This window comes from Lethenteron reissneri, chromosome 59 (assembly GCF_015708825.2).
Source record: "Lethenteron reissneri isolate LAM-NWPU_2019-01 chromosome 59, ASM1570882v1, whole genome shotgun sequence".
Taxonomy (NCBI): domain Eukaryota; kingdom Metazoa; phylum Chordata; class Hyperoartia; order Petromyzontiformes; family Petromyzontidae; genus Lethenteron; species Lethenteron reissneri.
Window position 1 is genome coordinate 5345095 of NC_083837.1, and position 72089 is coordinate 5417183.

The following is a 72089-nucleotide window of genomic DNA, read 5'->3' on the forward strand; positions in this document are numbered from 1 at the left end:
TCTAAAGACTGCCACGATCCTGCAGCCGGTAAGATACTATCAGTCGTGAGTAAAGTGGCTAAAAATGCACAAAGCATCAAAAAGAGTTCGACTGAATTGGTCAAAATATCAAGGGGTGGAGCAAATATGGCCAAAGCTGGCGTCAAAGTTGCGAAAGGGTCAAACGTAGGGACTCGGGCAGCTATGGCAGGTGTACGTGCAGCAAAGACTGCAAGGGTTTCAACAAAGGTAGCGACTACCAGCACTCGCGTGGCCGGAGCTGTGACCAAATCTGCGAGCAAAGATGGAGTTGTATCTTTACTGATGATCGCCTATGATGTCAACGTCCTGGTCGATTTATGCGATAAGCTGCACAGTGGGAGCGTGTCTGAGTTGGCACAGGAATTAGAACAAAAGATCACGCACTTCACACGGTGTTTGAGAGATGTCACCACTTTTCGAGATGCACTCGTTGAGGCATCAAAACAGGCGTCATGGGCACGGTGAATAAAGCCATCCTGATCATCGTCATCACCAGCAGCCACGATACATCCACTGCTGGATAAACAGCTCCCCAAGCTTTCCGCATCCCACAAGGTCCTGGAACAATTAATCTAGCTCCTGCACATGATCTAATTTTTAAATCCTTTATTAAATCCTTTATATTAAGTTCACTTGCTTGCTTGCGTGCTTGCGTGCTTGCTTGCTTGCTTACGACCGTGCAAATCTTTCGGTCGTTTTTTAACCCACTTCCCGTGATCCAATCGAGCTGACATTTTGCACACAGACTCGTTGTGCGAAACAATTAATATTCGTGAAAATTTTTTTCCAAAATTTTACACTGTTGAGGGAAAACAATTTAAATATTTAATTACCAATTGCTTAATACTGGCAGACAATCATCTGACCCATAGGTGGCAGCCATCTCAAGCCAGAGGACGAGAGGACTCTAGCCGCCACGCATATAAAGGATTTATAGTGAAAAACTTTGTTTTTACGGGTTATAGTTATTTTCGCTCCATGTCTGCAGTGGATGTTCTCTCGGACGTGTGCCCTGCTTTGGCTGAAGGATCTATTTCTCGATCACTGCCCATAAAGTCATTATCATATATTATAAAATCCAGAAAAATTCTGGCTGAAGTTAATAATAAATCCAAAGGTCGATCTGTATTCATAATCTCTCCTCATAGGGCATTTTACATCTCTATTGCTAGTTCCCAACACATTCACCAATAACAATGTTTCCTTAAAAGTAAACAATAGGTGAAGATTCAGGCAATTGCCCTTTTCATAGCACATAAAAAGGACCCTTTCTAATTAGTTTCGAATTGGAACGTGACGGTAATGTGTGGGTGATGATTATTGTGGCTGTTTGAAATTGATTTATATATGATGATGATGATCAGTGTGGACCAATGCTGGGCTTCCATCTACAGTTGTTATGAGTCTCCATGGCAATGGAAGCTCAGCTTCATGAGCAGGAAACCCACGTGACGCCATTCCTTCTCTTTTGCCGAGTATGAGTCATAGGATCACGGGTCAAAAGAAAATTATTCTTAAAAAACGTAAATTTACGTTTTGCAAGGAAAATCAATCACATGTACTGAAAAGAAACGATAGAATTTACAACAATTAAAAAATCATGATAATTCAGTGTAACCATTTTTTTTTCCTGGGTAGTAAGTGTTATTTCCTAATTGCTTATGTCTCAAAAGTATAGAAAACGTCTAATATTCCCCACAAACTTTGCTTTTGTGACCGGGACATTGATATTTAAAAATGTACCTATTTTCAATGAGAAAACGTGTGAATTTGTGTCTTTTATTCACACAAAGTCCTGGTCACAAAAGCAACGTTTGTGGGGAATAATAGCCATTTTCTATACTTTTTAGGCATAAGCAATAAAAAAAATAACACGTAGTACCCAGGAACAAAAATTGTGTTACATAGTGAATTTATAATTTAAAATATATTTCAAAAATCATTATTAAACAAGGACGTGATTTAGTAACCGGAGCATTATTCACATTTACCAAGGCTATGTAGTGTAGTGGGTAGCTTGGTTGTCTCTAAAGCAGCCCAGTAATCATGTAATGTCGGGCAAACGTTGGCGTGTGGATTAAACAACGTTTACTAGGAGGCAAAACCCGGGTTGATGGTTACACCGGTGTCTTCGAAGAACGTTAAAGCCAGGAGGTGCTGCCATGTTTGGATCTCGAATGAGGTGAATATTCCGGACGTCCACGTTGTTCGCAAGCATTCACCTGAGAAAAGAAAAACTGAATGTGCGGTGAAGATGGGACAGGGAACAAGGCGCCTAACGGATGTGCGACAGTACAGAGCCCCATGCGGAAAGCTGGCGATGATTTATCAGAAACCTGGGGAAGGTAGATGGGAGAGACCTGAAGGGGCAAGGAGAAAACTGGCAAAAAGAAATAAAAAGGCAGAGGAAAAATAAAAGAGAGGCACGCTTCTTATAAAATATTATTATCACAAGTAGAGAACCCGTTGCTCTACAACGTGATATAAGAAATCGCTGTTATTTACATACTCACAATCCTGTACTCAGAGCACTCATAGTAATCTGCTTTGAATGTAATAATAAAATGCCAAGGTAATGTGTATTGTGTGTGTGGGTTTTAATATACATATTAAAACTTGATTTGGAGCTTTCGTGACTGCAGGAATTACTCTTTGGTTCTTTCGATAAAGTCACGTAGAAAAAATAAATTAATTAAATAATAGCATACGACGTTTCGATTGCAACACAAGCAATCATCATCGGTACAAATCAATGAGAAAACAAACCTAGTAAACTTAGAAATATAATGCAAAACAGCACGGAGTCGGCTAACATAACAGGAAGGATGTTGACTGTTATGTTAGCCGACTCTCCGTGTTGTTTTGCATTATATTTTTTAATTTACTAGGTTTGTTTTCTCTTTCATTTGTACCTGATGACGATTGCTTGTGTTGCAATCGAAAAGTCGTATGCTATTATTTAATTTCTTTTTTCTTTGTACGTGACTTTACCGAACACATTGGAATGTGTTCGTGACTTTACACACACACACACATTGGAATTTTTAGAGCAGGTTGGCAGCAAATTGGTAACTTTGGCACAAAACAAAGAACGCCATCAGGGTGGTATCTTGTGGAGCCAGAGCCTGTGGTTGGTCATTTCCTTCGGTGAAGTAGATGCGTTGACCATTTTGGAGTTGAACTGGCAAATGGAAAACTAAATTTCGATTTAAAGCTTTCGTGACTGCAGGGATTCATCTTCTTGGTTCTTTCGGTAAAGTCACGTAGAAGGGAAGTAATAAAATAATAAAAATAAAACATAATAAAATTATTCTCACGACGTTTCGGCCACAACGCAAGCAGCCGTCCTCAGGTGAAAACCTCGACGGACCTGGTTTTCACCTGAGGACGGCTGCTTGCGTTGTGGCCGAAACGTCGTGAGAATCATTGTATTATGTTTTATTTTTATTATTTTATTACTTCCCTTCTACGTGATTTTACCGAAAGAACCAAGAAGATAAATGGAAGACTGTGGGGAAACGCTCATGATTGGGGGAGACAAGAATTATCCAAATGGCCTAATTGCTGCTGATATATCTTCCTTGAACAAAAAGTGTAACCTCCTCCACACTTTGCCCCTCTTTTTGTAAGGCAAAGACAGACATGTCAGAGCCGTTGTGGATGTATTTGCAAACATTTGATGGCTTGCACAGAATTGCAGAATTCCACATGAATGTGGGGCTCGAAGATCTTGCACAGAAGAGGGCAGTAGGGAACGATCCACTGGTTGTCAACCTTCATGTCAACGTTAGTGGCAGGTCTGAGCGTTGTTTAAAATCCACAATGCTCAGTATTTCTGCGACAATATGGAGGATAGGCATCATTGCCTGACTGAGTGTCTTTCAAGAAGTTGCGTGGATACTTCTTGGTACACCTGCGGTCTTGCATACATGGCGAAATAGGATTGAACTGCTCACATGGGCCATGGACCATTTGCTTGCAGACCACATCAAATAGGGCAAAGTCTTGATGGGGTCAGGTATCTCAGCACTGACAAATGTGTCAATGTCACTTGCATGAATTATTTCTGTCATCAATAGCAAAATGTGAGCATGAGGAAGAGCACGTTTTTGCCACTCAATGGTGTGCAAGCTACATGTTGTCTTTCCAAAGACACCGCCTTTCTTAGTCGGAATAAGCCTCATGAGTTCATCAACTTTGAGTTTGAAGACCCTTGCAATGATGTCATGTGTGTATGTTGCCTTTTGGTTTGGAGAACGCTCAACCTGGATCTCCTTTCATTGAGGAATGCAATATTGGCTGATGTACGTCATGGCATCCTGATTCTTCTCATGCATGTATCTTGGTGGAGCTGTGAAGGATGAAGGCAAAATAACTAATCAGCCCACATCCTGAGCGTTTGCATGTACGTCAGCATTGATAGTGTCCCTGGGATGAGCATACTGTTCTATACGCAGGCATTTTTTTTATTAACTTGAATGTAAAGAAGGCGCTCACTCTGAATTTTGACATACTCATGGACAACATACTTAGTTGAAGTGGTTGGCGCAACGTAATATGTGGTTTCCTCCTTCTGTGTCCATGATCATGAAGGAATATAAGACTTTAGAGGAGACAGTTTTGTGAGGATGTCTTTGTCGTGTAGTTTTGGTAATTTGAGGAATCAGGACGTGGTATCCATCTTGGACTTGTCACAGTATAATGAGGTATTGTAGGGCATCATATGCTCTGCTTGTGTCAGGAAATCGTTTGATGGTGTTGTCTTGGTATCGAAGCACAATGTCTCATACCGACTGTGGTGGTACCTGCTTTCACTAAAGCAGTGCACACCGACTGTGGTGGTTCCTGCTATCACTACAGCAGTGCATTCAGACTGTGCTGGTACCTGCTATGATTACAGCAGTGAAAACCGACTGTGGTGGTACCTGCTATGATTACAGCAGTGCATACTGTGGCGGTACCTGCTTTCACTACAGCAGTGGATACTGACTGTCATGGTACCTGCTATGATAACAGCAGTGCACAGTGACTGTGCTGGTACCTGCTATGATTACAGCAGTGCATACTGCTGTGGTGGTACCTGCTATGATTACAGCAGTGCATACTGACTGTGGTGGTACCTGCTATGATTACAGCAGTGCATATTGACTGTGGTGGTACCTGCTATGATTACAGCAGTGAATATTGTGGTGGTACCAGCTATGATTACAGCAGTGCATACTGACTGTGGTGGTATCTGCTATTACAGCAGTGCATACTGCTGTGGTGGTACCTGCTATGATTACAGCAGTGCATACTGACTGTGGTGATACCTGCTATGATTACAGCAGTGCATATAGTGGTGGTACCTGCTATGATTACAGCAGTGCATAATGCTGTGGTGGTACCTGCTATGATTACAGCAGTGCATACTGACTGTGGTGGTACCTGCTATGATTACAGCAGTGCATACTGACTGTGATGGTATCTGCTATGATTACAGCAGTGCATACTGACTGTGGTGATATCTGCTATGATTACAGCAGTGCATACTGACTGTGGTGATATCTGCAATGATTACAGCAGTGCATACTGTAATGGGACCTGCAATCACTACAGCAGTGCATACCAACTGTGGTGGTACCTGCTATCACTACAGTAGTACATGCTGACTCTATCTATCTTATATAAAAAAGGAAAATTTGTAAATATGTGTGTCTGTTCGAAATGTTTAGCATACTTGCCGACATGCAACCAACTTATATAAAACGGGAATAGGCCGATTCTAAAGGAATCTACAACCTTCGATTCCTTTGCGTGGTTTAAAGAATCGAATCTTGGCACGCTTGGGTTTTATTTATTTTTAATTAATGAGTATTCTTTTTATTTGTATGTTATGTTTTTAAGTTTTCAGAGGTATTAAAATATATTTTTCCTCCGGGCAACGCTGGGTATTTCCCGCGAGTAGCAGTATATATCGACTCTATAGCACAAAGTACTCACCTGACTGATTGCCGTGGTGAGGCCCAGTCGCATGCAGAGCCTCGGCCTCGCCTAGATTTCCCATCTGGCCGAGGCTGGGGGCTGGACCACTTCCCCCCCTACCCCCACCCCCCCACCCCCGCGGTACGATAATCCAGTTGAAGCGCTATAATTTTAGTATCTACCGACCCTATAATAGTAAGTGCACACATTGGGGTGGGGGGGATAGAAGAGGACGTGACACTTTGATGAATTTACCTCAGCGTTGCGTGTTATTTTTGTTTGCATTTTGAACGTGAATGAGAAATCCCCCCCACCCTCCAGCGACAGTGTGTGTGCATTGCCAGGGGCAACTCCTGTCGGCGTTTTGCGCATGCGCAATAGCGTGCTTTGTCGCGCGCCGGGCGGCAAAAGTAAATAAATAAAGAGAAATCGCACAAAAACGCGATTTTTAACTACTTTACTGTTGACGGATGGGAAAACGGAATTGCCTTTTTCCACCGTGGGGCTTAGGGCGTGCTGCCCGGCAATTTTTTTCGACGTGAATCCCACCATCCAAGAGCCAAATCCCTCACAAGCGCACGTACACAGACGGACAGACAGAGGGACAGACAGACAAAGAAAGCCTTTTATAGGTAAGACTAGCGGTAAGTACCCGGCCTTGCCTGGGCGAAAAATGCAGACACACACGTGGACTTACACACACACATCGGCTCACACACACAAATGGACGTGCACAGCAATCCACGATGATGGCACAGCTATCAGCATGGCAGTACTACGTATCAGTAAATAGCGTGACGTGAACAATCTAAGCAATGGAAATGCAAAGAAGAAAGAAGCTGAAATAAGTGTAAATTAAAGAGCAGCAGTATGCACAGGTAAGATAACAAGCAGGCTACAGTCTAGATTATAGACTGCCAGTACGCCGACTCAATGACATTAGCATTGCTACAGTCGACATTAAAAGCTGGCAATACGGGCAGCAGCTTAAAAAGCAGGATACAGTCGACATGAAAGGCTGGCAGTACACGGAGTGAGGTAAAGAAGCAGGCACCAGATTATAGACTGGCATACACCCATAATAGGCAAATGCAAAATGAGCAGTGTAGAGAATAAAGTGGCAGTGCACTGACATTAATTAATGAGCAGGCAGCAGGCCACAGCACAGATTGGCAGTAGACCATCGCAGCGTCAAAAAAAAGACAGCTAAAAAAGGGAATATTTAGCAACGTAATATTGACATGTAATATTTCTGCACGCAAACATTATTATAATAATATTTGGCAACTTATTAGTTTCATAATAGTAAACAATGAAGCTGAGTTCTTATCTGCACACAAACATAATTATTGTAAATTTTGCCAACCCATTTGTTTCATAACAGTAAACAATGAAGCTGAGTTCTTAACTGCACGCAAACATTATCTTTGTAATATGTTTAAACTGATTTGTTTAATAATAGTAAAAAATAAACCTGAGTTCTTAGCGAAAAATAAAATAAAATTGTAGTTTACATTGCCGTGGTGAGGCCGAGTCCCATGCAGAGCCTGCATCCTAACGTAGATTGTCCAGCCGGAGAAGGTGAGACATTGGCAGGCTGAGGGCTGGGCCGCTACCCGCCCCCCCCGCCTGAGCTACAAGAATACTACAAAAAGACTATGTAAGCGCTAGCATTTTAAGGGAAAATTAAGTGTGGGTCACAAGACATCTGGACCACCCTGCACAGTTCTGAATTTAAAAAAATATCTATTTAAAAAAACTTTTTTTTAAACACGCTTTTTAATTTTTTATGATAGAATATAATATTGGCAACAGTATGACATAAGTATACCAAGTTTGCAGTCGATACCACATTGGGAAGTGTGTAAATTTTGAGTTATGTGGGGGTCGCTGGCCCCCGAGATCCCTCCCTCTGTACCGCTAACGGCCGGGTTAACCTCATTACTCGCCCCCTCGCTACTAGGCGAACCGCTGTTGGGTTCTTCACCCATGGGGTGAGAGCCGTCGCTCGAGGATTCCCCTCCCCCGCGGGTCCGCGTAATAGGCATGGTTAATTACGTACGCGCACACCCACACATAGCTCTGCGCGGCACTCACTCAATACAGACCACTCACGTTAGGATCGCGCACCTGTATTATACACGTAGTGAACGTGCGCGCACACACGCATACAGCTCCACACGCGATACCCACTCTTGCGCCGCTCTGCGCAGCGCTCGCCGCCTGCTGGCCGCTCACGTTATGATCGCGCACCTGGGGTACGCCGATTACGCACGCCGCGAGCTTACGCATACACAGTACCACACGCGTTCCCACACGCTCACACTGCACGACAAGATCACGCGAGACCACGCTTCGCTATTAATAATTTATTACCTGGTAACTAATGTTGAATCAGTGAGTCGACGAGGCTGGCCTACGCTGATACCTCTATACCTATTCCCGATTTATCTGCTATGATTCTACTTCACCTCCCCACTCACTGTTTGGTGCCCGCGGAGGTTCGCTGCTCTCTGCGCTAACAGCGTACCTCGATGCGTCGCACGGACGTTCGGGTCGCTGGCTGGAGCTGCTGCTGGTCCGCTGGCCTGGAGAGAAGAGAGCGATTTCCCCTTTGCGCTCCCCATTTATCCTGATTCCCGGACCCCTACCCCCTTCCCACGCACCGTGCGCCTTCGCTATGCTAATTAATCCTTTGTCCGCGCGGCGTGAACTCCAAACAATGGTACGCGCCCCCCTCGCCCGGGCCAGGCAGCTCCGCGGTGCCTTTGTTCCACTAATCAATGAGCGACCTGCACGGCGCAAATTCCAATCAATCCTTTTCTCACGCAGGCCCCCATCATCGAGGTTCATGCGGCGGTGTCCATCACAAAGGCCCGTCGTGGGAAGCTGTGCATGGCTCCCCGCGCGCCTCCCCTCTCCCGATTATTTATACTAATAGCCTTATCCTTTAACTCCCCTAACAATGGTGCCTGCGTACCCGAGCGTAATTATGCCGTCCCTCCGCTGCCTGTGCGGGGGTGCCTGATTATGCAGTTCAGATGCGCTGCGTGTTTTCTAATGATGCTCCTCCATCACAATGCTTATTCCCTCTGCCTGCCCCGTCGATACTGGCGTGTGTGGGGGGAAATGCGCCTCAACCGCGGTGGCCGAATGCCCCACGCCGCGACCACACCATATTAAGGCCGGTCGCAGCGCCGCGGCGCAACGTAGGAAACCGTGAGAGTTAATCCCGATAAGGGTTTCTCGGATAAAAACCGGTCGGCCAGGCGACCTCCACTCGGAGCTCTATGGGGGGAGGAAATGAGTGCGGGTGTGTTCATGTGAGGTGAGGTGAGGGAGACAAGGGGTCGGCTCCGTTGCTTGGTGGTGGCGAGGTCGGGGATTTGGCGCCTGCCGAACGGCTTCGCGGCGGCGGCATCACAGTTACAAGATTTGAGGATACGACAGTGAGTTAAATAAAAGCGTGTAAAAATAAAAAATAAAAAGCTGTTGATAATGTTCAATTACGTAACGCCGTGGGACCCGATGGGTCGTGTCAGGCAAAATCTATAAACTTATATTTCTTTCTGTGGAGGTTAGGTTCCGATTTGTTATTTTTGCGTATGTTGGCAGCAATATGTACAGACGATAAAATGCCAAGCAGTGAGGTAGGGTAGGGGCCGTCCATAAATGACGTCACGCCATTTTAGACGATATTTAACCCCCCCCCCCCATCGTCACACGGCGTCACGAAAAGTCAGACCCCCCCCTAAAAAATGACGTCACAAAGCTCTGCCCCCCCCACAAATAAAAAATGCTTGAAATCGCTTTAGACTATTGTCATTGTAGTGCGTATTTAATATACCGCTGCACTCTGATGTTGTAGGAGAAAACATGTATTAAAAAGTCTATTTAATTAAGTAGAACGTGTTGTCTATATTTATTTAAAGTTGCGCATTTTGATGTGACGTCACATTTCTCACCCCCCCCTCCCCGTCACACATAGTCACAAATGTCTGACCCCCCCCCCCCCCCAGGTGCGTGACGTCATTTATGGACGGCCCCTAAGCTGTGGGCACGACGGGAGGGCTTCAGGAGAGAATCATTTGTGTGATTGTATATTTGCTGGTTAATACGTTGTTGTTATATGGGTGAGTAAGTGAACCCATAGGGGTTACCCGTATTATTGTACAGGGCGTACAGCCGTTTAAATACATGCAAAAATAAATATTATTTTTGTGTATTCTAGATTTATTTTTGTGTATTCTAGATTTATTTTTGTCTATTCTAGATTTATTTTTGTCTATTCTAGATTTATTTTTGTCTGTTTTTGTTTCTGCCTTGTGATGGAACTTTGTAGGATGAACGTTGAGATTTATAAGGGCACCGGGTGACCAATAATGTCTGAGTTGGTCTATAATAAGGTAGGGCACTGATAGGGGCTTGACATGTATGTTATTATGGATTAATAAAGCAGACAAACAAATGTCTACATTTTTTAAATAACTCATTAAATAAATAAATATTTTTAGGTTATCAAATCGATTCCCCGAATCTACTGTTATTATATCTGCGCTTCGATTCCCGTAGGGCTCTGAAGCAGAATCGATGACGCTGCGATTCCTTCACTGAATCGATTCCTCCACCCACCACCACCACCACACACACGAGGTCGTTTTGTGTGGCCCCGCAAAAACCTCGATGCTCAAGTCCAGGACTTTCGTGAAGAAGAACCGCTCCGGCGGGGTCATGAAGGTGGTGAGGGAGCACTACCTGAGGGACGACATCGGCTGTGGCTGGACCCTTTGCGTCGAGTGCGCGGCCTTAGCCGCCAAGGCCGCGCCGCGGGCCCAGGAGCCGGCGGAGGGAGCAGGCCCCGCCGGGCTGTTGCAGGCCCGGCCCGGGGCGCGCAGCGGCCTCTGTGACGGTGGGGCTCACGTCGTGATCCCGGACAGCAACGTGGTGCTGCACCAGGTGAGGGCGAGGTGGCAGCGGGCGCTAAACGCTCGCCCGTTCACTCACCCGTTCACTTACTCGTTCACTCACCTGTTAATTCACCCGTTCACTCACCCACTCAACGCATAGGGAAAAGTTGATTCACTCGCGCACCCAACTAATTCACTTAATTCCAACTCGCTGCACTTACTGACTCGTTTACAAACTCGCCACCAACTCGCTCGCTCACCAACGTATTCGCTCAACCACCAAACTCACCCACTCACCCGAATGAGCGACTCGCCAATCAATTAACTCAATCCATTCACAAACTTGCTCCCCAACTGGCTCGCTCACAAACTCACCCCTTCGCTCAGCTCAGTCAATCACCAACTCACTCAAACCACCAACTCACTCAAACCACCAACTCACACAAACCACCATCTCACTCAAACCACCATCTCACTCAAACTACCAACTCAAACCACCAACTCACTCAAACCACCAACTCAAACCACCAACTCACTCAAACCACCAAATCGCTCAAACCACCAACTCACTCAAACCACCAACTCACACAAAACACCATCTCACTCAAACCACCATCTCACTCAAACCACCATCTCACTCAAACTACCAACTCAAACCACCAACTCACTCAAACCACCAACTCAAACCACCAAATCGCTCAAACCACCAACTCACTCAAACCACCATCTCACTCAAACCACCATCTCACTCAAACTACCAACTCAAACCACCAACTCACTCAAACCACCAAATCGCTCAAACCACCAACTCACTCAAACCACCATCTCACACAAACCACCAACTCACTCAAACCACCAACTCACTCAAACCACCAACTCACTCAAACCACCAACTCACACAAACCACCAACTCACTCAAACCACCAACTCACTCAAACCACCAACTCACTCAAACCACCAAATCGCTCAAACCACCAACTCACTCAAACCACCAACTCACACAAACCACCAACTCACTCAAACCACCAACTCACTCAAACCACCAAATCGCTCAAACCACCAACTCACTCAAACCATCATCTCACTCAAACCACCAACTCACTCAAACCACCAACTCACTCAAACCACCAACTCACTCAAACCACCAAATCGCTCAAACCACCAACTCACTCAAACCACCAACTCACTCAAACCACCAACTCACTCAAACCACCAACTTACTCAAACCACCAACTCACTCAAACCACCAACTCACTCAAACCACCAACTCACTCAAACCACCAACTCACTCAAACCACCAACTCACTCAAACCACCAAATCACTCAAACCACCATCTCACTCAAACCACCAACTCACTCAAACCACCATCTCACTCAAACCACCATCTCACTCAAACCACCAACTCACACAAACCACCATCTCACTCAAACCACCATCTCACTCAAACCACCATCTCACTCAAACCACCAACTCAAACCACCAACTCACTCAAACCACCAACTCACTCAAACCACCAAATCGCTCAAACCACCAACTCACTCAAACCACCAACTCACACAAACCACCATCTCACTCAAACCACCATCTCACTCAAACCACCATCTCACTCAAACTACCAACTCAAACCACCAAATCGCTCAAACCACCAACTCACTCAAACCACCATCTCACACAAACCACCATCTCACTCAAACCACCATCTCACTCAAACTACCAACTCAAACCACCAACTCACTCAAACCACCATCTCACACAAACCACCATCTCACTCAAACCACCATCTCACTCAAACTACCAACTCAAACCACCAACTCACTCAAACCACCAAATCGCTCAAACCACCAACTCACTCAAACCACCATCTCACACAAACCACCAACTCACTCAAACCACCAACTCACTCAAACCACCAACTCACTCAAACCACCAAATCGCTCAAACCACCAACTCACTCAAACCACCAACTCACACAAACCACCAACTCACTCAAACCACCAACTCACTCAAACCACCAAATCGCTCAAACCACCAACTCACTCAAACCATCATCTCACTCAAACCACCAACTCACTCAAACCACCAACTCACTCAAACCACCAACTCACTCAAACCACCAAATCGCTCAAACCACCAACTCACTCAAACCATCATCTCACTCAAACCACCAACTCACTCAAACCACCAACTCACTCAAACCACCAACTCACTCAAACCACCAACTCACTCAAACCACCAACTCACTCAAACCACCAACTCACTCAAACCACCAACTCACTCAAACCACCAACTCACTCAAACCACCAAATCACTCAAACCACCATCTCACTCAAACCACCATCTCACTCAAACCACCATCTCACTCAAACCACCAACTCACTCAAACCACCATCTCACTCAAACCACCAACTCACTCAAACCACCATCTCACTCAAACCACCAACTCACTCAAACCACCATCTCACTCAAACCACCATCTCACTCAAACCACCATCTCACTCAAACCACCAACTCACTCAAACCACCAACTCACACAAACCACCAACTCACTCAAACCACCAACTCACTCAAACCACCAAATCGCTCAAACCACCAACTCACTCAAACCATCATCTCACTCAAACCACCAACTCACTCAAACCACCAACTCACTCAAACCACCAACTCACTCAAACCACCAACTCACTCAAACCACCAACTCACTCAAACCACCAACTCACTCAAACCACCAACTCACTCAAACCACCAAATCACTCAAACCACCATCTCACTCAAACCACCAACTCACTCAAACCACCATCTCACTCAAACCACCATCTCACTCAAACCACCAACTCACTCAAACCACCATCTCACTCAAACCACCAACTCACTCAAACCACCATCTCACTCAAACCACCAACTCACTCAAACCACCATCTCACTCAAACCACCATCTCACTCAAACCACCAACTCACTCAAACCACCATCTCACTCAAACCACCAACTCACTCAAACCACCATCTCACTCAAACCACCATCTCACTCAAACCACCATCTCACTCAAACCACCATCTCACTCAAACCACCATCTCACTCAAACCACCATCTCACTCAAACCACCATCTCACTCAAACCACCAACTCACTCAAACCACCATCTCACTCAAACCACCATCTCACTCAAACCACCAACTCACTCAAACCACCATCTCACTCAAACCACCAACTCACTCAAACCACCATCTCACTCAAACCACCAACTCACTCAAACCACCATCTCACTCAAACCACCAAATAACTCAAACCACCATCTCACTCAAACCACCAACTCACTCAAACCACCATCTTACTCAAACCACCAACTCACTCAAACCACCAAATCACTCAAACCACCATCTCAATCAAACCACCAACTCACTCAAACCACCAACTCACTCAAACCACCAAATCACTCAAACCACCATCTCACTCAAACCACCATCTCACTCAAACCACCAACTCACTCAAACCACCATCTCAGTCAAACCACCATTTCACTCAAACCACCATCTCACGCACTCACCCGATGAGCGACTCACTCGGCTGAGTAAACTTGCACACTCACCAGGGGTTTACTCATCAGATGTAAAAGGTTGAAGGTTAAGGTGCAGACAGTCCTGAAAATGTCTTGGCTCACGCCACTGCAAGTGGAAGGGACTCCAACTAGAGGGAAGCTCCCTTCTGGAGGATATGTTGTTGAGCCGGACGTTTGGATAATGTGGGAGTAACCCACATTTTACCCCACCACACGAACTGCCGATGGACTACCCATTGACACTGCTGAGTGGACAATGGCAGGGCCTGTAAGGGGGGGATTTAAGAAACGTTTTAATCACCTGCCGCGCTTGGAGGACGAACCGGCGGCATTAGGGTTGCAAGCCCAGTATGATAACCGTCACATTCTGGCAGCATCATTATCTGAATATTTATCCTGGATCAATCCGATGAGCTATAAAGCTCTTTTTCACAGATGTCCAGCACTACTTAATTCATCATTTGGATGAGGGGTTCCTGAACCAGGTGAGAGACAGATTTTTCCTCCTCTACCAGGTGAGGTCGGGCAATTTTACTTCTCACTTCACCTACCTCACCTCAACAGGTAAGGTAGGAAAATCATTGCTCCTGAACTCGGTGAGAGCCCAACCAGGTGTGACCTGTGGTGCATAAGGGGACCACACCAATGATAAAAAATATACTAAACTATTTTTATTTATTTACCAAGGCTACATCTATAAAAGCAGCCACTATGCCTGACCAGTGTTACTCACTCATTTCCACTGTTACCTATTATTATGTTCAGTGTGCGGAACCACCACAATGTGATATACCCCTGCTACAACTTTATCACCTTAGTTCTCATCTGATCTCCGATGCTAAGCAGAGTTACGCCTGGGCTTGCCCCGAGCTACAGACGTGTGACTGTCAGGAGACCAGGGGATGGCAGTGCTGAGTGTTATCTTCAGCTGCAAGCCGAATGTGACGAGTTGTGTCGACTGACAGGCAAAGCTGTACCAGCTCAGTGCTCAGACCTCTTGAGACACACACCCACATTACGACCATATGATATAATAATGTTTAGTTTTAGGTGGAGCGACGTTCATGCAAATTGCATGAACAATATCACTGCAGCCAAGCGGTAAGCCAGCACCAACAATTGCCCAAGCTCTATATATCAATATATATCGGCCAATTTATGCGTGTTTATTCATGTGGGGGGGGGGCAACACTTTATCCCATACAGAAGGGACAGATAATATTAGTCCACATTTTGCTCTACTGCCATCTGGCATAACTAGGGTATGGCACTTCCTGCATGCTCACGAGAAGGAAGTTTCGCAACATTTGTGTGATCCACGAACCCTCGCCTCAAGGGTGCTGGATTACAGGCGTGCACCACCGCCGCCCGGCTAATGAATGCGCCCCTCGTGTGTACGTTTGCGTGTGTGCCTGCTTCTCAGATTGACCTGCTGGAGGACCCGTGCCTGCTTAACGTGGTGATTCTGCAGACCGTGTTGCAGGAGATCCGCCATCGCTCCGCTCCCGTCTACAAGAGACTCCGCGACATCATCTCAACTCCGCAGAAACACTTCTACGCCTTCACCAATGAGCACCATCGGTAGGCGCAGCTCTCCCACCGGTCCTAGGCATCTCGCCAATCCAGTGTGCACGGCACACAAATTGACGCCTCCTTACTTCTGAACTGTGGCACTTGGTGGCGCAAAGTCTTGGTGGGACGGTTTCCCGATGGCACCAGGGCCAGCGGAGTTGGTGGCATAGTGGCGTTGTGCATAAGGCTGCCCCTGTCCAGATGGCCAAGGATTGGTAGCTGATTTTTTGGCCAGGGCTGAAATTAATTGCACTCCTTTCATTGAATTGTGGCACTCCGTGGGTGGGGTTTGAATTGTATGTTTGTTGAACTTCCTTCACACAGTACATAGCCAACTGTGCTACGTACAGTTGAGATAATAAACTGTGCATCTGATTTGGCTGGTGGGACTGAACACCCCCGTGGCTTGAGTTACTTAGCGGAAAGGCGTTTTATAAATGTAATTTATAATTATTAAATACATTTTTTGTCATTAAAACTGGATTCCTGAAGGTGTTTCCAGCACTCGGAAGGAAACCTCGGACATAATGCTTAACAACTCACGGATCTACATGCTTTACACTTCTCGCACAGCTGTGCTCATTTTACTGCCCCAGAAGAGGTACGATTTTCCTAGTCGACCTCTGAAGTGCCATTTCAACTCCACAACTTTGTTACTGTGACTTGCGTGCAAGTGATTACACAGCAACGCCCAGTGTGATTGTCTAACAGCGCTGTAACTTGATTGTCGTGTGTCTCAGAGACACGTACGTGGAGCAGGAGAAGGGGGAGTCTTCCAATGACCGTAACGACCGAGCCATCCGCGTGGCCGCCCGCTGGTACAACCAGCACCTGGCCAAGGCATCGGAGGAGTCCGGGCACGATGAAAATGGCGATCTGCCCACAGTGCTGCTCGTGACGAATGACCGCGAGAACCGGGAGAAGGCGCGTGCTGAGGGGTTGCAAGCATACACCGGTATGCGAGCAGTTCCGGCGCCGCCGCGTTATACGACGGGAACATGCAGTGGTTTTCTCGAGATGAGGGCTCATTTTGGGCCAAGTCAACCTAGAAGAGGGCCAAACTACAGTATCACCATTCATATCTTACTGGCCACCAATGTTAACTCTTATCACTGCTTTGCACATATAACAGCCCTCTTTGTCAATCCGCTGCTGGGTGTGGGCCTCGTTCTGTGCGAGGTTGTGCGAGGTTGTTTGACCGTACGGTAGATCCCCGTTGAATGCGCGTTCACACTTCGCGTTTTGGCCTTAACACGGTTTTACCTTTTTATGGAAAGTTTTTAGATTTTAACGCTCAACCGCGCTCGCTACATTGCACGTGTAGCGTGTGGTCACGGACTACTTTTCTGAGCGGCGTCGGTGTTAGCAGTGTTGTTGGATGATGCTTGAAGCTGTCGTACTGATGTATGCTGTGATACCCGGCGTGCCTTCCTCTTAGTATTTGTTCCAGCAGGATCTTTGCGCGGAGCGTCATCTCGCTCCCTTATCTTTTTCGCTCACCATATCTCTCACTTGAGATTTAAATAAGGGAGTGCCATACTTAGCATGTTGATAGAGATACTATATAAACACAACACATTTAAAAATAAACATGTAAAACAGTGTACTATACTATCAAAAACAATTAAATTACGGGCTGGAACGGCACCCCCACTTTTACCGTTATTAGTTATGGGAAAATTACTCCCGCTGAACGCGAATTAGTTTCACTTGGCAATTGTCAGGAACGCAACCCCCGTGTTAAGTGAGGACTTGCTGTATTTCACCACTCTGGTCAGTGCGGGTTGGTGACAACGATAGCACGGAACAAAACAATGGATATTGCTTCACCACCCTATGCTGCCCACCATAGCCTATAACAATCTGCTGCGGTTGACTTTACCAAAGGCTCCTTTATAATACTCCAATGGCATGAAAACAATACAATGATAATATCCGAGTGGATGGGTGCCTCGGAAAGAACGATTTGCCCCCCACCTTCGCGATTAAATGAATACCATGGCTCGGGGCCGTGATCCCATTTAAGGATCCCTCTCTTTAACAGTGGTAAATGTAGTGCCTCTTGTTAAACAGTGCTTCAGTTAAACAGGAAAATGAATAAATCCAGCAGGCGTGACTTGAAAAATAATAAATTTACATTTTTGGTGGCACTCTAAATCGTCCAGTAAACCGTGTCGCTGATTATAATTTCTGCGTTTATCTGCGCGTGTCTGTGTACCCCCAGTGGAGGAATATGTGCGCAGCTTGTTGGACAACCCTGAGTTGATTGACCGTCTGGCACTGGCCTCGGAGCAGGTGAGACTCCGTATGCGTGCATCAGCACTGCCCCCCCTTATTTTAATGGTGCGGGCCTGTACCCTTGTCCGACCCCTCACGTCCGCGCTGCATCCAGCTGCCTCACTGAAGAAAGGAACACTTGCCTTGCGCCGAGTACGACGTTTCGCTGGTTGTAATCGCCAGCGAAACGGCATACTCGAATTGTAAGTGTTGTGGGTTTACTCTCCAATACACTGGCATGCTGCAGTAGTAACTAATTGACACGTTTTGTTTTACGTAACAAACCTTTCTAATTGGCTGTACCGGGTTAACGACACACATTTACGCGATCTTACCCAAAAAACCTTTATTATGGATAATATTGGTCGCGAAAGAATACGTATTAAACAGCTCCCTTTTAGAACGTCTCATCCTCACCAGCCATGGTCAATCAATAAAATAAATCCTAGATTTATTACGTGGCATATTTAGCAAAAAGCAGAGACGGAAGCGTGGAACTTTAGATGTAGCTCTATGATATCCGCTTTTGTGGAACGTTCTCTAACATGGATGGCCGTACTGCTCTGAGATAAATCAGATTGGATCCTTCGTCTCGTTACGTGATGGCGGTTGCAAAATTGCTGTTGACGCGTGCATGTGCCGTGCGTGTGCTGTGTACGCGCGCAGGATGTGGTGGAGTCCCGGGTAATCTTCCCCGAACATCTCCCGCTGTCCCAGCTGCAGCAAGGTGTGCGCTCTGGCCGGTTTGTCCAGGGAACCTTCCTTGCGAGTCGGGAGAATTACCTGGAGGGGACTCTGAGGGTGCGAGGGGACGGTGACAGTGATAAAGAGGTACGAGTTTCACAAGCCTGCATCTGGTGGGAACAATGCTGTTTGATCGTATCTGTGTGAGTTTTAAAAACAAATTTATAATGAAGCAGTGGCATAGCGTTCTTGGCATGAGCAGTAGCTCTTAACCTTTACTGCAAGGCTGCAGTAAAGGTTAAGAGCTACTGGGCTAAAATATTTGTACAGTAGTACCTCAGTATACGTCGATAATTCGTTCCAGAAGGTAGGACTTATACTGAAAATGACATATACCAAAATATGTTTTCCCTTAAGAAATAAAGGGAAAGGAAATAATCCGTTCCAGAGTATAGAAATGTTATTTTATATGGCATATTATACATTAATGGGGTTGTATAAAATAATTTAGACACTACTTATTACTAAAATGCATACATAAATTAAAATAAATGCATAAGTAAATAAAAATAAATTGAAATCAAAATCAAATTTTACATCAGTTTACCTTGCTCAGAGGAGTTGAATGAATTCGCAAAAAATTCACGATAAAATTACACAAAACTCGTGAAAATTCATAGTTATAGCAAGGGTTGTGCACTGAACGAGATCTACAGGCAGACTGAGGAGCGGCGCTTTGTTTCAGTCGTGAATGGGATATGCGCGGGTACGCGGTGACTCATCCCGACCCATACAAGTTCTAGCAAGCGCGTCGTATCCCAAGCAAGACGTCGTATCCCAAGACATTTTTTCTCTCGTCAAAACACAACGTATACCAAATTCGACGTATTCCAAAGCGGTCGTATACCGAGGTATGACTATGTTGAACGTCTTTTGCACCCCACGTAGCCTACCGTGCTAATTGGGTTTTGGTGCATTTGCACTGCCTGCACACTCGATAGCTACGCCACCACAACCACAGTATATATGTGAATTGTGACTACTTTGTTAACAAAATGAATGGTCTGTTAATTAACGTTACAAAATGTAACGTTAATTAACAATTAGATACAGTCCAGAAATTGCCTGCTTGAACATATGTTCCTGAAAAACATTGGTTTCAGAAGATTCATAGGCTCATAGTCCTACATTTTTAATTGTTTATTCGTGGTATTAAAACTCTTGTATATGTTCCTCTCTAACAGCACTTGGCCCAGCAGTCTGTTAAAGCTATACGGGGGATCTTTTTTTGTCTGCGTGCAGGTGTTGATCCAGGGGCTGCAGCATTTAAACCGCGCGATGCATGACGACGTCGTGTGCGTGGAGATGTTCCCCGAGGAGCGCTGGGTGGCCCCCTCCTCGCTGGTCCTGCACGATGAGGGCATCTCAGGGGATGTTGCAGAAGAGAAGGAGGAGGATGTGGTGGTGAGTGGACGTCAGCACTGCCGAACCAGAATCAAACCCTGACACCTGCAGTGTATGTGTCTCTCTCCCCGTGGTCGCATGGATTTTTCTCCAGGTCCTCTGGTTTTTCTCTCCACAGTTACAATCGGACATGCATTTAGAGTATTTGGCTGCTATCAATTTCAAATGTGATAAGACACTTAATTGAACGATCATTTTGTGGCCAGGTCACTTAAAAAGAGCTATATAGCTCAGGGTCCTTACCTGGTAAAGTTAAAATAGTTTATAGTTTTTAAATAGTTTTGGTATAGTTTAAACAAAGAATAACAACAAAGACTCAACCACTTCAAGAGAGACCTTAAACATAATGAACACCGTGTGACCGGACCGCAATCCACATTAGAGATGCTGTTAGCTTGATTTTGCGTTTCTTAAATGACATTACATTACTTCAAAATCAAGTCGGGAGTGCTAATCATTTCGTATTATTTTTGTACATATGTACGTAGGGATTATTTGACCATACTTCGGTGCGGGTTGGTGAGGGGGGCATAGAAGGACAGGACAACAGTTCATTTTTCTGTACTGCGCTCTGCTGCCGGCCATTTTGGCGCAGAGCCTATACCACCTGTTATGCACATCCAGGCTCAACACAGCTTCGCTTCCACGGTCTGAGCTCCTTTTTGATGTTTATTTTATTTAACTTAATGAGAAACCAAGAGATCAGGACACATTATTTGCGAGAGTGACCTGGGTCACAGGGTGGCCTCTATATTGAAAACTAATTTCTTCAGAACTGCTTTTTGTATTTAGATTGGTGTCCTTGCCTCGCACCTCGGATTGGCATGGTTGGCTGTGTACGGTGCGAAATAAGTTCTACATGCATACATACCACAGTGACAAAAAGCGAAACATAAATAAAGTGCAGCAATGAAGTTAATTGAAATTGGCACAAAAAACAACCGTGGTTTGTGAAAAGTCGACAATATTGCACAAACATAAACAAGTGTTAGATAATAAATCGCTTGTAGTGCAAGTTGGCTTGGGCAGATTATTTATAGACTGATCATTGCATAGTTATACTTATAAAAACGTTACGTTAACATTAAACACATATAGGGTGACTGATGTGCTAAGTAGGTAAGAGAAAATGTCAATCACAATTGCAAGTGAAATCATAAAGAATCGAGAGATTAAGCATCAAATTGTGAATTCGATGGGAGGGTAACTTTTGTAGATAATATTGGTCGCGAAAGTCTCCGCGTTTTTTTTTAAACGTGTGGTGTCTGATGGGCGTGTTTCGGTTGATTCTATCAATCGCCAGAACTCTTTTAACTTATCAGTATTTACTGTGATCTTTTGTCATTTTAACAAAGTGTCAGTCTCATTGACACTCATGAGACACAGCATGAAACCACATCTGCAGGTTAAGCGCTATTGTTTTGGATTGCTCCTTCCCCTTCAAGCCAAATTGTATTGTGTTACTCAGTGAGCAGGTAAGAAAATATTTCTTTCATTATTTCAGTGTGTGAGAGAGACGCTACTGTGGTGAGTGCTCATTTGAGTTTGAGTTGTCATCTCCCGGTGCTATCCCAGCTGCTGCTGTCGTCGCTCTTGCTTAGATTACGCAACACGATGTTTGTCCTTTGTTTTGGTTTCCAGCTGCAAGCCGAAAGTGGGAAGATGCGTCGGCCCACTGGCAAAGTGGTCGGGATCATCAAGCGTAACTCGAGGCCGCTGTGCGGCATGCTCATGCCCAGCCCAATCAAGGAGGTGGGCTTATCTGCATATGTGTGTGTACGTGTGGGGAGCGGTGATGTAGCGGTTAGCGTGCTGCGCTGCGAATCCTGGGACCCGAGTTCGATTATATTTATCGCTCAACCAATAAACAGTGGCAAATGTCTGAACCTGTCTTGAGGCCTTCCCTAGGTCGACTCGGCCATAAATGAGTATCTGATGTGGCATGTAAATATCAGCACTTTGGAGACAAAGGCGGTCGGGCATGGTTCTGGCCGTACCCACCCCGTCGTTTGCCATACCAGCTTTAATAGATGTGTGCTGACGGCAGTCGCCCAAACAGTTTGTTGAATGCCTTACTGGGGGCTCTTTGTGCGTGCTGCAGGCCACCCGCCACCTGTTCACGCCCGCGGACCGCCGCATGCCACGAGTGCGGGTGGAGACGAGACAAGCGGCGGCCCTGCAGGCCCACCGCATCGTGGTGGCCATCGATGGCTGGCTGCGACACTCCCGCTACCCGAACGTACGACTGCACCGTGACGCCCCGCACGCCGTGACACCTCACCCGTCCGTCCCATGGTCGGCATCTTGGGGCCCATCCCTCTGTCACTTGACGCGCGGCCACGCAGCTCTGTATGCAATACAGCCATCGAACCCAAAACACGAACGGTGACATGGTGAATTGGAAGTCAAGGTGGATGAGCTGGCACCACTGTGATTCTTAGTTTGAAAGCATGGCAAACTCACCTGTGATTCAACCTAGGTTATTAAGGTGTTGTAAGTTGATAGTCTCAGCCCAGTCACCAATAACTGCACCAAAAACGATATTAAATTTGGTTGTGCACTTGGATTGTTTAATTTCCATCTCTGAGAAAATTACTGTTTTTGACTGCCATGTGATGAACATTACTTTGATTGGCAGAGTCGTTGGAAAAGCACTGTCCCCCTACAATTTGGACCGCATTTCACTTCAATGGATCTTAGACGTAGCTCTGTTATGTCTGCTCCTGTTGGTCGTCCTTGACCACGAAGGGTGGTATAGATTGCGTGTCTTGTGTGATACCATTAACACAATGAGAAAAAAACTGGGGAAAAGTAAAATTTATTCAATCTTGATTTGAAGCTTTCGTGACTACCTGAATCCATACTCTTTGGTTCTTTCGGTAAAGTCACGTAGGTAGAAAATAAAATAAATCACGACGTTTCGATCGCAACACAAGCGGTCGTCATTAGGCGGAAAAAGTATAATCCAGCAGTGGAACTGCTGAACTAACGAGAGAGCTGCTACAACAAGGCTATATATGTGGCAATGGGCAAGCAAGCGGGGTCTGAGCTGTTCCACTGCTGTATTATATTTTTTTCGCCTGAGGACGACCGCTTGTGTTGCGATCGAAACGTCGCGATTTATTTTATTTTATACCTACGTGACTTTACCTAAAGAACCAAAGAGTATGTAAATATATTGTTAAGATGTATTCTTTGGGTTGTATCTTTGTTTAAACAGATGCCGGTTAATATTCTACATCATGAACATTAGGTATAAGGTTGGCATTGTGGTTGTGCTCTTCATACCTATTTGCCACTGCACAACCGAGCGGTACCATGGCTGGCACGGTTTAGTAGGCTGCAGGTTGTTTATCCACTGCAGAAGCGGATCCATGCCACGGACGTCAATGCTTTGAACAAGTCTAGGCACGTGCAGATGACGCTGTGGCGCCACGTCCTCGTGGCGTATCGACTGCCATCACACAATTAACGCGTCGTTAGCACCGCCCCTGGCCCTGCTCGGCCCCCGGATAGATTTGGATGCCTTGTGGGGCCAGCATACCCTGGTTTGGTTCCGGTTCGACACTGCAAAAAGCCAGTGGGTGACCACAGACACCTCGAGAGCTCTGCGCTGTCTGAGCTCCAATGTACCAGTGGAAAAGGGATACCGGTGACCATTGGCCACGTATGTACATATGCATGTTGAACTTCTTTGGCACCTTACGTAGACAACCATACTAATCGTAGGTGTGCTTGTGCAGGGCCATTTTGTGCGGTCTCTGGGCGAATGTGGGGATAAGGAGACGGAGACCGAGGTGCTGCTGCTGGAGCACGACGTGCCACACCAGCCCTTCAGCCAGGCCGTACTTGCCTGCCTGCCCTCTCCCACATTCAGCATCACAGCAGAGGTACGCATGAGACGAGTTAAATTCTTACGCCTGCGGTGCGTTGGTGTGTTTGGTCGTGCATGTGAGAATCCTTTACTTCTTTATTACAAGGCCCGCGGGCCACTGATGGCCCCTGGTGGCCTTTGGTGTGACCCATGATGTGCGGCCCCCGACGTATAGGCCCTCGACAATAGACAAATGTGAAAACATCATCGTGCTGTCAAACCTCAATGGTTTCAAGATGTTTGGCTTGCGTAGAATACCTTCTAGAGGGCCTCTCTGGAGCTCCCTCGAGTTGAGGACCTGCCGCTGCACTGGCATGAACGAGAAGCCACAGGGCTCACTTTTACCAGACCGTATATAGAAAAGCTGTCGACCTGAAAGAAAGTCGATGGCTCAGACACATCATCGTAAGAAGAGAGGAAATTCACATCCGGTGGAAGGAAGGCGACGGACTTATGGAAGCACCAGGGCGGAGACCCGAGAGGCAGGCCTTGAGTGATGCGGATCAAAGTGGTGAGCCAGGATGTGGAGGACTCTGCAGTGGCTTTGGAGATGGTCCAGTACAGAAATGAATGGAGCAAGGGGACTACAGACTTTTCTCCTATAACGCTGTACTTGCGTTCCTGAAGAACACCGAATTGTGAAAAAATCGCATATTAAATAATATAATATAGGGTAAAGCACAGTCCGCGATAACACGTGAGATGCGTACGCAGGTACGTGAGTAGCATCTAGAAGCATCCAGCAGCATCCCGCCTTGTGTGATGCTACACCGAGGCAACCGTACAACTGCTTATTCTGCCTCGCACAACGCAGTTCTGTTCATTCAATCCAATTCGCATCCATGTTATGAAAAAAATGTGTTCCCTAATGCTTTCATCGCATTATATCTAATTCACGATATGAAAACATGCGGAGTTATAGGAGAACGGACTGTACTTTCAAAATATTCAGTCGCCTATTGAGAAGATAGAACGTCATTAGAATGAAGTTGGTTTATCCATGTATGGCTCACCCTGTGTTTTGTTTGTTGTAAGGCAGCGTTTTGTTGAACCTGGTGCTGTGTGTGTCCCGTACAAGGACCAGGCTGGCAGGGAGGACCTTCGTGCGTTGTCTATCTGCAGTGTGGATCCTCCAGGCTGCACAGACATCGACGATGCCCTACACTGCAGACCGCTCGACAATGGGAACACCGAGGTATTCCTTTGGTGGTGGTTATCGTGGTCGCAGTCGCGGTAATTCGTGCCTATTCCTTTCATGGTTTTGTCAGTGCTAGCGGAGGTGACAAGGGGAGTTTAGTGGCACGATGATAAGTGCACTGCACATTCATCCTTTCAAGCTGGGTTAGATTCCCAGTCATGGCTAACACCGGTACAGAGTGATATCTAAAAAACTGCCCAAGTTCTCCCCTTCACCACCTGCATTGACCATCGTAATAAAGCAAGGTCAAATGACAATCGCGACCCATTACGGCATTGAGAAGTCCTCATTCTGCAGTGGATTGACAAAGTGGTGGACAATATTCCTGTTATTAAGTTTCCAAACATTGTTGCCTTAGTGGCCGTATTCTTGGTCTCGGCTCGGCTCAGGACTGACTTCAACACGGCTCGGTTCTGGCTTGATCTGCTCCGTTGCCTCCAAAGATGCATGAGTGGCTCAGCTATGCCATGACTCGGGCTCAGCTCACGGAAATTTTTAGCGTGGCTGGGAGCATGCAGAGAGATACGAGGAGGCACAAGGAACACACACAGAGGCTCAGGGCTGGAACCATGCTCGGAGGCGGCTCGAGTTTTAAGCGTTGCTTCGATGTGGCTTATTTAGAATTAGAATCAGAATATTTATACTGGATGAATCCGATGAGCTATAAAGCTATTTTTCACATGTCCAGTAGAGGCGGGTAAGAACGTTACAACAACAAACAGGACAAAAACATAATAGTAGTGCAAAGTACAAGAAAGTGAAACACATTACCCATACACATACAAATAAATCTAAACCATCCCCATCCTACCAAGCAAAGCCCACTGAGGTATTAATTTATTTTTGAGAAGTGACCTGGCCACAAATGAATAGCTCAACATAGTGACCCATCATTTGGACATTTATAGCAACCAAAATAATAGAAATAATCTCAATGCATGTTGCGCTAGAGCCAAACCTGAGCCAAGCCATGGCTAAGACCCCACTTCACTGGCCGAATGCCTGGCTCACAATGAATGCACCAGGTAGTAATGGGTGTGCATTTCATTTCACATTCTTGTGCTTTGGTTGGAGTGGCTATGGTGGAGGTTTTGCATGCATGCATGTGTAGTGAGCGACTTCCGACACACGTCTATTTGAAGGCTTCTTATTTATTCAGAGCACACAGGGCGATACACTTCATAATTCGGCTACACCCAGGCTGTCCAAACACGCAGCCCATCTCCGTCCTGCGCTACGCTGGCTGGTTGACGATCGTAGCGGCGGCGACGGAGCTGGTCTTGCAGAAGAACAGCCATGTGGTCGAAAACGAAGAGATGACGACGGTAGCGATGCAACCGGGACCCAGACCCCACACTAAGGAGCCCCGAAGCTCTGGTTTGGTGCTCCTTACATCTGCCTGGAGTGGCCAAGCTCCACCTCTGGCCATGCCCCCTGTTGTAGACCCTTCAGGATGGTTCCCGGAGCTTCTCGACTGACTCCGCCCTTGACCTTTACCCCTGATACGCCCCTTCATAATAAGGCATTATGTAATGCAGCTATAACCGTAATTACCCTTACATGCATGCATGCGAGGGTGGTGACGGTGCATGAACGTGTGTTCTAGGTCGGGGTACACATCGCCGATGTGAGCTACTTTATCCGGCCGGGGAATGCCTTGGACGAGGAGGCATCTCTGCGTGGTACCACTGTTTACCTGTGTGAGAAGGTGAGATGTGGATTTCATCTTACCACAATATCAAGTGTTTTACGACCCGCCGATTTTTCTCCTTTCATTCTTAACTTTATGACATGATGTAAAATATTACGATGTAACGATTATCGCGGTACCAGTTTCCCCACAACTTTGTAATTGTATTTCACATTTTCACTCAATTTTTTGCGTGCTTTTCAGTACTTCCCGTATGAATAAAGATAACTTAAAAATGAATTAGAATAAAAAAAATTGTTCAACAACAATGCTAAATATCTCTCATGATGTTTTAAATTAGGTGATTTTGTGGATTTCTTATCATATGATGTACCGTGACCTCATGAGCGGCAGGCTATCGGCGCAGTGGTAACACTCGTGCCTCGCAGCAAGGAGACGCTGGGTTTGATTACTCAACTCGTGTGCCTTTTCGCTTGCAGTTTGTTTGTTCTCCCCACTGTTAGTGAATGGGTTGCCTCTGGAATCACCAGGTTTCCTCTAAATAAAACCCATACAATCTTAACTGGCATTCGCGAAAACATCCCCTTGCTGAACAGTTACCTGCAGGTGACTTAATCATGTGTGGGTTTGGTTGCAAAACACTCGTTGAGTTGGTGCATATGTATTTGCCAGATTGTGTTTATTGACAGAGAAGTGGTTGCGTTTATGTGTTTGTGCACCTGCAGAGGATTGATATGGTGCCAGAGTTATTGAGCTCAAACCTGTGTTCCTTGAGATCCAACGTCGACCGGTGAGATGCACCAACAACCGTGAACACGCGAGTTCGCACATTGCAACCCATACGCAGCAGCTAACGTGCGTTGTTTGCCAGGTGCACATGTAATCCCATGATGCGTGGCACTGTTAAAGTGTCATTGTACAGATCCACACAAGCATGTGTACATTCTTCGCCTGAGGACGGCTGCTTGCGTTGTGGCCGAAACGTCGTGAGAATTGTTTTATTATGTTTTATTTTTATTATTTTATTACTTCCCTTCTACGTGACTTTACCGAAAGAACCAAGAAGATGAATCCCTGCAGTCACGAAAGCTTTAAATCGAAACATGTGTACATACATAAGCAGCCAAACCAGGATGGCGCAATGGTAACACTTGTGTATCACAGAAAGAATGGCCTAGGATTGATGCCCAACTCGGTTGCCTTTCCATGTAGATTTTGTATGTTCTCGCCCTATTCTGCATGGGTTGACTCCAGGTTATCAGGTTTCCTCTCATCGCTAAGATAAACGTGTTATTATTACTATGATCCTTAACCAAGGAATGCCTCACTGAATCTCATAACTTCAGGAGGGTACTGCAAAGCTTTTGCAGTCGGGAACAATGGTTGCTACGTATATATTCCAGTTGAGTAATTTGTAACAACCTAAACCGGTATTTGGCCAAACATCCCGCTGCTGAAAGAATGACTTGACTACCAAAAACTTGGCAAGACCCTCCTGAAAAAGAGTCTCGAGACTTTGCGAGGCTTTCCTGAGTAAACACCCTGCACCGCTCCAATGTCGACGACTCCGCAACTCGTCGGTGAATGGCGACGGTGCATGTGCTGTGCGCGTGCAGGCTGGCGTTCTCGTGCATATGGGAGATGACTCCAAAGGCTGAGATCGTGAGCACACGTTTTACCAAGAGCATCATCAATTCCAAGGTGATTTCCCCCCCCACAGACGTTCAGTTTTTGTAAAACTCTCGTTTGCTGTGTATTGTATCGGTGCCTTGCTATGTTAGTGCAGTTGAGGTTTCCGGATGGCTGAGAGGTCAGAGCATTGAGCTTGCACCTCTGGGTTCACAAGTGTAGCAAGATGAACAGGGTTCACAAGTGGTAGTATGTATGTTGAACTTCTTTCGCACCGTACGTAGCCAACAGTGCTAATCGGAGGTGCGAGGAAGGATATGAAAGTAGTGAGTTGATGGTCTCTGCCCAGTCAACAATCACTTCAGAAAACACAGGTTTTTAGGTTAGATCGTGTAAATATGTAAATGTATCATTAAACCCACCCCCACCCGACACAGCCAACTAGTAAGGGTTGTCACGTAAACATAACATGCCAATTCGTCACGAGTACAGCACACCGGTGTGTTTGAGAGCCAAGCCACAACATTTACAATCCGAGTATGACGTATTATTTGTTGCGGTTGCACCCGAATTAAGAGCCGAATGGCTCACAGGGTTATTCTAAATAAATGAAACTGAAAACGTTTCGCGAGTTATTACAACTAGCTTCATCAGGCGACAGCCAGATTCATCAATCCTCCCCCAACTTTGCACAAGAAGAGTGCACAAGTGTTGTCATCACATCTACGCCTCTATATAAGGAACGAAACAGGTGGACTTCTCCACAAATCTGGCTGTCGCCTGAGGAAGCTAATTGTAATTACTGGCAAAACATCATACTCCGATTGTAAATGTTGTGGCTTGGATATCCAACACACCGGTGTGCTGTACCAGTGACGAATTGGCATGTTCTGTTTATGTGACAACCCTTACTAATCGGCTGTGTCGGGTGGTGGCGGGTTTAACGACACAATTATATATTTACATGATCAAACCCAAAAAAAACTATTATCGATGATATTGGTCGCGAAAGCCTACGTGTTAAACTCGCACAAAAGACCACCAAATTACATTGCACTAAATTTGGTTAAATTCCAGCTTTGAGAATTAAAAATATATAAATTCTACTGTCTGTGGGTGAGCGTAACCCTCTGGTCATCGGGAGACACATAGACATCTGTTGAGTTCTGGCTTGGGCTTGGATCAGGCGTGGGCATTGTGTGATTGCGAGGACCCCACGGTTCACCCATTGTCTGTTCATCGTATCCCCGCAGGCGTCTCTGACGTACGCAGAGGCCCAGCTGATGATGGACGACGCTGGGCGGAAGGACGCGGTCACCAGCAGCCTGCGTGGCCTCAACTCCCTTGCCAAGATCCTCAAGCAGAGGCGCATTCAAAACGGGTAACTCATTATAATAATAGGTTTTTTACCCTTTTTTCTGGCAACACAACTGACACCTTTTTACAAGGAATTATTTTTGCATTAACCACAATACCTGGGGTCAAAATGCAAACAAAAAACAACTCTGAAAATGTATGCACTGTCCTTGAAATTGATTGGTCCACACCAGAGACAGCTTTTCTTAGAGCCCAGTCGTACATGGTGTTGGACCAGATGATGCCAAAAGGCGCACAATTCAAAGACAACGCACCATCAGAGTATGAGGGCTCGGGGTAAGCATGTACATCATGAGGCCTCCTTTGCCTTTAGCAAAATATAATAATAGGTTTTTTACCCTTTTTTCTGGCAACAAAACTGACACCTTTTTACAAGGAATCATGTTTGCATTAACCACAATACCTGCGGTCAGAATGCAAACTCATTGTCAAGATCCTCATCCGCTCCACCGCCTTTGGAGCGCTGAGCAGTATTAACGGGTGCCCCACATTTAGTCAATCGGCAGGTCGCGTGTGGCGCGGTAAAGTGTGGTTACTCCCGTGTCATCTAAGACATCCGGCCAGCATGGAAGAGGAGGGAAAATACATTGAGAGGGACTGTAGAAGGGTGTCTCTCGAGGGCCCCCTCTTATGGGAGCCCCCTTCTTCTAGCAGTGGCTTGAGCAAACAATCACAAGGCTGCACCTGTAGCTTTTTTTGACCCCATGATGCATGAGGCTTTTGGTGAATACCATGCACAAACAAGTGTTACAGGCATACTCTTTGGTTCTTTCGGTAAAGTCACGTAGGTATAAATTAAACTAAATTAAATCACGACGTTTCGGGCGCAACACAAGCGTCCGTCATCAGGTGGGACAACCACAGCAAGAAACAATTGCTGATGTGGGCAAAAAGGGCTGCTGTAACAAGAGGCTATATAGTTAAGAGAGGGGGGAGGAGCAATGGGGGGAGAGATAGAGAGGGGGGGGTGTGGGGTAGGGGGAGGGGATTGCTGCGAGCAAAAACGTTTAGAGGACGAGCAGACAATGCCAGGGGTGGGGTGGGGGGAGTGGACGGGCCTGGGAGTGGGAGGCTGTAGAAACTGGAGATGCAGAAATGCAGGTAACACCATAAAGCAGTTAAGGTTTTACCTGGTTAATAACATCCTTCTAGATTGAAGTGTTACAGGCTGCTGCGGGGCTGCATTGTGGGCAAGAGAGGACAATGCAGTAACATCAATTGTCTTACTCTACATCATGCCCCCATGCGTGTGCTCCCCCACCTTTGCCAACGCGTACTGACCACCACGGTTAAGTACGGTAAAACCACCCCACGACCCGCATGACATGGGGCGGCCCTCATCCAGCAGTAGATTGACTAACGAACTGTACATGTACAACTCAAATATCTGAGTTCGTGAAGTGTCTTATATTAAGATTCTGTGTTGTTTTGGCTGGACATGCATAATCGCCGATGTCCCTTCTCCTCCACCCGTAGAGCGTTGACTCTGGCATCCCCTGAGGTCCGATTCCACATGGACAGCGAAACCCACGACCCGATCGACCTGCAGACCAAGGAACTCAAGTGAGTCTCGTCTGCAATCCGACTGCAATCCGACTGTTGTGCAGATCTCTCTATTAGAATCAGAATATATATTTCTACTCGAAGAATCCGATGAGCTTTCGAGCTCTTTTTTTCACAGATGTCCAGTTGGGGCATGTCACAACGTTACAACAACAAACAATACAAGCACACGTTAGGATTGAAAAGTATTGGAAGGTTAAAAAAATAACGTAAACAAATATACAAAAAAAACGAAACTTTTTATTTACCAAGTAAAACCCTGACCACAAATGATAGCTGAACAAAGTGGCTTATCACGTGGGAAGTTTATTATCAGTAAAATAATATAAGATAAAGATACTTGACCCTTGTGGTTGATGTGCTGTGGTGGCGGAAACTGGTGCGTGTACACAGGGAGACCAACTCGATGGTGGAGGAGTTCATGTTGCTCGCCAACATCTCCGTGGCGGAGCGCATCGTAGACGAATTCCCCGAGTGTGCGCTGCTCCGACGCCACCCGGCGCCTCCGCCTTCCAACTACGACATCTTGGTGAAGGCGGCGAAATCAAAGGTAGAGTAGAACCCCTTTTAACGACCACCCCTGTTAACTAATCGCTTAACGACGGGCCTCCATAGAGCCCAATGTGTAGTGTATGGTTGTGTAGTGTTTCCATAGCGCCCAATGCGTTCGCTTACCGACCATTCCCCTGTTAACGACGGGCTGTTGTAGATACATTAAATATAAATGAATGCATTTATTAACCGTTTTTTAAAATATGTGTTTATAATGTCGTTAGTATTAATATCCATTGTTTAAATATTAGAAATTACGTTTTTTGGGTGAAAAAGGGAAACTTTAGATGCTATCAGAACGAATTAAGCTTTTAACACGTATTTCCTTTCCTTGCTTAATAGCCAAATCACTTAATGCTCGGTTTCATGGAACCAATTACCGTCTTTAATAGGGGTTCTACTGTATCTAGATTGCTGTTAACCTTTCTTTAATATCATCCTCCTCGTAAGGAATTTCAGAGGTCGCCGGGTGGATCAAATTTGTTTTCAGGTTTTTTGGTTTAATCGGGTGAGAACTCAAGAGACCATGATAGTCTCATTTGCAAGGGTCACCTGGGTCACCCTATGGCTCAGAGATTACAGCTGGGATCCCGGCTTCAAAATTCAGCAGCCGCATTGAACAAACTGCGTTATCAAGTGTAGGGAGTTGAAGGACTCGGCTCGTTTCCCAGCCACTCCACAGAAATAAGCAAAAAACCATGTAGTACTGTATTTAATTTTAGATCAATTCCAGCACTGAAATGTTGAAATATCAGGTTGACTTATTGTGATGAACATTATGCTAAAAATGGGTGGGAATGTGCTACCCACGACTGTGAAGCAGAGGTGTCTTGAAGCGATCTCAGTATTGGTCTGAGTGAGCAATTGCAGGGCTGCACCTTTACATTTGTCTTGAGATGTCGCCGTATAGTTTTCACTCGCCCTTCGAAGCAGAACAACTCAAAGGTGTGACGAACCACAAACAAAGCTGTAAGGCAGCCAGGCACTGTGCCAGCGCGAACATTTGCCCAAGCTCCACAGTGCTCTATGTATTAAGATATTTTCAGCCAATGAAAAAGCATTTATACATATGGGAGGAAACCAGAGCACTCTGAGAACATCCACATCAGGCGGGTGGGTGAGCAACCCACTGTCCCCGTACAGATGTAGATTAATCCACTTGCTGTACTGCCTTCTCCTGGCAAGCCAGGATATGGAAACCTTAATGCCCACAGGAAGTGCGCTGAATAACATTTTCTTTCCAATCCACCACAACCCTTGCTGCTTCTCCAGCACTGAACGACAAGCCACGTGCGGGATAGTCACCTCACAAACAACGGTGTGCCCGATTTTTTACGCAGGACATCGAGATTCAGGTGGACTCGGCGAAGGCGTTGGCCGAGTCCCTGGACCGGGCGGCGGTGCCGGGTGCGCCACCATACCTCAACACTCTGCTGCGCATCCTGGCCACACGCTGCATGATGCAGGCCATCTACTTCTGCTCCGGCATGGAGCCCGACACCCACCACTACGGGCTCGCCACCGCCATCTACACCCACTTCACGTCGCCCATTCGCCGGTGACGTGCTCTGGCACCAGGCACACGCTTGAAATCGACCTTCGCGATTATTGAGGGGACTATGTTGTTGTCTTGCTGTGGTCTGGGACTGTGCTGCCTTTCCCAAGTTTAGGAATTTATTTATTATTGATGTACTTATGCAATGTTAACTTGCGAATGAAGTTCAACATACAACTTATATATCTTTTTTCTATTATTTACTTTTAGTGATTTGTTTACCTTTCCTATTCTTAGCACTCCTATCATCTACCTACTGGGCATCTGTCAAAAAGAGCTTTTATCGCGAATCGGATTTCTCCAGGATAAAGATTCAGATTTTGACTTATTTTTCTAAAAGGTCCTATAAACGGGAAGTTTGGCCAACTCCTTAAATGGTTGTTTGGCTTGTGTTGGAGAAAAACTAGAGGATCCGGAGAACGCCTACAAGGAGGGTGACAGTGTTCCACGTACAGAATCAAGAATCCATTGCCGTGTTGCAGCGGCGGCCAAAAGTGAATCGCAATCCTGCCATGGATCGCTAACGATTTAATAAGAACACAGATATGAGAAGGCAGCAATTTGCGTCACATCTGATAACAAATAAAAAAATAAACAAAGAATTAAATTAATGCATTAACAAAGATAACTTCCACCAACAGATGGTGCTAGAACGTGGTATGTCCAGAGTACTGTATTCTATCACAGCGTTAAATCCATCTGAGTCATTGTTTGCGTAGCTTTCTAGTGGATCGCGAAGCCCGCTGAGATCCATCAGAATGAATCGCGGTGCTTGGTGGATTAATACCGCTGCTCCGTTGGCATCTCGTGGCCATACCGCAGCCTGTATCTACTGTAAACAATTGCATTTTCAGATTAAATCATCAGATTAAATAGAGGATACAACAAATGTGAATATTGTTGTTGTCTTCCTGTACCGTTGCAGATATTCGGATGTGATTGTGCACCGGCTGCTGGCCGTGTGCGTGGGCGCCGACCCCACGTACCCGGCGCTCACCGACAAGCAGAAGCAGCAGCAGCTCTGCAACAACCTCAACTACCGCCACAAGATGGCGCAGTACGCCCAACGCTCGTCTGTGGCTTTCCACACGCAGGTGGGAGGCGGAAGTGTGGGCCACGTGGAGCTTGCACGGCATGTGCTTAGGCACCTGACGATGCGTCTATTCGTCTCTTGAAAACCATTTTTAAGGTCACGAAAGCAGGCATCATATTATGCATGTAGTAAGAATCAATTGTTTTCTATTCGCATGCTTACTTGTGATGGTGACGTGGCTGTACTGGTTCGCTACACTTTACATTGCTTTTCAGCATTCTTCTGGGTTTGCTGAAAAACCTAGTCACTTAGCACATTTGCCCATGATGTGACAACTTTATTTGATTTTCTCCGTCAGGTGATGGAGGATTATAGTCAATTCAATTGACATTGTACCTTCACGATTGAACCCAAAATAATCCCCATGACATGATGTCAATAGCACAACTGGAATAAATTAGCGGGGGGATGCAGAAAAATACCTTAAATTTTGTTTAGTAATAATGGGCTTCGTAAGTGATGCACGTGTGCGCGTGTGTCTGCTCTCGGCCACGTAGCGGTGATTAACGGCTGTTGTTTTTGTGGTCTCAGTTGTTCTTCAAGAGCAAGGGAGTGGTGAGCGAAGAGGGCTTCGTGCTGTTTGTGCGCAAGAACGCCGTGGTGGTGCTCATTCCCAAGTACGGCTTGGAGGGGACGGTTTTCTTTGAATCCAAAGATCTGAAGCTCAACGTTACCTTCGACGAGGAGGTGGGGCACGTGTTCACTTAACCGGGAGGCATTGGCATTCCCCGAACGGCTGAATTCTGCATTTAAACCCAGGACTGCATGTGGTACTGGCTTAATGCACTGGGACACAAGCCCCCTGACCATCTCTCTACGATTCGGTTTCTATCAGACACACAGACACTTGGTTTAAGGTGGAAGAACGCAGTGAGATACGAAGCTCCGTTTTTTTTGCCGTTTGGCAGTGTGGACTATTACAGAGGAAGTTACACCAGTGGATACATTAAATGATGTAAATGCATTTCAAATATAAAACGGTCACAATTAAATATGCTTTGGAAATAACTGCCAAGACGTAGCCCGTAATTGTCGCGGTGAGGGCATCACATGAAAAAAATACAGTAAAATCCCTCAGATCCCGAAGAATTATAGAGAAAATCTAACGCTGTAAACAATGAGAAACTGAAATGGCAGAAAAGTACTTGCAGAATAAAAGCAAATGAGGGAAATAGTAGTTGATGCAAAAAGTGACCTCCTAGATGGCAAAAAGCACATTTGTGACCATTGGATCCGGTCATTCTCAGCATGCCTTGCAATGCCGCATGACGTTGTAACTCTACGTGGATATATGCACACAGCCTAATTTGGACCAGAAGCTCAAACGGGTCAACATTTGCAGCCATATTTTAGGTATGTTCTTAGCTGCAATTGTACACTCCATATAACCTAAGTGTGGTTGCATCTACTCCTTAATGACTGCTAAATAAGGCTTTAAAATTCCTTGGCTGGCCCGCAAATCACGATCCCTCGGTTGGTTTGGTCATTGCAGCCATCGGTTTCTCACGCCTGGTTTTAAGGTCGCGGTGAGGTGGCCCAGCGGTATTGCATTTGCCGTGTGTTGTGGAGGTTTGCGTTTCAAACTCGGTGGCCGCTCCGGTTAATACTGTGGTGTGTATTAAGCGTAAAATATGTACAGGCCGTCCGCTTTGACGGTGGACGTTTAAAGATCCTGTAACGTTATTTGTGTGCCAGCGTCATGGTCCAAGGTTGGCACGTAGCAGTGACCTTGAATGCAAACGTTTTGAGAATCAGTGAGGCTTTTCTGAGTGACCCATGTAATTGTATGAATAATAACGTTGGGTTTACGTCAATCCGTGCTTGTGTGCGTGTGCAGGGCACTTAGCAGAGAGCAGTCAGCGGTAGTGTAGCGGTTAGCGCCCTGCGCTATGATCCCGCCGACTTGGATTCGATTCCTTCGCACGGTCAACACCAGTGATGATTATCTGAACTGGTCCTGGGCCTCCCCTAGGTCGACTCGGAACTCAATTGAGTACCTGGTGCAGTGTGTAAACATCGGCACTGGGGAGACAAAGGCGGCCGGGCATGGCGCTGGCGACCCACCCCCTTGTGTGCCGTGCTGGCCTTCATTGGTACTCCTCGCCAACAGTCTGTTAAGGCTACACGGGAGATATTTGTCTTTGTGTTTTGTGTAGGGTCCCACGCTGTGCGTGCAGGGCATCGTGCTGAACATGTTCGACCGCGTGTGCGTGCGCGTGTCACTGGATTCGTCCAACCTGCAGCACCAGCGGATCCGCATGCACCTCGTCCGCCCGGAGGTACTCGCCGCGTGGCGCGACACACAACCTCGGAATACCACACCATGCTGCTGCTGCTGCTGCGGCAGCAATAGTGCACAAAAAACAAACGCTCGCCGCATCGGAACGTCAGCGGGCCGATACGCACGCTTTCTTCCTAAATGGAAAATTAATGACACAAGCCACAGCATTTCGATTGTTGTCATGCAACCCAAACTGTGGAACCGTATAGTAGGCCCATAGAGAGACATGAGAGATACATAGGCGATACAGAGAGACCCATTATGATGCCTAGAGATTCAGAGACTCGTACAGATACATAGCGGTGCATTAAAGACAAGCTACTGTACGATTGTGGCCATGCAACCCAAACTATGGACCACATTGTCTACCACTGTAGTCTGCGTTCCTTCAATGGAGGGGTGGCATGATGACACAAAATCACTCCTGAGGCTCTCCTGTGGCTATCAGACCCATAAATTGGCATGTAGCTCCTGAACGTAATACCCTTATAACACAGGAATTAAAAAGAAACTCCGGTCTTGGATGGAAAAATTATATGTATAGCTTGCATTTTGGGCTGCAGTCTGTTGTCCTATAACTCCTATAACTGGCATATTGGATATAACGCGATGATGAATGTATGAGGGAACACATTTTTTGTATAACGCGGATGCGAATTAGATATAACTCGGTTGAATGAATGGAACTAAGTCGCGCGAGCAGGAATAAGCGGTTGTAACGGCTGCCTCGGCGTAGCATCACACAAGGCTGGATGCTGCTGGATGCTTTTAGATGCTACCCACGTTCCTTAGTCTTTGTTCATTATGATTAGCTTTTATTGCATTTTGCATGCTGTGTAAAGTGTCAGTATAGCTGTCATTATTGTTATTATCGGCTTTTACTGTATTTCGATTTTTTTGTATCTATACTTGAGTATAGTTATTTACGTCCAGTGCTTTTTGAGATATTTCGATATGCAAGGTGCTGTATAAAATACAGATTTTTATTATGGCCCTAGTTCATTGCACAAGAAAGACTTATTTAAATGATCGTTTGGGGCGGTGTTATTGATGAATGCGAGTTCTCAAAATACCAAGCTAAGTCAGGGTGTGGTGCCTTGGTATATATCAGATTTCTTAACAAAATTCCATGAGTCTGTTGTGCGTGGGTTTTCTCTGAATTCTCTGGTTTCCTCCCATATCTAAAAATAAGCATGTGTTGAAACTGGTATTGAGGTAGTTTATGTATCGCCATGGGCGGCAGAGTGGCACATTGGTAACCCCTTACGCCTTGCAGCAAGAAAACTGGGTCTGATTCCTAACTAGGATGTGTTTCCGCGTGGAGTTATCTTCTCTTCCCCTGTTCATCAAGAGTGCGAGTGTGATGGAGTGTGTGAGTGAGTTAGTGTGAGTGTGTGAAGATTGTATGTTTTCCCCCTGTTCTGGGTCTCCTCCGCTTCCTCTAGTTTCTTACAATAAAAAAAACCCAATGCAATGTATCTGGTATTGGGCAAAACATCCCAATACTGAAAAATCACCTGCAAATTACTCAATTGGGACTACACAGCGACGGCAAAAATTTCGCAAGACCCTTCTGAAGAAGAGTCTTGAGACTTGGCGACGTTTTTCAGTGTTAATAAGTGTAATAATAACGTATCGCTTGTGTTGTAAATACTCGCATGTGTGTGTGAGAGTGGTGGTGTAGCGGTTAGCACGCTGTGCTATGAACCCGGTAACCCAATTCTCGCTCACCGCCAACACCAGTGAGGATTATCTGAACTGCTGTTTTGTCTACCCTAGGTCAACTCTTTCTTAAATGAGTACATGGTGCAGTGTGTAAACATCAGCACTGGGGAGAGGTGCTGGCCAACTTACCCCCACGTGGGCCATGCCGGCTAACAGCAGCACAGTCTGTTAAAGGCTTATTTGGGTGACCATGTTTGTTGTCCGTTTGTGCCGTCTGTGTGTCCGTTGTCACAGATTCCAGGCTACAACCCTCTGGAGTCCACCCCATGGGGCTCGCCTTCTCCCCGGCCTAAAAAACCCAGGCAGCACTAGTGCATTGTGGATGCGTGTGCACTGCGGTGTCAACAAGATGTAGGAGGAGGTGCATGAGTGGGCATACACTCTGGGTTTTACATCTGCAGAGTTAATTAAGTGTACATTGTGCTCGCAAGCAGAGGTGAACAATTGATAAAAAATCAGTGGCGGTTATGAGAAACGCTACCCTGAAGTAATGGACGATTTGCACTCTGAACTTGCAATCCAGAGGTCGCCGGTTCGTTCTCCTGTCGCAGCGGTTGAAATAATAGCGCAATTTTTTTAAATTTACAATTTTTACCTTGCCAACCAGTACAAACAGCCAATTCAGGTGTGTAAGCATCAAGATGTATGAATAGTTTAGGACTGCTTATGCCCCACTTTTTTGCCAGCCAAGACACTGTGACCCCCTTGTGATGAAGGTGATTTCACAAAAATATTGGTTACTGAATCAGTGGTGTTTATTGACTAATGCAGCAGTGTCCGACCCACAAAGCATTGTGATCCATTCTGGTATATCTCAACATGTTCCGTGATCCACCGGCAAGATATGACCAACAGTTACCCGGATGGATTTTACCGACTAATAGAACACTATAGACATGCCAAGTGCTAGTGCGATCTATTGGTTTACAATATATTGTTAATCTATTAATTCTTAGACGGGGATTTTGTTTTGCCATCTGCTATAACAAGAATTGCTTCATATTAGAGGTGTTTATTCTTATTTCCTGAGATCAACAAACAAAATCTTTTGCGATCATCCACCCATGGATCGTGATTCACATATCGGCTTCCACTGATCTAACAGTTGAAAACCAGTTTAACACGTAGGCTTTCACGACCAATATCATCCATAACACAGGTTTTTTGGGTTAGATCGCGTAAATATATATGTCTGTAAACCCGCCACCACCCGACACAGCCAATTCGTAAGATTTGTCACATTAACAGAACATGCCAATTCGTTACTAGTGAAAAGGAGTCGGAGAATGGTTAAAGCACTTCTTTATGTCTCCAACGCACAGCAACACTCGTTCCAAAACCAACCCCGAACCCACGTCTCACAGCCCCTTTTAACCCCTCCATCTCCGCCCTGGTTCCCAATACACATCCGCGTCGGGCACGCCTGGTCCGGGTGACGTCACTGCCCTTTAACCCCTGACCCCCGTCCAGCGCATTCCCGTGCGTGTTATAGTGAGAGCGGAGATGTCGTGTCTGCGTGGTGCGTGTCCGTGAGGGTGGCTCGCAGATCCCTTACACTAGTAACAGAGCAAAGCCACAATATTTACAATCCGAGTACGATGTTTCGCCAGTAATTACAACTAGATTCATCAGGCGACAGCCAGATTCGTGGAGAATCTTTGTTCATTAATGCGCATGCATAATGTATGTTGATTAACATATAAATAACCCAATCGGCAATGGATACCCATAGTCTTAAGCTTTCATTAATCCCCCCCCCCCCCCCAATTCACGAAAGAAGTGCTCACAAGTGATGCCATCACATCTACCTCTCTTTAAGGAACGAAAAAAATCTGGCTGTCGCCTGATGAAGCTAGTTATTGGCGAAACGTACTTAGATTGTAAATGTTGTGGCTTTGCTCTCCAACAAACTGGTGTACTGTACTAGTAACGAATTGACATGTTACATGACAAACCTTACTAATTGGCTGTCGGGTGGTGGTGGGTTTAACAACACATTTAAACGATCTAACCCATAAACCTGTATTATAGTTGAAAACCTACAATTGTGCCAGGTTTGGCCTGTCGGAGTGGGCCATTAGGGCGGCCACTCGGAGGGCAAAGCTCTGGGGAATCCGAGCAAGAGCTTCGAAGTATGATTGTGGTGATACCCGCACAGGTCACGTGATGGATGGCAAGTGGAATTTTTTTTTATCGCGAGAGGATTCCCTGCAAGGGATGTTAGGTTACTTATTCTTATGTGGAGCCATTTACTGTATGAAGGGGCAGCGGTCAGCCGCATAAAACAGAGTATAAAATTTAACACGTAGGCTTTCGCGACCAATGTTATTCATAATCAACGTTTTTGGGTTTAGATCGCGTTACTTATAAATGTGTCGTAACCCTCCACCACCCGACACGGCCAATCAGTAAAAATGTGTCACGTTGACAAAGACAAATAGTTCACTGCTTTAGCCCACCGGTGTGTTGAAGCCACAACATTTACAATTTGAGTAAATGTTGTGGCTTCAACACACCGGTGAGTAAATGTTGTGGCTTCAACACACCGGTGGGCTAAAGCAGTGAACTATTTGTCTTTGTCAACGTGACACATTTTTACTGATTGGCCGTGTCGGGTGATGGAGGGTTACGACACATTTATAAGTAATGCGATCTAAACCCAAAAACGTTGATTATGAAGAGTATAAAATTCCCCGAGCTGTCGCTGTTTAAATCGTCGGTTTAACAGAGAATTTCACTTCAGGTTTTTTACACAGCTGCCCCCCCCCCAATTGGACTCTGTGCAACCACACAAGGAATGTTTTTGGAAAAAAAAATGTCGGTGTCAGAAAATGTAAAAGTTTAATCGTTTACAAATGCACATTTCGTTAGAGCTTTTATTGTCTTTTAGACATGCAAAGTTAATTTATGACAAAATATTGACACGTTTTCAAATTGTTTCATAAATGGTCGTAACCTTGCTCACGTATATACTTGGGCAATAATTCTGAGCTCCTGGAGTAGTTTCAGTTTTTTTCAGTTTTATTTTGTATAGCTCTGTGAGCCATTCGGCTCTTGAATCGGGTGCAACCGCAACAAACAAAAACATGAACAAAAAAACATCTTGAAGCGACTATGTGCAAACAGAAAATCCAAGAAAAGACAGCAAAATATTGCAGAAAAATTACCGTACACCAACGCTGTGTGCAAAAATCCCAGTGGGATGCAAGTCAAACAACAACAACCACAAGACAACTTGATAAAGATTTAAGCGAGTTGATGTCTTGGCGACTTTGTGTAAATGTGTTTAACATTTTTTAGCTGAATCGTATATTTACAAGCATGTACACGTCATGAGTTATACGCGTTTATATACAAAATGAAACCGATTTATTTTCCAAGCATCCTTTGTTGTTTTGGTTACTATAAGTTACGTTTTCGACTGCTGGATGAACATCTCGCCACGTGTTGGACGTCAGGTTTAGTTTGACTATACTTCACCATGCTGGTCATTGTTGGATGATACTAATAATATCCACTTGTAAGGCACAGCACCAAGCCCAGGCGGTGAGCCAGCTCCAAAATCCCGAAGGCACTGAAGTTCTCGATTTATTACATAAAAAACACATTAGGTGAAACAACGTAAATCGAAATCAATTTTGCCATTAAATTAAGGGGCCGTCCATAAATGACGTCACACTATTTTTGACCCCTCGTCACACGGCGTCACAAAAAGTCAGACCTCTCCCCAAATACGACGTCACAAAGCTCTGCCCCCCCCAAACCATATTGCCATTTTGAAAATAGAACATGCTTCAAATCGCTTTAAACTATTGTCATTGTGCGTATTTAATGTGGCGCTGCACTCTGATGTAGGAGTGTTATAACAATTTGTGTTATAAGAATTCAATATTTATTTAAAGTTGCGCATTTTGATGTGACGTCACATTTCTCCCCCCCCCCCTTCCCTCGTCACATCGTCACAAATGTCTGACCCCCCCCCCCCCAGGTGCGTGACATCATTTATGGACGGCCCCAAAACTACACCACCACTACCTACAATAACCCAATTTTTCATTTCAAAGTATCAAGGCTATGTCCACATTTGTAATTGCTGTAAATAAGATAAGATAGTACTCTTTAAAACGCGCATAGATCTTTCTGGTCTTGGTTACTGGTGGGTCCTTCCTGCAACGGATATATGCGATGAAGTAACGATGCCGACAGGATTTAATCATCCCTGTCAGCAATCTCGCGGTAGTAGAGGAAAGATGGTGGAAGAGCAGCCAGGCTCTCCTGAATAACTGTCTAGCTTGGTCAATCAATAGCCTTTCTGGTTTCATTTTCACGCCGTCTATTTAGTAAAACAATCCTGAGGATTGCGAGGATTTAAACTTCTCATGAAGGTTAGCTAAGCTCCCCTCCAGCCCATGTTATTATGTGGGGGGGAAGATCAGCGACGGAGTTAATCCGGATAAATTCCTCTATCTCTTTCCTCATCTCAATCGTATATTCCACATCCAGAAGCTGCCTATCTAGGGACCAGAATCATCTTCTTGGTTTTTTTCGTAGAAGGGAAGTAATAAAATAATAAAAATAACATTTTTATTATTTTATTACTTCCCTTCTACGTGACTTTACCGAAAAAACCAAGAAGATGAATCCCTGCAGTCACGAAAGCTTTAAATCGAAATTTAGGGACCAGAAGTTACTCGCTCCCTCATTGGGGTTTAAGATGTGCCGAATTATTATTGGGGCACGGTCGAAAAGCTGCATGTCCAGGATCTTTACCTTCATGAGCTTAGAAATGAAGTCGATTATGGATAGCGTCCTGTGCACCTGAGAGATATGGGTAATGTACTTTTTCGTCGGGTTTAGGTGTTGGGACAATTTCAGCCAGGAGAAGTCTGCGTGCCGTTTTGATCCGAGGTAGTTGCATGTGATTTTTCAAAAGCAGGGTCCAGGACCAAATTCCAGTCCCCTCCCATAATAACCTCCCCTACTCTTCTCGATCAGGGAAATCGCAATTGCGGTGTTGATGGGGGTGGGTTATACACAATCAGTCGTGTGATAGCTCTGCCCTGTATTTTTTTCGCAAGAAAAACATTTAATGCTCTTATTTTACCAAGATGGCTACACCTCTGCTGCCCGAAGTATTTGTGGCATGGAATACCTCACTGGCCCTGGGCACGCCCCCCCACCTCCGGGTTGTGGCCGGGACGCCTCACCAGCCTCTGCTGTGCGCCAGCGAACCTGGACAAGCCCTGTGTGCAACTATTCACCGCCCCCACCCCCCCCCCAATAATGCTCATGACCGCAGTGCCGTGTTCATTCTGTGAAGGGATGAGGAAGAGGGAAAATCATCCAGCGTCGCCACACGCAGGCAACGTGTTTATCACACCGGTCAAAATATAAAAATCCATGTATATGTAGTGGGTTCCACATAGACTGGAGACGTCTTTAGAGACAACACGGTTTATTTGTAACTACGAACATAACTCCCCTTAGCTCCCACTATCTATGGAGGTACAGCCTCTGGGGTAGCGTGCCCTCGCATTTGTCAAACCTGGCTCTCAGCCCTCCGGCTATCTGTGCCCTAGGGGAGGCTAACTGACCCGACCCAGCCAAGGTATGGGTCCTGACCACTGGTCCGAGCTCGGCCCGGCCCTGACAAGGACGTCGGGCTCGAGGTCCCAGGGTCCTAGCTAGGGAGGCTACTCTGACCCGACCCAGCCAAGGTACGGGTCCTGACCACTGGTCCGTGCTCGGCCCCGGCCCTTATAAGGACGTCGGTCCGAGCTAGGCTGGTCTTCTGTTTTTCGTCTTCGGAGCACTGCCCTGAGTTGTCCCAGAGGTGCCCCTTTTATACACCTCTCGGGCGCTCTTTACCCCAGGTACCGCCCCCTCTCTGGAACCTTCCAGGGGGCTCTGGAAGAACCCCCCAACCCCTTACCTGGGGTCTGGGGGGGAGAACCCGGCCGCTCAATAGTCCGGCTTTCTCTGTCCTTCCCCAGCTCAGGGTGGCACCCCCTGTGCCCACAACTACAGGTAAGTATATATACCGACGGTATACGATGTGCATTGACGACGCTACATCTATGCCAGAGAGGTTGGTTTTGAAAAACGTGGGAAGCAAGCATTGCCATACGAATGAGTTGAGCTCGCGTTCGATGCGGGCAGTCGTGAGGACGACCGTCGACAGGCACGCGTGGAGCCACGCCATGGTCACAGCACAGCACCGACTCTCGTGTAGGTGATGATGGCCCAGTTGTAGAAAGGAATGCCAGAGGTTCGAGCAGAGGTAGCCGAATGTAGGATAGAGCATCTTGAGGAGTGTTGCCCTCGACCCCCTCCGGGAGGCCGTATGGTTTACTTGGCATGCCCGTCCCTTAGAGTCCAGTCTGATGTAAGCCTCCTCTGGTTCCAGCAGCCTGGCTTCGTGGATCTTCATTGCACCGCTCTGCTCGTCTAGCATAGTCTGAAGGGTCATATGTGGCTGCCTCCTGATTTTCCACTCTCCTGCAAACCTTACTCGACACAGATACAGGCAGAAAGTCCCCTTGGCCTAGCCATGAGGTCAGGCTCGAGTTGCTTACTGAGGACCCTACAACTAAGCAGGCTGCGGATCGCCCTAAGAAGCTCCAAAGTAGAAAACCAGCCTTCCACAGCCCCCTATAAAGTTCCCGAGGCCAGGTAGAAAAATAAGAAAACTATCAAACAGGTAAGCGAGTGGTTATGTTGGGTCGAAAAAGGTAATTTTCTAATGTAGGGGTTGGAGCAGTCATTGCTGCTGACTCGGCCATGAGGTCACTGGAACTCGTTTGATTAACACTTTTAAAATAAAAAATCACGACGCGTACTGAACATATTTTTCCGAATGGGTTTTACCACCACCATGATGACACAGTGGCAAGGTTGGCAAATCGCAGTGCAGCTGCTGGCTGAATCATATGAATAAATATAATCAAATCTTGAAATATCCTGTATGTACCCAGGAGAGCCATATTGAGTCTCGAGACTCTTATTAGCTCCGTGCTGCATTAAGATGTTTGGACAATTTCAAGCATCAGGGTTCGGCACGTAGGAGGAAACCGGAGAAACGCACAAATATTGGGAAGCAGGCTTGGCGGTAGAAGTCAGTGCAGAAAATTTGGCCCCACACCTATCACTGTAACGAATCAATGTTCTACGGGGGTATTCTAAGCGAGGACTGATTGTATTAAAATATACTTTGATCTACGAATCGTAATGTATCAATAACGTTAACGTGGAGCATAACCCATGGAGAGAACTGATTATCTGTGTGCTGATGATGGTAGTGATGATCTCGTAATGGCTGTTCACTTCGAGGAGTGGGAGAGTCTGATGGTGAACTTGGATCGTGCCAATGAGAGGTAGGGCCTTACCATTCGCCCTACCAAATCAAAGCAGTACCTGCCTTGATATTTTGTATATCTTCAAGTACTCCACCCCCCTCAACTCCGCGTGCTAGGTAGTTGTGGAAAGAGTGGAGGTGTTCCCATACCTGGGCAGTTTGACCAGCTCCGATTTCAGAGCAGAGGTCTTACTCTGAATTAGTTCAGTTGGATAACCTTTTTTTCAGCTGCATAGCGCTGTATAAAAGTTACATGGCCTATCACTTCATACGAAGCTCTGGTTCTTTTCTTCCAAACTTGTCCTCTCCCTCCCAGCTATGCCCTCTCGAAAGCAACATGTGACCTTTGTTTTGGCGTGACAAACACCATTGAAAGCAAAACACCGAAAGTGTAATGACTACACGTAATGCAATAATCTCAATAAATTTCTCAACGGGTATTGACTATGAAGTCCTAGGAATGGTGGAGGTGGATCAGCCTGCAGACCCACAGGTGGCAGCGGTGGATTGGCCTGCAGACGCAGGGGTGGTGGTGGTGGATTGGCCTGCAGACGAAGGGGTGTCGGCGGTGGGCCGGCCTACTATAATGAGCCAAGCATGTCTATGTGTCCCGCGTGTGACGTCACTCCACGTCGAGCTGCCCCCCTTATTAATAATCATGAACAGGCTAATCTCTCACAATACAAAGGCCACTACCCCAGCCTCTGTGGTTGGACCATCTCTAGCTCCACCCACCTACCTTGAGGCACTCATCTCAGGCCTATATAAGACCTTGTCTCAGCAGCTTTTTCTCTCACCTGAAGACGATTGCTTGTGTTGCGATTGAAACGCCGTGATTTTTTTCTATCTACGTGGCTTTACCGAAAGACCCATATTATATAATCATGAACAGGTTACGTCCTCTACATGAACCCCCCCCCCCTCATTAATAATCATGAGCAGGTGACGTCCTCCAAATGGACACCCCCCTCCATTGATAATTAGCGGGTGACGTCACTTCACATGGGGGGACGAAGTGCCTCCTCCCCCCTCCTCAGCGTCAACTTATCACTACAAAGGCAGAACCCTCACGTCACGCGATCTCCGTAACGCTTTTGAGACATCGAAGTAAAATGGATGTCATGATGAACAATGGATTATAACCTTTAAATGAAATAAGTCTGTGTCACCGCGGCCTTACAAATTTCACACGAATGGATGCAATGAATATCACTTCGCAGTCTGCTTTTCGCTTTCCAGTTTCAGATTTACAGCAATACACCTGTCCTTGGATGAGCAAAAGCTAGTAAGCAAATACTCGTCAAAAGCGGGTGTGTGTTTTGTACGCAGGTTAGTGCGGTGTGCTACGAACCTGGCGAACCGAGTTCAATTCCCGTTCAGTGCCTACACAAGTGACGATTATGCAAACTGGTCATGGGCCTTCCCTATGTCGATTCAGCCTAAAATGAGTACCTGATGCAATGTGTAGACATCGCCACTCGGGAGATAAAGGCACCCGGGCTTGGTGCTGGCCATCCACTCGTGCCGTGCCGGAATTCATAGGTGCTGCAAACAGCAGTTCCCCCAAAAGTCTGTTGATAGGCTATACGGGAAGTCTATATCCGCGAGATTCTTGCCTTAGAAAAGTGCGAGGTGCGACTATCTCGCATCCCTCGCCCGCTACCCACCACGATATCACAATGATACGGTACTTGTACAGTCTACCCGCTAAAGGCCAAAACTAATACCCATGATAAGTAAATTGATATATAGAGCTTGCCGGCGATAGGTCTAAACCACGAACTATGAACTCGCGATATTCAAGGGTCTCCCATATTTGGAGTTTGCATGTTCTCCCCGTGGTCACGTATCCTTTTCTCCTTCTCCAGGTGCTCCGGTTTTTTTCTCCACATTTAAAAACATGCGTTGAGATATTGACTGCTATAAGTTTTCACATAAGCCACCTCGTTGAGCAATCATATGTGGCCAGGCTGCTTCTGGAAAAGAGCTATATAGCTCAGTGGGCCTTATCTGTTCAAATCAAAATAGGTCGCTTACAGGAGCTGAATGGATTTTAACATCACAGGGACGCGAGGAATCGCAGCATGGATAGGGCTTTATCCAGCAGTGGATTGATCCTGATTTATGTTTTGCAAATAGTGCAATTTAGCGTGCACTTCCAAATGGTGTTTAGAGTGTCTGTTTAATCAAGTACACTTGTTTTCATACGAGAGAAAAAAATGTGTGTACTAGTGTGTCACGAAGCACCTCTCTTACTCCCCAAATGCATTAAAATTTTATGAAAAGCATATTTGAGCAATTTTCAATCCACAGCTGGACGAAGGCCTTTCCACATCATGTCCATCGGTGTTTTATAACCATGTATCACCACGCTGCTCAGTGCAGGTTAGTGGAGAGAAGGGAGGACACGATATCACTCACAACTGATGTTAGCCATGGCTTGGAACAGCCATCCCTGGTAATGGAGAATCGGGCCAACTTCGCCGGGCCCTATGCTGTGGGTGGACCCTGTGCTTTGACGTTGCGGTGTCAAATATAATACTTCCGGTTTAAATCTTGACTTAAAGCTTTTGTGACTAGTAATTCATATTATTTGGGTCTTTTGGTAAAGTCACGTAGATAGGTTCAAAGAAAATAACAAAAAACTACGACGTTTCGATCACAACAAACGCGATCGTTATCAGAAGGAAAGAGGAAAGCTGCTGAATGCAGACTGTTTTATAAGGTGTTGTCCTAATGTCATAAACGAAGTGGGCGGGACTAGGGATGTTAATGTGAGAAATTAGCATGTTAATGTAAGATCGCAGAGCCACCGCGATGTAAAGGGCGGCATCCGTATTTAGTCACGTTGGTGCGAGAAATTCAACCTGTTAATGTGAAATCGGAGAGCCGAAGCCACGGGAAAAAATAAAATTTACATCGAAAGGTGGCAGGAAGCATCACAGCCAGTTATGACTTAAGCTGGTTGATTCCAATGATTGCTAAGTTTGTACCCATATTCTCGGTTGAAATTGTGTGCGTCTGTATATATGGATGGCTTCATGAACGAATCTTTGTTGATAACCAGTGGGTTTGCAAGTACTTTCGTCTTAGAGAAATCTATTTCGTGAGCCCACCGCATTAAAAGAATGATCAGCCATGACCGAGGTATTGGTCCTTCCGTGTTTCAGATCTGCCTCATGTTCACGAACACGGTTTGAGACATATAGCTTAGTTTCCCCAATGTAACTACTGCCACAGACACAGATTAGTTTGTAGGCGCCGGGGTATTGCATATCAGGGATCACATCCTTCACAGATTTGATCAGATCACGAATTTTACGTACTGTGTTCAATCGACCTGGATCTTGCGTTTGATCATGATTTTGGAAATCTTTTTGGTGACCCCTGCTATGTATGAACCTATCTACGTGATTCCCGGTTTAGTTTGAAGGCTTCAGGAAGCTCACACGGTGAGATTTGCCCCAGGCCCCACACTCCCTATGGATGGCTGACTGGTTTATAGTACAGTGCACCAAATCAACGTTCCACCACCGTGGACATCGTTTTGTGTGTAGAGCTGCTGAACACGAATGGGAACTGAGCTGTGACTTCACGTACGACTTGATGCATGGAAGGAGACGGAGAGAAGCGATAGTTATTTTCTGAATTAATTAATATGAGTAAATGGATTAAGTGCCTAATTAATTGACAAATTAATAATTTAATTAATTTATAAATTGATGAACAGATGAAAGACGAAATGAACAAACCAGTGAGTTACTGAATGCTAGTGACGCGCTCCCATTTGCGCTGTCGCTATCTGCTGGGAGTGCACAGACTGTGAGTTTTGGGTTCAATATGAGACTGGGGACCATGGTGCATTGTCATCATCAATACATCGATTACTGAATAGCTCCATAAGAGGGTATTTTTAATGGGGAAAATGTCAAAACTGGGTGGTTTTTAACTTTTGCCGACAAAACTGGATCCCAAATGTCAAAACTGGGTGGTCTTGGAAAACGACAGGCAAAACAGGGTGGTGCTTTTTGATATGACAAAACTGGGTGATGTTCAATGTGGACAAATGTCAAAACTGGGTGAAGAAGGTGTACGATTTAATGTATCATTTTGTACACGTTTAGGTCCTTGCGTTATTCATCCATATGTCGCCACAGATTTAGAGCGTTCCAAATGATGTTTCTCGTGGCTCATGTTCCATACCTTGCACCACAAACTTCCCGTTTGCATACTGGCACAGTGTGCCAGCTCGCTTACTTGCCATTTGTATACTGGCACAGTGTGCCAGCTCGCTACTACAGTAACACTTACTTGCCATATGTATACTGGCACAGTGTGCCAGCTTGCAACTACAGTAACACTTTCAGCTCGCGAACATACACTAACTTGCCATTTGTATACTGGTACAGTGTGCCAGCTTGCATGCTACACCTACTACAGTAGAACAACTGTAGATAGTGTTTGCGTCGAGAAGTATGGTGCTGCACACTTAGAACAAAAATGTTTGTTACATATATATAACTACTTCGACGGGCAAGAGCGCTTGTTGTGGCCCTTGGCGCGACAGAAGGAGCACCGCGTGAGGCCCAATGGGCCACCTTCGCCACGGTTGCGAATCCGACGCTTCTTCGGGCGGCCAGCCTTCTTCTGGCGAGGAGGTGGCATCATGGTGTTGTCGCGTTGCAGCTTCTCGACAATGGGCAGCTCGATACCAGCAACCGAGGTCCATGTCGTGTTGATGGCAGAGACTTGGTAACACACCGCACATGCGTTGTAGAGCTCGGGCATCCGCCCAAACGCCATGAGGGCACGAATGTAGTGCCGACACGGCAAGCCCATCTGCTTCATGTACCCGCACGTGCACGACCGAGAGCTGAGATCGACTCGGCGCTTAGCAGAGGCGTAGGCGTCTGGATCCTTGACGTATGCACGCGTCGAGGTACTCTCGTAGACCTTGTACCTCGGGGCCAACGCCTGCTGAGCGTCGATGAGTCCTTGAGCGTACGGCGTAATGACACGCCCTTGAGCGGCCCACTTCTCGGCGTCGCTGCGGTGGGCAAAGGCCGTCGTCATCATGTCTTCCATGTGGTGCATGAGGAAGTGGAAGGGGTCCATCTCGCGAGCCGGCAGGGCCTCGCTGTTCGTGGACTCCACAAAGTTCGTCGTGCGCCAGCCGTACAATGGCGTCGTGTGCAGGTGCGGGTAGAGCGCCCACGTGTGGGGGTCGATCTTGTTGTAGTACGTGGCCGCCGCAGGCAGAGCTACGCCCAAGCAGCCCAAGGAGCTGCGGAACGCGGCCTCGGAGGCGCACCCTTGGGCATCGTAGATGATGCCTTGGAGGTCGGGCGTGAACGCGGAGCCGATGTTGTCCACGCCGTTGCAGATCAAATGCCGCGTGCAGTGGATGAGCATGAGGTCCTTCCAGTCGGAGGCTAGGATGCCCGTGCCACGATCGCAGAAGACCGGCGTGCCGTCGAGCTCGATGTCGTTGGTCGTGCAGCAGTTGAGAAACCAGTCGTAGGCCGCTGCCGTCTCGGACGGCACCAGCGCCACGGCGAGAAGGACGTTGCGGTTGTTGCCGTCGCGCCCAACGAGGACGAGCATGGTTCCGTTGTAGGCGCGCGCCTTCATGTGCGACCCGTCGATGCCGACGACGCGTTGAAGACTTGGCTGCAACGAGCGTGCGATCGGGTTGCAGATGAACGCACCCCAGAAGATGCCCGCGTCTTCTCGCACACTGCAGGTCGTCGCGTTGAGCTTGCCGAACGTCTCCACCAGCGAGTTGATGAACCTGAAGCCTGCATGGGCCGCACTCTCGTTCGCCGCGATGCACGTGTCCTTGGCGCGGTACATCATCCGGGTCGGGACAATGACACGAGCAACGTCGGCGACCTGGGCAATGACAGTCGGTGCGGAGGTACGGGGGTTGGCGCGAAAGGCCGAACGGGCTGTCGTGTTCGCCTCCACTTGGCGCTGCGTGATCTTGGTAGTGCCCGTGCAGCCGTGGTGATCCGTGCACAGCGCCGAGACGCGGAAGCCGCGTCGTTCCCCCGTGAGCTTCGTCAGCTTCACCTTGAAGGAACAAGGTGTTGAACTAGAGCAGACGATGGCAACGTGCCGTCCGCCGCTTCGCTTGAGGTCAAGGACCGCGCGCTTGCCTTGTTGCAAAGCAAAGTCTTGGATGCCGTGGATGGCCTCGCGGCGCGTGGTAAAAGTCTTCTTGGGGTGGAGGGTTGCCATTCGAATGTGAGCCGCTCCTCCACCTGTTTCGTGAAAAATGCTTGTGAAAAATCACGTTTCTACGTCTACTTTCAATTTTTCACGAGACAATATGTCTATTTTCATTGCCAGCAATTTGATTTTTCACACAATATTTCCGCCAATCACCGTAACGGTGGGCCAAAGGATTGACCAATCAACGAGATGCGCATTCGTTGGTTTGTTCCGCACCATTGGGACCATGGTCAGGAGCGTCAAGCAGGCTGGTCCATCTCCCAAGGACGTCGCCTTTGTCTCTGTCCTTGGTCGTTTGGCGGGCTATGGTCGAATGCATGGCAAATTTAAGGGTGTACAGTAGCGCGTAGCATCAACCAACAATCCAAAAGTTTGGTATTGACGCGAGTCACTAGTCTAGGTCATCACGCAAGGTGGCAGTGCGCCCGCCTGGTCGCAAGCCCGCCCCGAGCTCACTTCCGAGTCCGAGCCGTAGTTTGAAATGTTGGTCGTTGGGGTGCTGGCACACTGTGCCAGCGTACAAATATCAAGTGTGTGTAGTTATATGGTGCTGGCACACTGTGCCAGCATACTAATACCAAGTGTTTAGATGAATGGGGTGCTGGCACAGTGTGCCAGTATACAAATACCAAGTGTTTGGATGAATGGGGTGCTGGCACACTGTGCTAGTATACAATTATCAAGTGTATTTGACAAATGTCAAAACTGGGTGCACCCTGAGTGTCCAAAACTCAAGTTTTTGGCCACCCAGGGTGCACCCAGTTTTGACATTTGGGATCCAGTTTTGTCGGCAAAAGTTAAAAACCACCCAGTTATGACATTTTCCCATTTTTAATGGATTAGATCGCGTAAATATATAAATGTCGTTAAAACCTGGCACCACTTGACACAGCCAACTAGTAACGGTTGTCACATAAACAGAACATGCCAATTCGTCACTAGTACAGGACACTGGTGTGTTGGGGAGCCAAGCCACAACATTTACAATCTGAGTACGACGTTTCACCAGTAATTACAACTAGCTTCATCAGGTGACAGCCAGATTTGTGTAGAAGTCCACGTGTTTCGTTCCTTATAAAGAGGCATATATGTGGTGACCACACTTCTGCGCTCTTGCACAAAGTGGGGGGGGGGGGGGTGAAGGATTAATGAGCAAACGTACATTATGCATGCACATTATGCGAGCCCTTTGATCTTATCCTTCCTGTCCATTGTATTAAAATAGCAGTACCAACAGTAATCCCTATTGAAGTATGGTACCCTGATAGGCATGCATTTAAACAATGTATTATTTGACGATTTGCTTCCACGCAGCCCTAAGTCGGTAGGTATCCAAACAGTTAAAATTATTTGTATTTCTTTCAATTTCGATAGATTATATAATTAGTATTGGCCAGTAGTAGCTAGTTTTGCACAGAACTTCAACATTATCAAAATCAATTGAGTGTTCTTGTTGGCACGCGTGTATTTACTATTTCTCTGATGTTCTTTTAGTCTCGTGCTGATCATTCGTCCTGTTTGCCCAACATATCATTTGGCACAAGTGTAGTTAATCCTGTAGACACCTTCTGTTGATCGCTTCGGTAAAACATCTTTTGTACCAGAAGTCAAGTTCAAGAAACATAAGTACGTTTTTATTACAACTTAAAATATATATACATATATAGATATACATGTCCATCCAACCACGTCTCAATGTCTATGTCTGGGAGAACACGCTAGTTTCTCCCTCTGCGGAGTCTCCACCACTTTTCTTTCTTCTTGTTTCCCAGCTCCTGGTCTTGGCGCTCCTTCCCTCTGTCTCCTCCTCGTTCATTCTTCTCTTCCTCATCGTTCTCCAGCTGCCGTGTGCAGCCCAGGAAGCTCCAAATTGCCCAACGCCAGAAACTGTTCTTTCTCTCTCCCTTAGAAGATGGGATGTGCTTAATATCTTTCTTCTCTTCCTGAACAATGTCTGGCCTCCAAGGTTGCTCGCATCTCCCTTCCCCATTCACCACTTCCTGCTTTGTATCGTCTTCAGTCATGTTGACCTCCTTCAGCTCTACCTCATTTGCCTCTAACTCAATAGCTCCTACTTCTTTTGCCTCTAGCTCTATTGCCTCTACACCATTCACCTCTACCAAAATCGCCTCACTCTCCTCCACCTCAATAGCCCCTACCTCCACTTCTACCTCAATCACTTCTATGTCATTCGCCTCCAACTCATTCGGCTCCACCTCTGTAACCACCTCCTGCTTGGACTCTCCCTCAATCTCCTCTACCTCTTTTGCCACTTCCTGGATGGCATCTACTACATATGCCTCAACCTCCTTTGGCCCTTCCTGTTTTATCTCCTCCACCACGTTCTCAACTTTTTTTGACATTTCCTGTTTGGCCTTTACCTCATTCGTATCTACCTCATTGATCAAGACCTGCAAGGCCTTTTCTTCAATCGTGTCGACCTGAATTGCCTCTACCTGTTTCACCAATTCCTGCTTTGTATCTCTCCCAATCCCTTCTACGACATTGGCCACTACCTCTTTCACCACTTCCTTCCTGGCCTCTCCATCATTCCCCTCACCCTCAATCTCGTTTTCCTTCATCTCTTCTACTTCGCGAACTTCCATCTCAGTCCTTCGTAGCTTCCTATTCCTACGTTTCCTCTGAACACAATCCTCTCCCTCTTTCTTTGTCTCCACAACATTGTCAACTTTCTTAGCCACTTCCTGTTTGGCTATTCCCTCATTCCCATCTACCTCACTTGCCTCTACTTCTTTCCCTAAGTCCTCCTTGGCATCTCTCTCAATCCCTTCTAGGACATTGACCACTACCTCTTTCACAAATTTCTGCGTGGCCACTGCATCTATCACCGCTACCTCACTCGCCACTTCCTTTTTGGGCTCTCCATCATTCCCTTCTCTCTCAATCTCGTTTTCCTTCATCTCTTCTACTTCCAGAACGTTAATCTTAGTCCTTCGTAGCTTCCTATTCCTACGTTTCCTCTGAACACAATCCTCTCCCTCTTTCTTTGTCTCCACAACATTCGCAACTTTCTTTGCCACTTCCTGATTGGCTATTCCCTCATTCCCATCTACCTCATTTGGCTCTATCTCTTCTGCTAATACCTGTTTTGCATCTCTCTCAATCCCATCTATGACATTGGCCGCTATCTCTTCCACCACTTCCTGCTTTGCCATTGCTTCTACCTCAATCACCACTACCTCTGCCTCATTCGCTAATTCCCGCTTGCCATCTCCTTCTAACACCTCTACCTTATTCAACTCTACCTCCTTCATCACATCCTCCAAAGCCACTGTCTCAATCATCTCTACCTCAATCATCCCAACCTCCACCATTTCCTGCATGGGCTTTCCCTCACTCCCCTCTCTCTCAGCCACCTCTTCTTTCACCGTCTCCTCCAGAACTTTCTTCTTGTTCTTATGTTTCTTCCTACTCCCACGTTTTCTCTTCATACAATTTCTCTCCCCCACTTTCTCCATCTCCTCCATCTCGTTCTCAACCTTCTTGCTATTTTGACATGTCTGCTGCACATCCTCATTACTAGCGTTGACTTCTGCCTGCTGCTGCTCTTCTGCCTTTTGCTGCTGGTGGTGGATGATGAAGCTCTTCAGCTCGGTGCTGTTCTGGAATTCCAGCAGCTCCTGCTGATACTTGGCCTGCTGCTGTGCACAACGATCCAGCAGGATCATCTCAAGCTCCCGTATCTGGCGCTCAGCTTCTAGTCTTATGGCACAGTGCATCCTCTTGCGCTGCCTCTTCGAGCCAGGGTCTGGGGAGTCACATGGGGAGAAGAGAGCAGCACCACAAATGATTAATTAATGGGTGTTTGAGTATTTCCTGTATTATAATAGGTTTTTGCCCTTTTTTCTGGAAACAAAACAGGTGTTAAGATATTAAAACACCAAACTGATACCTTTTACAAGGAATCATGTCTGCATTAACCACAATGCTTGTGGTCAGAATGCAAACAAAAAAATACTCTAATATATGCATTGTCCTTGAAACTGATTGGTCCACACCAGAGACAGCTTTATTTTGAGCCTCGTCTCAAATGGTGTTAGACCAGAGGACACAAACATGCGCATTTCCTGTATGTTATTTTGGTAAAGAAACTTGGTACCATTGACAGGAATCTAACTTTACTTGAGACCGATGTAACAATGATACCACTGTAGGGAGGTCTGGAGGTTGACTCATGTGCCGGAGACACCTCCTCCTCCAAAGTACTTCATTAGATTTATGGGCTGGCTGGGGAGGCCCTATTAAGTTTGCGAGGTCTGAAACTCCAGGCCAAACATAAATAAACTTCCCTTATCTCCGAAAAAGTAAGATGGATTGATGACCAAGCTGTGGAAGTCTGGCTAAATTTATAAGATGTCCATTGTTTCACAAGAGAGAGCATGAATCGGATAATAAATACACTATTAATTCTTATACACTGGTCCATTCATACAATTAGTATATTAGTGGGCTACGTTAGAGAAGGAGAAGATAAAGGGAGGAGAGGAGAAGAGGAGGGCCGGGGTGCCCGGAGCCCAGAGAGTGCCCAGAGGGGCCAGAGAGCCAGGGGCAACCCGATGTTTATGTTAGCTGGATAGCATGTGCTCCCGTGCATGTGAGGTTGCTCTCAACAGAAGTCATTCCATGCACGAGAATGGCTGAAATGCTGAGTAACCACTCAGAGGTATAGTGGTAAAAACAGTGGAGATTTTTAAAGCAAAGTTTAACATTTGCAGTTGTCAATTTATATTGAGCCCATACATATGGCAAGTGAAATTAAGAAGACTTAAAGTGAGTGTTGCAGAAGAAGTCTTGGAGAAGGAAAGGCATTGCTCAAAACTGAGCTGCAAGGTCACATGCCATGAATCACATGAGCTTAAAAAAGTTACTGTAAACCAACAAGCCTGTTAATAATTATCATGGTGAAGACACCTCTATACGTTGGATACTGAAGGAAAACAATCGTGCTACCCATCGTCAAAGCCCGACAACACCTGACATTCGAGAAAGAAGTACAATTTCATCGTTCTACGCATCGTCAATACCCCACCACACCTGGCAAGTCACCAGCTGCACCAAGCACCTGGCTGTTGTGTTGTTCGAAAGACACTGTGTGACGACTTTACATTCACCGGCACAGCAGGTTTCTAAACGCCTGCCATGTCACCTTCTCAACACTAGCGTCAGAGACCGTCTGATACAGACTGAAAGCTGATTTCCTTTGTTGCACTGTTTGTATTTTATGAATGTCATATTATGGACTGGGTTATGCCTTATTAACCTAAATTCTGAATTTAGCCATTCATGTATTTCTATTACAGTATCACGTATTCTTTGGACCAAGTGTCAGTTGCATATTTGATGACTGGTACTCTGATTTTTTTTGACAAATAAGGGACTTGTTTTGATTAAAATGTGTCTGTGTGTGTGGTTGAACAGTGTAACAAATCCATGTGTTACATGTGTAGTGTTGCAGCACCGACTGGCGGCCAGAAGTAGCAATTGCGCGTGTTCCCACCCAAGGGGAACAACTGGGGCAAGGGTCATGGAAGGGATAAGAACTGGGCTAAGGGTCATGGAAGGGATCCATCTGTGAGCTCCCAGAACCTGCTAGAAGGGTCGAGAAAGGGGCCGTGGCCAAGGCAGGGCCAGGCCCCGCTGGAAGCATAAAAGGGGGCGAGAGAGGGAGCTCGGGGATGTTCGTGGGAATCAGGGTCGTCTCGCTGTGGAAGTCGTCCTCGCCGCCGCCGTCATCGCTGCCGTCCTTGCCCGATGTCACCACTGCTGAATAGTCAGCCAGCTATCCAGTCAGTTAGCGCCGTCGAGCTTGACGGTCAGCGTTACATTATATGCTTAGTGAGTCGTCTAGTGAGTACGAGTAATATAAATAAAGGTGCCTCTACAGTTACTGTCTCCAGAATCCTACATTACACATGTTATATATCTAAGAATGTGGACAATAACCTTGGCTTCTGTGATTGTAGTTAACAAAGCAATCATACCAAAACAAATACAATATTTCAATCAATTATAAATACCTGCCAGAACTACATCTCCATATATATTTGTCTGACTCCCCGTCTTTGTTTCCCCATGCCTCTCTCCCCTGTTTTTGTCTCATGGTGGTGTTTTTTATTTATTTAGATAATGGAGTCAGCCTCAAGTGGGTAAAGGAAGTGATGGCAAGAGGAAAAGGTGGAAAAAAGAGATGAGTTGTTTTATAGACTTGCTCGTGGTTACTGTGCATCTGCTGTTGGCCGCCATTACATGGTAAACGAGTCAACAGTCAGATTTATGAAGAAAAAATTCGAAGGCAATTAGGGAAAGTGTGGCAGCACTTCCACCAATGTGGACGACCCCCGAGAGGACACTTTGACTTTCTCTTCTTGTTTCATTTTAGTTATCTACATGTATTATTATACAATTTAATTACAATTTAGTTGTTATTTAAGTATACAGTACAGAATTAATGTTTTTAATATTTTTTACTCTCCAATATGTTCAGTCGGACACGGGACCCGAAACCTCCTTTTTCCCCCATATAAACATAGTATCTGCATTCACGAAATCTACTTTCATGCAAATTTTCAAGAATCTAACCCTCGTGAATGTCGAGGCATTAGCATACCTATATATCAGTATCAGTGTGTTTGTGTGTGTTATCTGAACCCCAAGACCTTATAGAATTGCTTTGCAAACCTGCAGACGAGAAAAACATTATGGGGCAAGGTGGGGATGACCCTGCTGGGGCTGCGTTGCCTCAAATATTGGTATAAGTAGCCTCCCTTCGTGAGTGGCTGGCTGAGGTGCCATCTGTCCAAGACCAGGAAAAGCGCCGGGAAAAGGTAATTTCCTAATCAAACTGCTGCGGGAGGGTGGCGCCTGTGTGCAGAATGCCCTACATGTCTTCATCACAACTGTCTGGACCACAAGATGGGTTCCACAGGATTGGAAGGATTCCCTGGTGGTCCCACTCTTTAAGAACGAGGACCGCACACATTGCAACAAGTATCAGGCATCTCCCACCCCGGTGTATTTAGGAAGGTCCTGGCAAGGATTATTCAACATTCCCTTGCCAGGCACACTGAGGAGAGGCTTGCGGACCCCTAATGTGGTTTCAGGCCGAGGGCATCCTGCACGGATGCCATATTCTCTCTCCGTGTGCTACAGCAGAGGTGTAATGAATTTCAAAGAGACCTACATCTCTGCTTTATTGACCTGGTCAAGGCCTATGATACAATCAGTAGGCCAGGGCTCTTTATTGTTATTCGTGCTTTCGGAGTCCCAAACCCTCTGCTCCCAATCATTAAGGACCTTCATGATAGTGGGCAGGCCCGGATAAAGTTGTTTGCCCGGGAGTCAGAGCAATTCCCTGTTTACAGTGGGGTGCGACAGGGATCTACTCTGGCTGACACATTATTTAGCATCATCTTCGACCACATAGTTCTAGCTTTTTATGGCTGTACCGGTGGATTTTTTTTTATATTTGGTACAGATACAATGGGAGGCTGATTGATGCCTGGGTGAGGTCAAGGGATGGCTCCCTCCTGGTCAACCATGGTATGTACACTGATAATTTGGTAGTTCTGCAGATAAGCCTGGAGAGTGCGACAAAGAGGTGGGGCCTTACCATCAGCCCTACCAAAACTAAGCACCCCCATGAGTATTTTGTATAATTTAATACTCCGCCCCCTCAACTACTCATGAGTGATGGGGTAGTTGTAGAGAGAGAGGAGAAGTTTACGTACCTGGGTAGTGTGCTTATGCAAAAATTCCGGTTTGGCAGCAGAGGTCTCACTCAGAATCGGTCAAGTGGCATATTTTCATCAGCTTCGTAACACTGTGGGGTATCTACCTCGCCTGTCACTCACTGGGTCTTCTTGGCCAATGATGAAATAAATGAAAAACTCTGAACCAGCTTTAAACTTTCAGACTGGCCTGCCTACAATCTACCCTGGGTTTAACTAGGCTGGAATGTGTGAAGAGCTCACAAATCCTTGAAAGATATGGACACATTCCCATCAGTGAGCTCCACTGGTGGGCAGGGCTGCATTGTCTGGGTCATGTAGCCCGCATGCTCAGCCACCGCATGCCCAAGTAGCTGCTGTTTTTCCAGATAGAGGGGGCTAAATGGGCGTGGCACGGCCTGGAGAAGAGATGGACTGATGCAGTACAGGAGGATACGGAGCTGAGTGGACTTGCCAAAGACTGGTACCACTGGTGTCAATTATGGTACCACTGGTGTCAAGATCGGCCTCTATGGAGGAAGCTCGTGAAGGATGCTCATGGGCAGTTGGTGAAAATTTCCCTCCAGCAAATAAGGAGGGCAGAAGAGCGACGCTCACAACAACAGGAGGTGCACTGGATGACTAAAACGCAGCAAGTTGGCACAATAGGATGCAATGATGGTGCGAGTCATCTCAGTCAGTCAACCCATCGCACTGGGGTCTGTCCCCTGATCTCCTGTCGGCAAGCCTTCGACACTTCAAGTGGCCTCGGAGTGCACCAAGCCTGGCACAAGCGCCATGGTGACGTCTCCGTCACTTAGTGGCGAATGAGGGCTGTTGTTGTTATCTGAGCCGGTTAGGGGCCTCCCCTAGGTCCACTCAGCCTCAAATAGGTATCTGATGCGGTGTGTAAACATCGCCACTTGGGAGACAAAGACGGCCAAGTGTGGTGCTGGCAACCCACCCTCGTGTGAGGTGCCGGCCGTCAAAGGTGCTCACTAACAACACTTGCTCCTAAAGTGTTTCAAGGCTATACACAATATTTCTGTCTTTGTTTGTGTCTATATGCAGTGTCTGTATGAGTGGTTGGGAGCAGTAGTGTCTGTGAGGATCGACCTGAGTTCGATTCCCATTCACAACCATCAGTGCCTAATAAATCAAACCAGTCGTGTGCCTCCCCTACATCTCCTCAGACTTAAAATAGTATCTTGTGCAACGTATAAACATCAAAGGCATCCGGGTGCAGTGCTGACCACCCACCCCATCATAGGTGCTAACTCGCTAACAGCACTTGCCTCAATAGTCTGTTAAGGCTATACGGGGATCTGTTTTTGTATACAGGTGCATGTGTCTGTGTGTATGTCTGTGTGTGGAATTTCAGTACTCACTTCCCCTCGGCTTGCTCTTCTCTCCACCCTGCAACAAAATCACAGCAGCGCACGTGAGACTCTAATCACATCACAGCTTATAACCACCATCATTACCGTCTTCATCATCACCACCATAATGATCACCATGGTAACCATAATCTTATTTCTCACTCCCAGGGTCCCTCCCCACGTGTGTCACTCCCCAAATCTAACTTCACGCGTGTGGATACCGCTTCGACCAATTACGGCAAAGTATTGCAAGTCTACGGAAAAATAGCACAACGGGACGCCCCCCACTTGCCCTCTGTCCCCCCACGTGGATCCCACATCCCCTCCCGTAGCCCCAACCCCTATCCCGCTCAGGCGGGGGGGGTTCTGTAGGGGGCCACGCGGGGGTGAGGAAATAGGGAAAGGTCGACTAAGCTTTCACTGATGACCCAGTGCAGTGTATAAACATCAACACTGGGGAGGGAAAGGCAGCATGGTGCGGACCAAAAGGATCACTTGTTTGCTGCCTTAGTCTTAATAGAAGCGCACGAACAACGCTTTCCCCAGCCGCCCATACGAATCTAGGGTGACATTCGTCTGTCTGTTTGTCTGTGTGAAGGCGACACGCGGGTGTGTGTAACATATGTGCATGTGTGTCGACGAATGCAAAAGGGACAAATGTACTCACGGAAGACATAGTCTTGACGGTACAAAGAGATGTCGTGGATGTTCACTTTGTCAACGACTTTGTTAACGATGTTACTGACGTGTTCAACCTCGCTGATGTTAGTCAACGAAGTTTACTAAGTCAGTTAACTGTGTTAACAATAGTTCTTGGCGATGTTGATGAAGCGGCGATGTTGATGAAGTGTAGTCCCGGATGCGATGCTCAACCGCACGGCAAGAACTCCAGAACCCCACGGAGAACCGAAGTCCCCACTTGTTGGAGCCACTGGGGATACCGCGTACCCACAGCACCTAGACGCCACAGATGATGAAGCCGAGTGAGCTCGGGTCAAATGTTGCTAACTGACTCCATAACTCACAATTTGGGGCACACACACATGATGTCCACCATGTACGGATCAGTTGTGTCGAGCTATGACATTTTGAATACATATTATCTAATTGTTTGAGGACTGAGAGAGCTATGTGACATTTTGAATAAATGTGTGTACGTGATGAATCAGTGATTAAGCAAAGGTGATTTTTTTTATCGGTAAAGTGATTCCTGTAAGAAAATTTATGTATCGTAAAAAAGATGATTTGTGGAACAAAAAAGTCCAATGGTGGATTTTTTTGGCTGTCAGCCCTCCCATTGTACCTGATTGGTTTCCCTAAGCATGAACATAATGTATCAATATTTTGTCGCAGGTAAATTTTATCCTGTTATAGCACGCATCTGGACGAATGCGAGGGGCGAATGTACTCACGGAAGATATCGCCTTGACGGTACAAAAGATGTCGTGGATGTTCGCGTTTGTCAACAACTTTGTTAACTATGTTACTGACGTGTTCAACCTCGTTGATGTTAGTCAACGAAGTTTACTAAGTCAGTTAACTGTGTTAACGAAAGTTCTTGGCGATGTTGATGAAGCGGCGATGTTGATGAAGTATTGTCCCGGATGTGATGCTCAACCGCACGGCAAGAACTCCCGAACCCCACGGAGAACCGAAGTCACCACTTATTGGAGCCACTGGGGAGACCGCGTACCCACAGCACCTAGATGTCACAGATAATGAAGCTGAGTGATCTCGGGTCAAATGTTGCCAACTAACTCCATGACTCACAACTTGTGGCACCTACCGTATACTTAGTGAACGAGCTATGTCATTTTGGATTACATCTATGTGTTCAAGGAGTGATTGACCTATGACATTTTGAATACATCCATCTATAAGATCGAGCATTGATTAAGCAGCGATTGAGTGTGTGTATATTTGATCGAGCAGTGATCAGGCTATGACATTTTAATATGTACTTCGAAATGATTGATCATTGATTCAGCAGTGATCCAGATATGACATTTTGAATACATCTGTCTATGTGATCGAGCAGTGATTGAGCAGTGGTCACGGTGTGACATTTTGAATACATGCGTCTATGTGATCGAGCAGTGATATAGCAATAAAATGTTGAATATTTGTTTCTATGTGATCGAGCATTGTTCGAGCGTTGACAAATTAGATAATAAATAAATAAAACTATTAATTGTTCTTATTTTACCAGGTAAGGCCCACTGAACGACATAGCTCTTTTTCAGATGTGTCCTGGCCACAAATGACAGCTCATTAAAGTGGCTTATCACATGGAAATTGATCTCAGCCAGGCGTCAGGGTTGGGCTCGAACCCACAACCTCCTGTACACCAGGCGAGGTAGTTAACATTTCGCCACCATGGCACCACATTACATGTGTCTATGTGATCGAGCATTGATCGAGCAGTGATCAAACTATGATTCTTAATACTTGTGTTTACGTGACCAAGCAGTGATCAAGCAGAGGCATTTTCTTTTAATCAGCAGTGATTCCTGTCACGATTTGTGGATCAAAAAAGACGATTTGTGAATAGAAAAAGCACACTGGTGAAATTCCTTGGCTGTTCGCCCTCCCATTGATGCCAATTGGCTTCCCTGTCTTGGATTAATACACGGCCTATGCGGAGGATGGGGGGGGATGCGTGACGACGTCAGCAGGCACACTGCGTAACGCTGCCGCATGCGGGTAACATCACTGATGTGACGTCCCCACTCACTTGTCGTGCAATGTCAGATCCATGGTTTCCCCCCCCCCCACCCAAATAAAAAAAGTATATTTTTATACTTTTTACATTGTGTACAGTATGGAAGCTAGCCACATGCCAAATTGAAAGTTTGTAGTCTAGTATATATCCATTATTTCCCGCCGCGCTTTTGTGCGGGATACCCGGCCTACGCGGAGGTTTGGTGGGGGGATGCGTGACGTCAGCAGGCACACTGCGTAACGCTGCTGGATGCGGGTGACGTCACAGATGTGATGTCTTTGACGTCACATCTGTGACGTCACAGATGTGAAATATTGCACGGCAAGTGAGTGGTGACGTCACAGACTTGATATATTTCACGCGAGCTGTGACGTCACATCTGTGACGTCACAGCTCACTTGCGTGAAATATATTATACCCATTATTGCGCCCCATCCCCCCCCAAATACAAACGTTTATTTTTATACTTTTTGCATTGTATACAGTCAAGAATACAGATGTACTCACGGAAGATGTCGCCTTGAAGGCCGAAAGAGAAATCACGGATGGTCACGTTTGTCAATAGATTTGGCAACTATGTTAATGAAGCGTTCAACCTCACTGATGTTTGTCAGGTTTACCAAGTAATTTAACCGCGTTAACGATGTTTATTGACGACGTGGGCGAAGAGTGCTCCCGAATGCGATCTTCAAGCACACGGAGAGCGCGTCCACCTCCCACGAAGAACAGTCCGTAATGGTCGACCGTTGCTAGGGAAGTGACGTCACTGGTTGCTAAGGTAACAAACCTGAAGCCCACGTGGTCCACTGCATCCTCCAGGCCTGAGTCGTTGCGACTGTCAATTTTGACTTTAAACTTTCGTGACTTGCAGGAATTCATATCTTTTGTTCTTTCGGTAAAGTCACGTAGATAGAAAATAACATTTTAAATTAAAGCAAAAACCCCACGACGTTTCGATCGCAACACAAGCGGTCTTCATCACGTGTTGCGATCGAAACGTCGCGGGTTTTTTGCTTTTATTTTAATTTATTTTTATTTTATTGTTATTTTCTATCTACGTGACTTTACCCGAAAGAACCAAGAATATAGTTACGACTGTACTCTGGTCGCCACGGATGAAGAGGCCGAGTGGGCTCGGTTCAACTGTTGCCAGGTACCTCCACCACTCAGCTCGCAGCACACACACACACAGTGTCCACTATGTACGGCGTGAAAGAAGTGTTTAACATGCTGTAAACACGTAGGGGCCAGTAGTAGACCCTGTGTGTGTGTGCGAGTCGCACGCGGTGAGGTGGAGGGGCCGTGAGGGCCGCGCGGGGGATGGGAGCGGTGTAGAGGGGGGGCTCTGCCACTTTGCTGTAGAACCCCGTGGCAACTTGCTACCGTAGCTACGTTGTGCTCAGCCAGCCAAGTTCATTCACCTGTCCCGAGCCTCCCTCAAGGTCGACTCAGCCTTAACCGAGTAGAGTTGTGTAAACGTCAACACTGGCGAGACGAAGGCGGCCGGGCGTGGTGCGGACCGCATGGACTGCTCGTGTGCCATTGTCTGTTGATGAACTGTGAATAACCCAACCAATAACAGATATCCATTGTAATTTACATGTCTTCGTATCCGATATGCGTACAAGTGACGACATCACATTTATCCCCCGTCTATTTAAGACCGAGACAGCGGGAGGATTTCACCACAACTCTGTCTGTCGCCTGACGAGGCAAGTTGTTGTTGTAGTTACAGGCGAAACGTCACGGTACTTGAATTGTTAATGTTGTGGGTTTATTCTCCAACACACCGATGTGCTGAACTAGTAACTAATTGGCATGTTTTGTTTACGTGACAAACCTTACTAATATTTACGCGATCTAACCCAAACAAACAAAAACACCCTCTAATAAGTATATATTTGTATTAATTAATTGGATGGACCTTGGCCTGGGACTGTGGAGATTGGGAAGTTATGGATGCAGCTTCTGTTTGTGCTGCCATCGGAATGACCCACAGTGGTTTTATATTAAATTTAATAGTGTATGTGCTTTGTGGTTGCTTTATTGCGCGTGTGTATGTACTGTGTAACACTTGTTTGAACGCAGGTGATGGGGTCGTCCATGTTGGGTGTCATTGCGGCCAAAAACAAGCAGCAGTACGAAGACCAGGACTCCCTGGTCTACCATGAGGACGAAATTGGCCTCGCCCGGTCACAAAGTACGACAGCAGTACAGGTTTCTGCCCTCACATGCACACACCTACGGGTTTCCCACTACAAAGATGAATATCCCCCATATAGCCTTAACAGACTGTTGTGGCAAGTGCTGTTGACAAGCACCTATGAAGGTCGGCACGTCTTCTTGGTTCTTTCGGTAAAGTCACGTAGAAGGGAAGTAATAAAATAATAAAAATAAAACATAATAAAATTATTCTCACGACGTTTCGGCCACAACGCAAGCAGCCGTCCTCAGGTGAAAACCAGGTCCGTCGAGGCGACAGAATCTGAATGAAACAGCACACGAGCTTGGAGCATATATATAAGCTGGGCGCCTTGACAAAGGAATTTGCATATCAAGAGGAATTTAGCATATTTATGGGAAATGCAGGAATGTGATTAGTACTACATATGCATGTGCATTATGCAGGATTAACAGCATCAAAGGGAGCTGCAACTGCAGCTCTCTTTGATGCTGTTAATCTGGCATAATTTTATTATGTTTTATTTTTATTATTTTATTACTTCCCTTCTACGTGACTTTACCGAAAGAAACAAGAAGATGAATCCCTGCAGTCACGAAAGCTTTAAATCAAAATTTAAGGTCGGCACGGTCTACCAGGGGGTGGGTGGCCAACACCACACCCGGCCGCCTTTGTCTCCCAAGTGGTGACGCTCCAGGTATTCGTCACTGGTGTTGGCCATGAGCGGGAATCCAACTCGGATGTTTGCGGGGTTCGGAGCGTCGCTTACTATCCACTGCGCCACTGCTACCCTCACATAACGCACACAGAAAAAAACACACACGAACCCGCACGCACGGACACACAGGGACCTGCTCAACATTGAAATGTGCAGCCCTTGTGTGGCGGCCTGCGTTGAATTTGGGCGTTCATCTCGTCACTCATGCAAAAAGTCTCGACACAATCAATGGCAGTCCCCCTTGCCCTGCCCGGCACGCACATCGGGCAAGGCATCCCACGCACAGCGCACACAACGTGCGTGTCGCGTATGCCAAATAAAGAGCCGTCCCCTAGTATACGGCAAATTCGGCCCACCGCTTTGGGGGAGGCCCCGCGTGTAGACATCAGTGTTACATGTAATGCTTCCAGTTTAGTTTGAAGGCATCGGGGGGCCCACGCACCCCGTTATTGACGGCTCTGGCCAAAGTACGGCAGCGCGGAGCACATGTTACGCGCACGGGCCACGTTGCGTCACGTGTACGTGACATACGAGGCAAGCACCTGCATTGCGTGTTCATCACTTGTAAGGCATGCCCTTTGTGCATGTGACGTGCGTAGTGTGTGCAACACGTGGGACATGTATGTCACACATGCGCATCGCAATGTGATGTCATGTGGACGTGGACATTTGAATCGCATGTAGCTCTCTGGTGGGCAGGACTGATCTTTGCGTGGGCAAGTAAGGGGGTGGCTGATTAATACTGATACGGAGACACGTCAAGCCACACACTCGCCAACACACTCACACACTGGCACTCACTGCACACTCACACACTCACACACACTGCACTCACACACACTCACCGGCACACTCGTGTGCTTGCACACTAGTGAGCTTCCACAAAAATGTGCTGGACATTAGTGAGGCCACACACCAAAGAGCACACACCAGCAGGTTTACATATCAGTGAGCTTACACACTCGTGGGCGCACACACACAGTAGTGAGCTTACAGATTAGACAGCGTACACACCAGCTCACCGGTGAGCTCCACACTGGTGAGTTCTTAACCCTAAACCTAATAGATCCCAAATGTCATGGCTAAAGTTATTTTCCACACACGCACGTGCAGACACGCGCATACATACGCACGCACATATGAAGGCATGCATACACACATACGTGCACACAAACACATATGCTTGGACATGTGTCAACATATACAATTCCATGGCGTTGTAATTGACACTCCCAGAAGTGGAATCAGGACTCCCGAGGGTGAGTGTGAGAGACAAATACTTATGATTTTTTAAAATTACAAATACAAGCATTTCCAGCTATTGACATTAAATATATAACTCTGGAAGATGATGGTGATACAGGTGGTGGGTAGGGGTAGCGTAGCGTTTAGCACACTGCGCTACGAACCCGGCGACCCGATCTAAATTCTCGCTCATGCCAAACGCAGGAAACGATTATCTGAAACGGTCATGGGCCTCTCCTAGGTCGACTCAGCCCTAAATAAGTACCTGGTGTTGTGTAAACACTGCTGGGGAGACAAAGGTGGCCGGGGGTGGTGTTGACCATCCACCCCTCGTGTGCCATGCTGGCCTTCATAGGTGCTCGCTAACAGCACTTGCTCCAACAGTCTATTAGGGCTATATGGGGAGTCTTTGTCTTTGGTGGTGATGATACAGATTGTGATTGATCATACAGACGGTTAGGATGATAATGATGATACATTTGGTGATGATGGTGATTATGAAGATGGTGGTAATGATGGGACTGTAAGAGTTGTCCTTGAAGATTATATTTACTGTGTAACATTGCGAAGACACACTAATATAAAATGTATTCATTAAAGCAAATGATTTGAAGCTTTCGTGACTGCAGGAATCCATACTCTTTGGTTCTTTTGGTAAAGTCACGTAGGTAGAAAAATAAAATAAACCAAATAATATATCACGACGTTTCGATCGCAACACAAAGCGGTCATCCTCAGGCGGAAAAAATAATCCAGCAGTGGAACTGCTGAACCAGCGAGAGAGCTGTTACAACAAGGTTATTTACGTGGCGATGGGCAAGCAAGTGGGGTATGAGTTGGAAAGGAATTCCATCCCCGGACGCAAGTACGTCAGTTGTGTTAATGGGGGAGATTAGGGAGAGAGAGATTAGGGAGAGAGATTTGCATGAAATGAGCTACCGTCGCTGCATAAGAGTATTGTCGCATATGCGCACAACAGCAGTGTTAATGGGAGATTAGCAGGGAGATTAGGGGATTAGCAAGTTAATGTCATGTCTATGTGTAGCACAAGCTCCGGCGCTGCCAACTGCACTGTGAGGCAAGCGCGTCCACGCAAGAGAACCACCGCAACGGTGATCGCGTCAGTGATACACAAAGCCCATCACACAGCTAGAACCATCGATACATCAAGGCTAAGGGAGCAGAGGTGGCCATGTTAGTGAGACTACAGCCCGTTAATGCAGAGGCACCTAACAGGGCAATGCAGTCGGAGATAACAGCCGTGTTTCAAATCTGCCTTGTGTTTGCGAAACACGGTCCGAGACATGTCGTTTCGTTTCCGCAATGTAACTGCTGCCGCAGACACAACTTGGTTTGTAGATGCCAGGGTATTGCATGTTAGGAATGACATCCTTCACAGATGGATCAAATCATGGATTTTGTGTACCGTATTGAATCGGACCTGGATCTTGTGTTTGTTTAAGATTTTGGACATTTTTTTGGTAACACCTGCTATGTATGGCAAGGTGATGGTTTTGATTGGGTGCTCAGATGGTTGTCTCCCCATGGTTGGGGATACAGCTTTGCGGATTGTGCAGTCTGAGTATCCATTCATTTTGAGGGCTTGGTGTACGTGCTCCAGTTCACTGGCTAGTTGGCGCTGGACGGAGATGCAGCGGGTCCTATGGTGTAGTGTTTTGATGAGGGAGTTCTTCTGGGCCGGATGGTGGTGGGAGTCAGGCTTTAGATAGGAATGTGGGTGGCTTTCCTGTAGACGGAATGTCCCAACGAGCCATTAGGCCTCTTCTCGATCAAAACATCCAGGAATTGTAGCTTGCCATCATTTTCCACTTCCATGGTGAATTTGATGGATGGGTGGATGGAATTGATGTGGTTGAAAAACGAGTTCAATGCTGGCTGGCGCTTTTGGCCAGATGACGTTAGTGTCATCTATGTATCTCTTCCACAGGGAATGATGTAGGGTGGATGTCAAGATGGCATATGTTTAAAATTTATCCATGAAAACATTCGCTACCACTGGTGATAAGGGAGAACCCATAGGGGTACCTTAATTTTGTTTGTAGAATGTACCATTCCAGATGAAGTAAGTGTTGGTAAGGCAGTTCCTCACCAAAGTTGGTACATCAGGATTCAGTCCCTTTTGGACCAAGTCTTCAATGATTGCTTTGGTGTTAGGTACAGTTACCTTGGTGAACAGAGAGACTACATCGAAGCTGACAAGCAAATAATCTGGAGATAGTGAAATGTCCTTAATTATAGAAACCAAGTGAGCTGAATTAAGTACTGCTGAGGTGGTCATGCCCGAGTCCCTGCTTCCTTTCTATGGATTTCTGCGGGATACACGGCCGACGCAGAGGGTTGGGGGGGGATACGTGACATCAGCTGTTGTGCATGCACAAAGCCAGATAACTTCACTGAGATTTCTTCTGCGCCACTTTGGCCTGGAGCCTTGCATAGGGAAATGACTGCACGTTAATGCAAAATGTAACTAAAACTCCATATTTACATTTTTTCTGTTTCCTAAATTTAGAATAAACTTAATTTAGCATATCGTACATTTCTACATCCAGTGTGACAGCAGCAGTTACATGATCAAAAACAGCAATATCATCATCAGCATCATCATCAGCAGCAGTTATATGATCAAAAACAGAAGTAGCATCAGCAGCAGCGACATCGTCATCATTAGCAGCAAGTCGGGATAATGTCAGCATTAGCAACAATGCCACGAATCTGGAACATCCTCTCGCATTGTCAAACTTACCTTTCTTGTTAACGGTTCAGGTTGCTGTGACTTGTTTTACCAGTGGCGTTAACCCTCGAACCTTACGTGGGGCAAATACTGCACGTTAGTCAGGGGAATGTGGTGCAAAAGTGAATTTAAACTCCATGGGCAGATAGCTCGTAGTAGTAGGTGTCCATTGCACATTTCGTCATTTGTTCTTTCCACTTTCCTCTCTGTCTTGTAGTGCCAATATGTCTCAGGTAGTGGCTACATCTTCTGGCACCAATCTCTTAATGATGTCGTCGTCAAACCATTCTCTGTTAGCTCTTCCTCTCTTTCCGGTTCCTTCCATTTTTCTGAACAACACACTTTAAATTTTCCTGTTGTCCAAATAGTGGCAGTTTCCTTCCCATCACTGCCTGCATCATCATCAGGTTGTCTTCTATGTGCAACCTTTTTCTCACTTCTACGGTTGTCACTCTTTGTGTCCCGCTTAGATGCGGCATCTTTCTGTAGCAATACATTTCGAGTGACAGTATCTTATCTCTGTTAGTCTTTTTTTTAATAAGTCTCGCAGGCATACAAAGGTGTTACTGAACCCGCATGTTCTTAAGATGTTCAGCTTGGTCTTGCAACAGATTTGCTTGCTTCTCCAGATGTTATTGAATACTGACATTAAACTCATACGTTCCCCTTTGCATTGACAGTTATCAAAACGTTACACGAGCACTGCATTTATTTGATTCCTACATTGAGTGCTACAGCAGCAGCCACAACATCGTCATCAGAAACAACTTTAATATTGGCAGCAGCAGCAAGAGCAATGCCATTACAGTATCCTGATCATAACGGTCATCATCCC

The 72089-nt window shown here is 46.3% G+C and overlaps 2 protein-coding genes and 1 long non-coding RNA gene across 3 annotated transcripts in view; 2 read left to right on the forward strand and 1 right to left on the reverse strand.

Moving 5' to 3' along the window:
• Positions 1 to 10625: 10625 nt before the first annotated feature.
• LOC133357693 (exosome complex exonuclease RRP44-like) lies at positions 10626 to 41399 on the forward strand. The gene is made up of 21 exons (XM_061575788.1): positions 10626 to 10941; positions 15870 to 16027; positions 16759 to 16973; positions 18243 to 18313; positions 18962 to 19126; positions 20282 to 20443; positions 22085 to 22195; positions 22545 to 22682; positions 24187 to 24333; positions 25396 to 25512; positions 27122 to 27223; positions 27892 to 27956; positions 28783 to 28867; positions 30049 to 30176; positions 31649 to 31735; positions 32129 to 32285; positions 33628 to 33845; positions 34768 to 34936; positions 35467 to 35622; positions 37092 to 37214; positions 39176 to 41399. The coding sequence occupies exons 1-21, from the start codon at positions 10669 to 10671 to the stop codon at positions 39251 to 39253; spliced, it is 2925 nt and encodes a 974-aa protein (XP_061431772.1). The 5' UTR covers positions 10626 to 10668; the 3' UTR covers positions 39254 to 41399.
• Positions 41400 to 54247: 12848 nt separating this feature from the next.
• LOC133357734 (uncharacterized) lies at positions 54248 to 61808 on the reverse strand. The gene is made up of 2 exons (XM_061575827.1): positions 61645 to 61808; positions 54248 to 56298 (listed from the first exon to the last, which is right to left on the reverse strand). Exon 2 carries the CDS (start codon positions 56267 to 56269, stop codon positions 54248 to 54250), a length of 2022 nt encoding a protein of 673 aa, XP_061431811.1. The 5' UTR covers positions 56270 to 56298; positions 61645 to 61808.
• Positions 61809 to 65396: 3588 nt separating this feature from the next.
• LOC133357697 (uncharacterized) overlaps positions 65397 to 72089 on the forward strand; it is a 12731-nt gene continuing 6038 nt past the window's right edge. Inside the window, exons 1-2 of the long non-coding RNA XR_009756990.1 lie at positions 65397 to 65510; positions 66446 to 66557. This is a non-coding gene — a long non-coding RNA (uncharacterized LOC133357697). The remainder of the gene's footprint in view (positions 65511 to 66445; positions 66558 to 72089) is intronic.

Bases quoted from the DNA above. Each gene is read 5' to 3' on its own strand.
- LOC133357693 (XM_061575788.1), top strand. From the start codon at position 10,669: ATGCTCAAGTCCAGGACTTTCGTGAAGAAGAACCGCTCCGGCGGGGTC. The intron at 20,444-22,084 runs GTGAGTGGACGT...TTTGGTTTCCAG, and splicing joins AGAAGGAGGAGGATGTGGTG to CTGCAAGCCGAAAGTGGGAA. The intron at 31,736-32,128 runs GTGAGTCTCGTC...GCGTGTACACAG, and splicing joins CTGCAGACCAAGGAACTCAA to GGAGACCAACTCGATGGTGG.
- LOC133357734 (XM_061575827.1), bottom strand. From the start codon at position 56,269: ATGCACTGTGCCATAAGACTAGAAGCTGAGCGCCAGATACGGGAGCTT.